Source organism: Argiope bruennichi, chromosome 9, assembly GCF_947563725.1.
Source record: "Argiope bruennichi chromosome 9, qqArgBrue1.1, whole genome shotgun sequence".
In the NCBI taxonomy this organism is placed as follows: domain Eukaryota; kingdom Metazoa; phylum Arthropoda; class Arachnida; order Araneae; family Araneidae; genus Argiope; species Argiope bruennichi.
In genome coordinates, this window is record NC_079159.1 from 74495541 (window position 1) to 74567629 (window position 72089).

The 72089-nt window shown below is 28.9% G+C and overlaps 3 protein-coding genes across 4 annotated transcripts; 1 reads left to right on the forward strand and 2 right to left on the reverse strand.

Annotated features, from left to right (window-relative positions):
- Positions 1-1464: 1464 nt before the first annotated feature.
- Positions 1465-15468, reverse strand: LOC129984664 (uncharacterized). Of its 2 annotated transcripts, XM_056094591.1 has the most exons (9): positions 15208-15468; positions 14059-14284; positions 11758-11928; positions 8462-8621; positions 7632-7762; positions 5895-6002; positions 5537-5690; positions 3299-3368; positions 1561-1669 (listed from the first exon to the last, which is right to left on the reverse strand). In XM_056094591.1, exons 1-8 carry the CDS (start codon positions 15438-15440, stop codon positions 3331-3333), a joined length of 1221 nt encoding a protein of 406 aa, XP_055950566.1. In that variant the 5' UTR covers positions 15441-15468; the 3' UTR covers positions 1561-1669; positions 3299-3330. The 2 variants fall into 2 exon arrangements, with proteins under 2 accessions (XP_055950565.1, XP_055950566.1); XM_056094590.1 differs by lacking the exon at positions 3299-3368 and having other exon boundaries at positions 1465-1669.
- A 275-nt stretch (positions 15469-15743) lies between these two features.
- Positions 15744-38070, forward strand: LOC129984665 (replication factor C subunit 2-like). The gene is made up of 10 exons (XM_056094592.1): positions 15744-15986; positions 17586-17655; positions 19401-19442; positions 21386-21492; positions 22398-22499; positions 23747-23847; positions 35936-36093; positions 37264-37329; positions 37463-37657; positions 37869-38070. The coding sequence occupies exons 1-10, from the start codon at positions 15883-15885 to the stop codon at positions 37974-37976; spliced, it is 1053 nt and encodes a 350-aa protein (XP_055950567.1). The 5' UTR covers positions 15744-15882; the 3' UTR covers positions 37977-38070.
- Positions 38071-39685: 1615 nt separating this feature from the next.
- On the reverse strand, positions 39686-48477 carry LOC129984804 (tectonic-3-like). Its single transcript, XM_056094761.1, has 2 exons — positions 47701-48477; positions 39686-41252 (listed from the first exon to the last, which is right to left on the reverse strand). The coding sequence occupies exons 1-2, from the start codon at positions 48467-48469 to the stop codon at positions 40048-40050; spliced, it is 1974 nt and encodes a 657-aa protein (XP_055950736.1). The 5' UTR covers positions 48470-48477; the 3' UTR covers positions 39686-40047.
- Between the last annotated feature and the right edge of the window lie 23612 nt (positions 48478-72089).

The window sequence follows — 72089 nt, forward strand, 5'->3', positions numbered from 1 at the left end:
TTGAATTAAAAATACAAAATTATGACATTTTGACTAAAAAGACTGACTAAAGGGTAATATATGCATATTTACTGATAAGGCAAAGCAAAGATTTGTGATCAGTTTAGTAATGGTGTAAAATGTAAACTGACCCCTCTCCATACCTGAAATGAGAATTATTAAATGGCTTATTATTTAAAACAAACTATTGATTGTTCATATAATGGGAATTAATATTCGCCGATTTTCTATTTTGGTTGCGATTGTAAGATTGAAGCCATTATGATGCCCATTCAATACTGTATAACTTAATCTCAACAGTGTTTTATATGTCTTCTTAAATATTACATATAAAATTTCATTTTTGTAGTTGACAGTGTAACTTTATTCCACTTAATCTACTTTTAAAAAATTGGTTAGGCAGAATAAATACAACTCGGATGTTAGACATAATTTTTTAGCTGGGGGACGATATTTTATTGACATTCCTTTTTGTGGGTAAATTAAAATATATGGTCAGTCATCAAACCAGAATTTTTTTTAATGGCCAAATGTATAATAAACAGAAGTAAAATAAAGTATTAATAAAATGAATTTTCAAAATTTTGTTTCCTGAATTCCACTTACAGTTTATAAATAAATTAGGGTTGAACCTCAAAATCGTTCCAATTCCAATGAAATTCTGAAAATGTACAAAATTAATAAAGGCTTTAAAATTTTTGAAATGAACTTAGGCTAGCTTAATCTAATCAATCTTAACACAACATTTATAGAAAATTTTTAAAAAATAATAATAGTAATTTACTTACATATGTTTGCACTCATTCCTTCTCCCTCCTCCCCATCATGTGCATCAAGATTTCAGAAGCAACTATTTAGAGCATTTTTCAGTCTTTTTAAAAAATCAGTTTAATATAAAGAAACGTTTTTAAAATATCAATAATTTATAGAAAATGTAGGATTACTGAGGAAATGCAACCGCTTCTACTCATTGTATATTAAAACAATTGCATGATAAAGATATATTTAACTAATTTTTTAATGAGACTTTTGAAGACAATATAAAATTAAAATTGTTGTTTTTACTTATGTATAAAGCATTTTTTTTTCAAATATAATGAAATTATCTAATATAATCTAATTTTATATTTAAAAAGCATATACCTATACTTTCTAAAAAATAAAATTAAGTAAAGAAAAAAAAAAGTTTTTTTCTTTCTTATTTTTATGAGACGGATATTCATTTCATAATTTGAAAATATTTCAATTTTAAAATACCTTGGTATGTGTACATTAATTGAGTAAGCCTAAAATTCACCAAAATATGTCATTACATTAACTAAAGGCAAATATAGTCAATTGACTAGCATAACATTTTTAACACTTTATTTATTATTAATTTCAGCGGTTAATTAGTGGCATGTGGTTAATACTGATATCTTGATAAGTATGAGCAATGAATGAATTTTATTTAAAATATTTTATTTTTGCACATAAAATTTATTACAGTCAGTATTTTCACTTAGAAACTTCCAATACAATATTACAACATAAATATATTAATAGAAATTTGATGTATCTCTACCAAAAAGTAATGTTTTCAACCAGTCTATAGGAACTTGCATTCTGAGTCTCCAAGATCCAAGTCGAGTCAGATAAGCTGATCTCCAAAGTAGCCATGATGTAAAACCTTAAATGTATAAAATAAGTATTTACTAAGAATGAAAAAAAAAAATAATAATAATTACTTTGTAAGGTAGTTTTCCATATCTATGAAGATATATTACTTTGAAATATAAACCATAAATGCAATTAAAAAGACCAGAAAACCTGTGCAAAATTTTCAGCCTTAAGCTCTTAAAAACTGATTTAGTCTTTATTGGATTCTTGAAATTCAATGCTTTGGATAAGTTGGTCAAAATGAGGTTAAATTATAAAGGTTTATATATGGTAACTTTATAAAATAGATAAAAGTATGTGAGATTGCTATGCAAGTTTGATGTCTGTGATGTTTAAAATTTTAAACAATAAATTTTAAGACAGAATAAGCATCTATATCAAAAGTAAAAATGCTAGCCATTAATAGTTAAGCTGTACAAAAATTTTATAGTAATTATTATACACATAGTTTAAAAGAAAGAATTTTTGATACAACAACAACAACAAATGCAAGGTTTCTCTAAAAAGAGAATACAAGTGTATGTTTCTCTAAATATTGCAACTAGACATATACTTCCAATTGCAAAGTTTCATAAAAAAAAAGTGGCAATTATATGAAAACACTTTAGGTTCTATGGAATTTGTTAGTAAAAAATTAAAACAAATTTTTTTATGGCTTACTACCCCAGTATAAAAGTGCCAGTAAAATATTTTTTTTATATATATATTCATTTATGCATATATAAAGTTTCATGCTTTTATCAAAAAAATTTATTTGTAGTAAAATGATTTTTTTACTGATTTAAACCTTTTTTACTTTTTTATATATAAAGTACAGTAATCATCAGAAAATTCGAACTCGAGATTTTGACGAATCTCCATGTTTAAGATTTCACTGAGTTTGAAAAATGTCTGTGGCAAAGATAACTCAAAATCGCTTTGATCTTGACAGATGAAATTTGATATATGGTCTTTAGATCAAATTTTAAACAAAGTCCGTTCTGAGGAGGTTTGTCTGTCCGGCTGTCCGAATAAAATTTAACATTATAACTACAAAGAAGAGAGTTTAATAGATAAAATTTGGTACATAGATTTAACATCTACAGAAAGACCTCTATTAAATTTTGAACCAAATTTAACAAATCTGTCAGTCTATACTTTCAGAAACATGTAAATGTGATAACTCAAAAATGCAATCAACTCAAAAACTAAACCGAAGACGCTCTACAGTTTTGTAATTAGCTTTTTCCATAATTAGCACCATTTTTGAGATAGGAATGCTAACTTCATTGTGTATCACCAGAAAACGATGTAAGCGATCTCACAGTGTAGAGCATGGTTATTTAACTATACTTAGACATTAAGTCTGTATCAATAATTATTTCTGTTCTCAAATTAATGTGGAGTAGGACTTAATTGGACATTCAGTACACAAAATTACAGATTTCTATGCTGTTTATCAAGCATATTAAAGAATATTTGGCAGTAAACGATTAGAAAATGCAAAACATTTTGAATAAACTTCTCAGCTGGTAAAAGGTTACTTCTTTCTTTAAAAAATTTTTTTTTCCATATGTTCGAAATATTTTTTTTTAGATGCTATGTGAAGCTAATGGGTTTTATTGATAAATGATACAACATTTTATATAGGATTACATACCAGATTTCAGTCTGATAAAATAAACTAGCATTTTAGTTCTCTCTGGATGTAAAAGCATCTTTTGAAAAGACTGTAGGACAAAAATTGACAGTTAATGACAGTTATATTTGAAACAAATAGGTTTTGATATATACAACTGAAATTCTTTCAAAAACAGCATTTGTAAATACTAAAGAGGTTAAAAAATAAGTTTCTTTGCACCATTTTTTTTAATGAAAAAAAATATATATATATATATAATCAAACCAGAGAAGTTTTATGTCCCAGTCATCATTTTGACGTCAACCTTGCATATGGCATAGTGCCAATAAAAAGTTAAGACAAATAAAGTATTTTGCATCCAGCAAATATGAGGACCACCAGACACCTTATGCAATAATGAGAAAAGGAGGAAGTCCAAATTATATTGTTGTATCAATGAACTTGTGAAATCCAAAGCCATTCTTCAAAAAATATGTTCATGTTTAATAAATAACATTGACAATTCATGTAAATTTGTGACCATATATCAAACAGATTGAGATTGTGCAAATGTAAAAAGTTACAGGAGAAAAAAACATGATCTAAGCAGAGGAATGTGCTTTGACACCACTGACAGCATGAAGATTAGGATGCTTCTACCTTTTTAAACTTTGAAAGTATTACAACAAATGCATCAGTGTCTTTAGTGATTACATAGGAGAAAAAAAACGGAAACATGTTTTTGAATTCTATCTATTATTTATCCTTATTAATAATAAAAATGAAGACATTTGGCATTCTACGGGACATACCGTTATAGGAGAAAAAAAATGGAAACATATTTTTGAATTCTATCTATCATTTATCCCTATTAATAATAAAAATGAATACATTTGGCATTCTACAGGACATACCATTATAGGAAGAAAAAAAAAATGGAAACATATTTTTGAATTCTATCTATTATTTATCCCTATTAATAATAAAAATGAATACATTTGGCATTCTACGGGACATACCGTTATAGGAGAAAAAAAATGGAAACATATTTTTGAATTCTATCTATTATTTATCCTTATTAATAATAAAAATGAATACATTTGGCATTCTACAGGACATACCGTTTGCCCAGTGTTATCCTACTTTGGACATTTAATAAAAATTTAATTTAAAACTAAACAAAATGTTGGCACCATAACTTTCGGGAACATTACAATACAAAAATTATTTTTACATCGCTTTACAATTCAAAAAAATTATCTTTTTTATTAATTTTTTGCTTATAACTTACCCTACTTTAAATCTATTTTTTAAAAATATTTTAAGCGAATTTCATAACAATATATTTCATTACTGAAGAGATACACAAATTAGTATCATTCTTGTTAGTAATATGTCATCTTGGCTTTTTTTTTTTAATACACTTTAGAAGATAAAAATGTGAAGTTACTGGTTATTTTTCCATAATGAATAGGTTTCTATTTAAAATATGCATTTAATATACTTTTTGAAATTTGTTTTACTTATAATTAAGGTTTAATTTTACAAATAAGCAATAATAAAAAAAATTGCCCCTTTTTTTACATACTACAACTTGTTAATGTAATATAGGGTTATACGAATATTTTATCCTTCTTATAGCTTAAAAAATTATTTTATTTTAATGCATTGAATTCATTGCTGAAGAATTTTTATTGAATAATGCCCTGAGCTATTATTGAAATTTTGTAAAATCTTCTGTAGTGCATATAAAATGTCAGTGATAAATGATGCCCCTTTCTGTTCTTATATTTTAAATAAAAATATTTAGCTCCACCCAGAAAGTTTTTTTTATTAGTTTTAAACGCTATCCTTTCTCAAATTAAAATTCACATTTTAAGTGAGATAACAGCCAATTGGCAAGATGCATGGCACAATAAACAGAAAATTATAAAGCTTTAAAATAATGGATGTTACATATCTACCAAATTTTAAGTTCAAAAATATTTTGCCAAGACAGACAACATGAGGAAGCAACATAAATATTTAATTCAATATTTCAGCAATTTTTTAATTCTAACACACTAGTTGATGGCCAAATGTGGTCAGTTAAAAATAAAAACAGTGAGGGGGAAACTTATTTCTTTAACACTGTCTCGAATGCATTTTAAAAATGATACAAAACTATGATTTAAAAAAAAATACAAAGACTAATTAAGAAAAGATTTAAATATTTTTTCTAGTTTTAAATAAGAAGTTTTTTTAATTATCAATAATGATCAATAAAATAATCTTTACCTTGAACTTTAAATTCTGGCAAATCAGTCAAAGCTTTATAATCACCAATATATGCTAACATTCCAGAAGATTGAAAATTAAATGGTTTTATATTCTCTCCTTTTTCTAGACTATTTAATGATTTTGCTAAATATCGTCCTTGACGCTCAGCAACCTATTGAAAGATATGAATTGCATAAAAAAAATGTAGAAATAATAACTAAAAATACTTTGTACTAAAGAATTCATAAAAATTTCAAATATTCAATATGCATTTACGAGTTCAGCAAAATACTCAATTTTACAATATATCTCTTGGAAGATTTTTGGAAGTCAAAATTAAAGCATTCTATGATTGCAACATACTTAAAAAACAAACCTGTGCAGTGCAAGGTAAAGGAGTAGATTCCAGAGCAGCACAATCTCCTAATGCATAAACATTTCTTTTAAGATCACCCAAAACTCTTAAATAATCATCAACAAGAATCTTTAAAAAAAAAATTTCAATCTTTATTTGAAAACACATACAACAGAAATTTTTTACATTCAAATTACACATTTGATGAAAATTCTAAATAATTAGACAAATGTTTTTATATACTAAAGTGTCTTTAAACATAATCTGTGATATTAGACATACATACAACTCAATTTATATACTCTGAATTGCAAAACTACTATTTTCTAAGGATACAATGTATTTTTGTCATATTTTTTAATGACAGCCAAGAATAATAAGCACAAAAAAATTATAATAATTTGGTATGTTTGATTAAAATCTTGTTATTATTATGCAAGAAAAAAATAAACTGTTTGCACATTTTAAAAACTTTTCAATAAATATTATAAGAGTTATTTACTTATATCCATAACTAGTAACAATTGTGAACAAAACAATCATAAAAAGGTTGAAAAATAAATAAAACAATGGATTTCAAACTATGCAAACTAAACTATTTTTACTTTAAAATACAAAAAAAAGTTTAATATTATTTTTGTAGGAAGAGCATAAATCTAAACAAGTCTAAAACTAGTGAATTCAAAATCAAAATGTTCAGCTTAAAAGTGCTAATGTATACAATACGATTTTAAATATTCATTTAAGCCATAGTGCTCAACCAAAACTAAATTCTAAATCATCAAAAAATATTTTTTATTTTCAATAAATAGTGGCAAGTGTTCATATGTTAAAGTTACAATTTTTTTTAAAATTAAACCAAGAGAGATCATATTCTTTTGAAATCAATTAGATTTTCTTTCTTTTGTTGCTTTATAAATTCATCAACTTGCATGCAGAAGTCATGGAAAAACAATTCTTTAAAATTTCATGGGTGTTTTTTTTTTTTTAATTTCTCTTAAAATAGTATAAAAATTGTATAAAACAACTTTTAAAGCCTTTATTATGCAATTTAGAATTGATTATTCTTTTTATTTCCATGACTAGTTATTATTACTGGGATACAGATTATGAAAATTAATTACAGTCAACATGTGGTGGTTTATAAAATGTAATAAAATTTTAATGTACAGTTATACATATTTGTGATATTTACATATTTACATTTTGTGTGTGTGTGTGTGTTTCCATTGTATTGAATAATTTAGTATTTAGTTAACTACTTTTTAATATTTTTAAATTCATACAAGTAAATATTTTTATTAATTTAAGTTTGATATATATATATATATATATATATATATATATATATATATATATATATATATATATATATATATATATATATATATATATATATATATATATATATATATATATATTTCATTTCTTTTTCAAAATGTATACAAATTTTGGACCTAAATTGGACCTTGTGCCAGAAACCTAAACTATACCTCAATGTATACAAATTCACATAACTACAGTAGAATAATAAAATTATCGAAATTTGCTTATCAATTAACAAGAAAAAAATTCAAGGCATAACTAATCTAAAAATAAATCAAGAAGAGATGCATAGCAGTTTGAATTTTTTAAATTATACTTGTGACTGATTTAAAAAAACAAAAAAACATCTAAAATACAAAAAAAAAAAAAAAAAAAAAAAAAAAATGCACACACACACACACACACACAAAAAAAAAAAGAAGCAAAACCTACTTGTCCTTTAGGATTTTTATGCAATTTAATATTTTTTGTAAATGGTCGAGGGCTTAACCCTGTACTCCAAACAACTAAACCACAAGGAATGCAAGAGCCATCTTTTAAGATAATACAATCTTCCTTTACCTCTGCAAATAAGTAAATAAATTATCCTTAGATAGAAAACTTAAATATAAATTTAATCATCTTATAATAGTCAATATTAAGTTTTGGAAAAGAAATTATATGGACAATCTCATAAATTAAGGTTGAATTCAATAATTCTTACAGTTAGCTTTTACATTACAACATTTGTTTTCAGAAGGGGGAAAAAGACTAATAATTAAGCTTATCTGCACTGGTTCATATATTTTCATTTTGCTACTTTTCATCTAGAATACTAGATATTCAGCAAGAAAAAATTATTCATAAAAATAATATGCATAGCAATAAAAAAAATTGAAAAAAAATCAATTTTAATTAAAAATCTGCTAGCAATAATAATAATAGTTGTTATGTCCTTTATGATACTTATCAAAAAATGTTAGTTAACTCTCCTGCTTAATAATTTTGATCTGATTGCTTTCAGATTAGAAAAAATATCTTTTAAAGTGGACATTTAAAAAAAAACACATAATGATATAAAACAATTGTTTATGGATTAACAATGTAAAGCAAAAAATAACAGTTCCATCACTCCAAGGATTAAATGCAAAAACTGGGGAGGGGGGAACCCTAAAAAAAGCTGCTTCAGTGAAATAATAAAAATCTATTAGTTTTGCTGTAAAATACATCTACAGGTTTTAGTAGGGGGGAAAAAAATGAAACAAAGATAATAAAGATGTTACCTACAACAGAAGTTTTCAAAAGAGTGAAATTAGGTCTTTCACTTAATTTCTTTTCAGCATATGATCTTAATTTCTCATCAAAACTTCCTAGAATGCTAGCAGCTTCTATTAAAGTTACTTTGAACAATTCTTCACTACTTTGATAAAGTCTTCTCACATCCTATTGAGAAAAGAATCACACAAAATAAAAAAATATTGAGAAAATTATTTTAATAATGTTTTAAAACATACCAAGAAATGAATTTTTAAAAAATTCAAATGAAAGCAATAAAATGTGGAGTGCTATAATTCTATCAATTTTCATAAGTAAACAAATATAAAAATTTAGCTATGTAATCAGATCAACATACAATATGAAAAAAATATGAAGATTCAACTCCATTAAAAAAGCTGGTTTACATTTTGACAGATGGATTCCTAAAAACTATCATGAATTATTTTTTGTATTTTAACCCAGTTTTACTTATATACCTGGCTTTGCTCAGGACTGAAATCCTATTGTGAAATATTTTTAATGTAACAGCAGATTTTGTATAAAATATCATACGAAATAATTTTACGTTTGCTTTAATTAAAATGAAGATAGCGACTGAACCAGACGATTTTTAAAAATCACATATAATTAATTTTCTTGGTGATTGAGATAAACTTTGTTTTAAACATGGTTAAATTGCTTACTTTAAGATCAATAAAAGTATTACTAAAAATATATATATTGAAGTAAAAGAGAAATTTTTAAAATAATGGTGCAGAATTTTAAGGTACGAGAAAGACAAAATTTTTATTGTTTTCTAATTAATTATATATTAAAATTTTGTACTTTGAAAAGTTAACAATATTCTTTAACAACTCTAATACATTAAGTGTTCAAATTTGGTTGAATTTATAACAGTTGTTTAGGGGGAGATGCAGATCCTACACAGCTACAATAACTTTTATTTATATTAAGATAAATGCTATAAAAGAATCGTATTAAATAATAAGAAAAAAAATTGCCTTAATTTCATTCCCAATTTTCTCTTTTTAAACATTTTTTTTAACAATCATTTACAAACTGAATAAAATGTTACTTACAATTTTCATTCTTTTTTTTTAATGCATAAGCTATGTCTTACATTTTGACACTTAAATTCACCAATTTAACTACATTTCAAGAAAAAGAAATTGAATTAATAATAATTTAACAACTGAATATTAAACAATAATAAAAAATAACAAGCCATAAATGATTCCATAAATATAATTAGCCTAAATAAATATAAATTATATTTAAAATATCTCATTTTGCAAAGGGTAGATACATTTAAAGACATTAAAGGACAAGCATTTTGAATTTAAGAAATATAAGTAACACAATTAGTAATGCAGTAATAAAAATCCATCCACACTTTATGCCAACAAAAGAAATTAAACAACTTTAAATTTAATATAATTCTAAATCTTAGACAAATGAAATATCTATATATATATATATATATAAACAAAAACCAACAAAAAAAAAACAACAATGGAAATAAATAATAATGCAGGCTATGAGGGATTTTTTAAAAAATTATATTGGTTTTCTCTGCATAAATTATTTTATATATATTCCTTGCTTTATATATATATATACACAAAAGTATTAAAATCAAGTTAATAGGAAAATCAAAAAACCAAATAAAAATTAAACAAAAAAATATAAAAAAGAATCCGGCCTGAAGACTTTTTCAAGGGTCTCCCTCAGGCAGGGATTCAAAGAAAGGGATTTTTTTCTGTGAAGGAAATGCAGACATAGTCTAATAATGATTCCTTGTGACCCGAAAATCCCCTGAAATTAGGCCCAAGAGATATACCATTTTAACAGAAAGGAAAATACAAAGCAACAAATTAGAAGAAAATAACCACAACAAAGTAAAAATATAATAACAAAAATAACAATAAACAAAAATTACCATAAAATAGCACTAAAGGGAAAACGAAAAGGCAAGAAACATACCATCTGCAGTCAAGGAAATTTTAAGCTATCAATTGTGATTCCCGCTTTTTTAAAACCACTAACGGTAAAATAGCGAACGGTAAAGTAGGTAAAAATTGTAGGCTCCAAGCACCATCTATTGAGTGATTTATTATGCAAGGAAAGTTCTATTTTTATTAAAGACAAAGGATTAATCCCAAATCATATCTTGTTTAATTAAAAAATTGACATTACAGTAATTTCTAAGAAATTCATTTTTAATTAAATTTTTAATGAGGTTGTTAGATGCTTCAATATAGGAATTTTTATTATTGCAAACCCTTTTGATCCTGTTAACTTGTAAAAAAATTAGATTTTTGAAAATTTTAGAGTTTAGATTGGAATGGTAATTACATAGTTTAGTTATTTTAAAATTGAATTCATCCCTTTTATCGTATATACCAACTATTGTTTTATCATTAGCAATTTTGATTTTTAAATCCAGAAAGGTAGCCTCAAGTTGATTTTTATTTGTTTCTGGTTACGAGGATTTTCGGGTCACGAGGAATCATTATTAGACTATGTCTGCATTTCCTTCACAGAAAAAATCCCTTTCTTTGAATCCTTGCCTGAGGGTGACCCTTGAAAAAGTCTTCAGGCCAGATTCTTTTTTATATTTTTTTGTTTAATTTTTATTTGGTTTTTTGATTTTCCTATTAACTTGATTTTAATACTTTTGTATCAATTCATCTGTGTTTTAGAAGTAGCTGCAGTTGCACTCTCTAATTACTATGAAGTTCTTTTTTGGTTTTAGTTTGAATAGGTAATAAATTTTAGTTGCGATTTCGAAACTGTTTTGTTTCATTTTCATTTTAGTTTCGTTTTCAAACTATTTCTTACTTTAGATTGGTTATATATATAAGCAGGTAAAGAAGGAAAAGAAATTTCCATTAAAAAACATCCTTTACCCAATTTTTTTAGCAGTTATTGAAGAAAATTATTAATTAAAATAAAGTGTTATATGCAAAGAGAGGAAATACACAGAAAATGAAATGAAAGAATTTTTGAAAATGAAATTAAAGGATTACTAAATCAAACATTTAAAATAAGGCTCTAAATATAAGGAGATATAAAAAATCAAAATAAGACATTAAAAAAACAGCTATTAAATTTTGAAGACTGGATAAAAAAAAAAAGTTTAATTTTAAAGGTTGAACAAATTTAATCTATTCTTCTCTATCACACACACATTCTTATAAAATAAAACATAAAGTACTAAAAATGTACATCTTACTTCAGAAGAGTAAAATAAATATTCAAATAACAGTTATTTTTATTTAGATAAATCTAATCAACTTACTTTTACTTTAAAATCATACAGTTCAGCTCCAAATTCAACTCCAGTAGGTCCACCTCCAACTATTACAGTATGCAATAACCTTCTGTTTTCTTCGCTAGATAGAGTTGGAGATAAGGCTTTTTCACAATTTGAGAGAATTATTCGACGAATATGCTGAGCATCTGCAACTTCCTAAAAATATGAAATTCTGAAAAGCACTTTATATTTAAATTAATGTTACAGAATATTCATATAAGAAACATATAAAAATATTTTAAAATATGATGTAAAAGATTATGAGACTAGCCTAAATCTATACTACATTAAAACATAGGTAAAAATGAAGAAAATTCAATTAGTAAGAGATGAAATCAAAATTTATGAAAAAATAAGTGCATGCTAGAATTTAAGTATGCCAAACTTATTTAAAACTACAAATAAGAATTTAGTAACATTCCATGTACTTAAATTTAATATGATGCAGTTAAAATTATAAATTAAAAATAATATTAAAATCATAGATATTCATTTCATTTCTTTCTCCCTATTTCATGATTTTGCAATTTTTGAAATTCCCAAACCAGTCTTAAGCAAGGATTAAAGGTGGTGAGGATTAGTAGACTCTTTCGGTTTAAAGTTTAAAAAGTTTGTAATCAATTTCTGTGAGAATCGTAGCTAATTTGTTTCTGTTTGTAAATTCATATTTAGTTTCTTTAGAAGGATTTCAAAACTTTAAATCCAGTTATAATTATTAATACTATTTTCACAAATGAATAAAGGAATTGTATTTTTTTTTCTTCTTTGCAGCAGTGCAGGAAATTAAATGTACTAAAAGGAAATCTTTAAAAAATAATAATAATAAGTATGACAAATAAAAATAATTTACTGCAAAAAAAATAAAAGTTTAATTTTTATTACAGCATTTCCCTATGCTAGGGAGAGGATTCTCACAATTTTTTTCTTCATGTGAGTACTCAAAATGGTTTTAATCACAGGAAATTCTTCTAAAACTCTTCAAAATAATTTTGCTTTTTTTTATTCAAAATAATTTCATTTCATATAAATAGAATTTTGAAACTGTCTGAGATATTAATTTTCAGCATAAAAACAATTTTTTTATTTGTAAAATAAAAGCAGAGTGACTATAGAAGTAATTAATAGGAAAGGAGAATATCAATATTGATACTTCATAATTAATTTTTAAAATCACACAACTTTTATTGATTTTAAGAAATGACAAATGTTTTGAAGAATTTATGATTACAAATAAATAAAACAATAGGCTTAAATGCTTGTGTTATTGTCTTTCAGATATTGAGAATAATAACAATATTCTGACATTGTGCGACATTTTTTATCTGGAGATTTTTACTCCAAAAGTTCATTTTTATATATAATAATTTATCAAAATTAGGAGACACCAGCAGAAGAGGTCTCCCCAAAGCTTTCTTCCATACTATCTAATAAAGGTGTTATCCCAGAGTTATGTCTAGTACGGTATTGGCGAACAATAGTTATGAAATATTGATCTTCAGCATGAATTTGACATCTTTCATTAATCTAACGCGATCTTGGTGATTAATCCCTGGCATGTGGTTAATATTATTAAAAAATTAAATTTTTGTTTTAGATGTGTTTTGAAGTAACTGAGACCAAACTTTGATGCAGAATTACAATTGCAAAATATTTCACTAAATTTCATATATTGATTTAAGACTTCACATTTTAAAGTAGTTGTATTTATATGTTTGTGAAGACATGTGCACAGACTAAAAGATAATCACTTTACAAATTTGTTAATAAGTTTGATAGATATCTACAGTTTAGACATTAAATCTACGTATCAAATTTTATACATCTCCTAAGTTTCATAGTTGACATGTTAACTTATCTGGTCACAGACTTCCTCGGAGTGGAAAAATATAATATAATATATTTGCTCAAAATATAATAAAAATTTACAAATTTGGTATAAAGACTGCATACAAAATTCCATTTATCTAGATCAAAGCATTTTTTAGTTATGTTTGTCACAGACAGATAGACATATTCTTTCTAAAAATACGTTTTACAAACTCAGGGAGGTCTACAGTACGGAAATTCATCAAAATCTTGAGTTTGAACTTTTTAAAGATTACTACGCTTTCTCTACACTAGATATTCAAGAAAGTAAAAATGCATACTACCTAATTTTTAAATTTTGTAACTTATTATTCAAAAATAGTCCTGTATTTTTTTACAGTAAATTAATTTTAAATGAAACTATCAAGCAATAATAATAATACACAAAAAAAAAATATTAATTTATTCAGAAAAACTTACTTTTAAAAATGATGCATATTTTTCAACTCCAGGAACTCCAAATGTATTACTGACACAGCCAACACCAATTATTAATTTATCATATGGAACACTAAATTGTGAATTTTGATCTAACACACTTCTACAGAATACTGTCTGAGTGGATGTATCAAGCTCTTCTGCATGTGCCAACATAAAATCATTTGGATCTTTGAATCCAATATTTCTTATGGGTTCAGTAATTGATCTAAAATAAGAAAGAGAAGCAGAATGAGACAAAGATTTTCCTTTCAGTACTATACGGTAGATTCAGGCATTTTTAGATCTAGAATAAAAAAGGAATAAAAGGAATAATGAACACTATGAATAAAGGAGGAAAAAAAGAAGGAAATGCAAATTATTTCTTAATTATTATATCATAAAGAATTGCATATATTGCAAATAAGAAAAGCAATTATCAATAATTATGAATAACAAAATTAAAACAAAACAAAAAACTATATCAGTTGATAAAAAAAAATTATATACACAAAATCAATACCATGGCACAGTTATTTAACACAATTGTAAAGAATAAATCGTTGATTTAAAAAAATACTCCTCTTAGGTATTTAATCTGTTAAATTACAAATACGTTATTTAAATTATTGAGAAATACTTTTTAAAATCTTATTAATCAATTAATTAACTAATCAATCAAAAAAATAAAACCCTAAAAGTTTCTAAAATGTAATTATTTTTGTGCTGCATGGAAAAAAAATCCCCCCTTTTTCCCCCCAATTATATCCGTTTAAACAAGCATATACGTGCTCATAATACATGCCAGAAAATTTTATTCTCTATCAACATTTTCATAAGAACATCATGACTAACATCATAATATAATTTTTTTTTAAAGTACCATAGTATATAAAACATCATCAACAGTAGCGATTTATGGACCTGAAGACTAAGACTGCAAAATTTAATTTGCTTTTTAAACGAAATTATTTGAAATGCTATATCAGAAATAATACCAAACTGATCAGCACAGATTAGAAATAATTTTAACATGTATTATTTCACACTGTCAATTTAAAATATTATATTCATCTAGAAATCTTAAAAATGAATTAAAATTAAGAATAATTTTTATCTATAAGCTATTATATATTAATCTTATTATCTTACCGAAATTCGAGCGTTCCCACAGCAGTGCTACAAAGTAACGGAGTAAATAAAAAATGATTTCGAGGAATAATAACCTTCACGTCAAATAAACGTCTATCAATATTCTTTAGCACACTATAACTTCCCCATCCACTACCTAGGATAACAATTCGCTTCTTTTGAGATGGTGAACTTGATAGATATTTTATAAAGTTTTTGCGAGTTGTTTCAAATATTTTCCTGTACCGGTTCATTATTTTTCAATTCATGCAGTCAACACAAACCCACGATGTACGGAAATATAAATAAACAATATATAGATGCCATTTTTAGATTATTAAACTCGGTATCTAAAAATGGAAATGAAAAAACTGAATGTATAAATAATTCAGCTATCTTGAAAATTAATTTTATTTACTATAATTTCACATTTATTTTGCATCATATCAGAAATGCTAATCTCTTTTCTGTATCGATTGTATTTAACCCACACTCTTTTAAGAGAATGCTCACGAGCAAACTTTGCGAGACGATGAACAACTCAACAAGATCTAACTTCGTTTGCCGCGAAAACATTTGTTTACTTTCTTTTTCTGTGGGAATTTTGATTGTAATAAACTAAACTGAAACAAACTAAAAACAAATTAAACTTGATTGTTTTTGCTAAAGAAGTCTCTTTCATAATTAAGTTTAATCATGGCTGAAATTGAAGATGTTGAAATGGTTGATGAAAATGAGAGGGAGACTGAACAAAAAATAATTAACAAAGAAAAACCGAAAGAAGGCGGACATATTCCATGGTTAGCAAATTTTGTATATTCTATAATTATTCCCAATATTACAATAATAATTTTAATATTATATCTCCCTTATTAACTTTTATTATTTATTGACTTTTTAATGCCCTTATTAACTTTTTTTATTTATTGACTTTTTAATGCCGCTGATAAAGTAGGCGAGCATTTTAGATTATGCAGGTAATTAACTAGCATGCCTTGAACTCTTTTCTACATTTAAAACGATATTTTTGCATTGTTTTAAATGCATCACAAATTTTCTGTTACAGACTTTCAGCGCATGCGTTCATTCTTGAACATTAGCACACCCGTGGGGTCATTTTGACCCTAAATTGTCAAGTACTTATTCCTTATTTTATTGGTTATTTGTACAAAAATAAAATGCCTAAGTATAGGATGTTTTCATGCATATATGTTCCATTGAAGACACACAAGTGATTTTTAGTATAAAAAATTGAAATAATTCTTTTTGTTCTTCTCCCTCTTTTTACCCCCCCCCCCAATATATACATATAAAACTTATTCATTTCAATATGAGTATTTTTTTGCCTATATAAAAAAACTGAACCCACAAGAAAATCATTATTACATATTATTTATTTTTGAAAATTTTGGGAAAAAAGAAACATTAATATTTAATTCTGTAAATTCCTTTTTTTTATAGTTTTTATATACATTCACACACACAAAAAAAGAAAAGCTTTTATTATTCCTTATTTGCAGTTATATGATATCTTTTTCTGAAATTCCAAGTCAATTTTTTCATATTAGAGAATGCATTTTATATAAAAATTTGCTTGATTTTTTACAAGAAAAGAAGATCTTCAATGAAATTTTCTAGAGCATTCAGGATTTGTATCTTGTTCCCGTTTTGTATCATGATAACTTTCTAAAGTTACATCAATATCAATGGAATTTGAATTATCATTTTCACTATAAGTAGGAACACTTGTAAAAAGATCTCTGTGCCTCTGCTGCTCACTTTCTTTTGCTGTCATAGACATAATGTTAAATTAATCTGAAATGCTAACACTAGCATGGATCAATTTGACTCCAAGACCTTGATAAAATACCATGTTTAATTCATTTCTGTTGTTCTTATCTTCTATATCTAGCCCTCCACCCATAAAGATATTGGAAGTAACAGGTGTTAACTTATAAATTCCTAGAATTTCTAAATAAGAAACAAAGGATGGGTCGAAAAGACCTAATGCATGTGCTGACAATTTGATACATGTTTGTTAAAAATAGATTTTTTTTTTATTACTTTTTAATACACTGACATATTTTTAGGTATAGCTTATATATATCACATAAGCTCATATTTTGCTGTAGGTAGTATTTTTTTTATATGCTGTATGATTTCTTAAAATTTAACATATCAATTTTTCAGTGATTTGCCCTCGCTATGCGATGATCGGAATTTCTGACTAATACCTCTGTGGAACTTTTTTTATTTGAACAGTTTTTGATTATCTTTGACATCTCTTCTCAAAGGTTAATTGTTGATCATAAAGTGGTTTATAAGCTATGATTTCTATATTCTATTGGTTTTTATTTATTTATTTTTAAAATGTTAAATTCTTCTTTCTATCCAATTAGGGTTGAAAAGTATCGACCTAAAACATTTAAAGAGATTGTAGGCAATGAAGAAGCTGTGCAGCGTTTTGAAGTAAACTTCATTCTGTTTTCCTTTATAGCCAAATGTTTTGATCTTTTTGGAAAATGCATATCTAAAATGTTATAAACCTATATATATAATAGCTAAACACTATTATATAATGATTGTCATTGAATAAACTCATCATAATGCAAAATGTTGTACTTTTTTCATGTATACTTGTCAAAACAATTAACTGGTTAAATAACCAACTTTTTTTTCTATATGAATGCTTTTATTCAATCAATTTTTATCTAATGTTTTTCTTTTATTATCTACTTTAGTATTATCACTGTATACCTCTCTACCACTAAATAGTTTTTTTCATCTATTTTATGCATTTTATTACACCCCTTGGGTAAAAATGTCTTGAAATCAGGAAATGACTATAATTACAAATGAATTACTGGTATTTCATTGTTTTTATAAGAATAAATCTATTACATAGCAAGTAAAAAATTTCTTGTTTTGTATAACTTCGACTATTTTTTTTCACTGATATTGATTATGTTTCATGCATGTTGATTCATATGAAAAAAGTTTTTTTTTTTTTTTTTTTTTTTTGAAATATTATAAATTTACATTACAAGTTATTCCTCAAATATATTAATTAAATGGAAAGAAGGAAAAAAAAACTTTACTATTTATTCTTATACAAGAAATCTGGTGGTGATGGGAAGTAGTTTATTTTATCTTTGACCATAGAGAAAATCACCTATGGAGAATTTTAATAACTATGTGTTTAAAATTGTCAAACAAAAGAAATATTCAGACTGGGGAAGGGAGATATTTTTGATTAAATGGTTATAGATTGATTAGAGTGTTGTATTTTTATTTCCTCAATTAATTAAAATGTTTTAAAAAATTATTTAGGAAAATATTTTAACATTGTGTTATAGGCTTAGAATATAGATTTAGCATCCATACTCTAAATCTATAAAATCTTATTTGTCTCCAAAATATAAAATTAGTTTTATTATCAAATTATCGGCACTAAAATATGTTTTGTCATGCACAAAGAAAGGATACAGCTATGTATTAAAAAAAAGTTTCAAATTAGAATATTGTAGATACCTTAATAAATTCCTGTAGAGTACAATAGTAAAATGTGCTTAACCTCAAAGTAAGCGTAGGAATTTATTTTGTTGTAATTCAACACTTAATTGACAATATATTTTTAAAAGAATTCAAATAATTTTCTCTAATATTGATTCAATGTCAAACATCAACTAGATAAAGAATTTTTTAAATGTAAATCAAATGCTACATAAAAGTATTTTTCCCCCTACTGTTTTAATATTGGTATTTATTATATTATTGGTTTTATTATTGGTACAGTTATTATATGTATATTGTTTTACTGCTAACCATTAATTTCAGCTGGATAGAAGATGAAAACCTTAGTCTTAATTCTTCCAACACCCCCTCACACACACAAACGCATATCATTGGCTTAAAACTGTGCTATTTCGCAGGAGTGTTTCTGATCAGCTTTTATGTGCATCTTTTCATTCATTAAATGGCTTTTTCAACTTTAGTTTTCTCACATGAGAATTTCTTTACTTTCTAATTAATGTGCATTGTTATTTTTCCTTTTATCTAGTTACAGATAAAAAGCCTGCCAAATCTTAGGGCTGAATGTTGATACTATGAGAAATGTCTGTATAATTCATTAAAATAACTTTTTATGATATATAATATATTTGAAACTTGGATTTAATATCATAATAAGGTAACATTTTATTTTGCCTTTGTAGGTATTTTCAAGAGAAGGAAATATTCCTAATGTTATATTAGCTGTAAGTATTTTGCACCATGTAGAATTTATTTTTCATCTTTTTATTGTATTATATTAATAATTTTTTATGAAACAAAACAAAAATTTTAATGCTCAATTTTAATTTCCTTCTCCATTTAATGGTGATAGAAGGTTTCTTTCTTTCTTTTTCTTTTCTTTTCTTTCTTTCTTCTTCTTTTTTTTTTTTTTTTTTTTTTTTCCCATAGATTTTGGCTTAAGACTATAATTTATTTATTCAGCTTCAAAACTGGATGGGAAAAAGTTTTTTATTCTGTATTTTTAAGATTTGGCCTATGTTTAGTTTTTTAAAAAAAAGAAAGAAAACATTTCAGAATTTAATTTTACATTTACAATTTTGCAAAATCCTGTATTTAAATATAAGACATCCCTTTCATTTAAGTTTCTTTTTTCACTTAATTAAAGCTCATGAACATGTTGACATTCTCTGTTTAAGTTTATATATTAAACTTCAATTTTTTTAGATAAGAGCAATTAAGGACTTTAATTTAAAAGTAATAGTAATTTTTAACTTTACTATCCTCCAGCATCTTTTGTACTTGGAAGTAAAAATATTTGAAATATTTTATTGATATTTCTGATTATCTATGTGAAACTTTTTATTTTGTTTATTATTAATTAGCTGTTTTCACCCACCAGCTGGTTCACCGAATTAATGGTTGATAAACATTAAATATTTTTAAAACTATATCTTAATGATTTTCACAATGAAATACTTTTATATTATTAAGCATTTATGAAATGAAAAATGTACATGCTATTCAGAGGTACATTTTTAGGTAACTGTGATATCTCTGCTCTTTGTGATGTTGATTATTTCTTAAAATCAGATCAATGTATCTACGTTTAATTGATTATTTCTTAAAATATATCATTAAATTAGGAAAAATATTTGTCAAACTTTCGTATTTTTGCTGAATTTATTCATTCATCTTATTTTTTTTTTCATTCAATATTTTTATTAATTTTCAAATTGTCCATGTAAGTGTAAGGTCTCATAATTTACCGATTCCTTTCCCTGCTAACAAAGATGTAGTTGGGTGTGGGGACCAGCTGGTTTGCCAAGTACATTTGTCATATTTAACTTCAGTTAAATCATTAGATATAACTTCATGCTTATAATTCCCTCAGATTGTAGGATATAAAAAATGTTATTTTAATTGCTTTATATATGCTTCGCTCACCGTGGACATGAACTTTATATTGGAGATCAATCCTCATAGCTCAATTAATGTCCACCTCATCTATCTTCTAAATTTCACTATATTGTACTTTCATTTTTTTTTTTTTTTTTTTTTTTTTTTTTTTTTTTAGCTATCTTATAAACTGCACAGATATCAAGCAGAATCCTCATTCTTTAGCTTTCAACAGTAGGAGAAAATCATGCAATTAAGTATTTGATGAAACAATGAAGTTTGAACTTCAGAGCAACAATATAATCTATTGTTGGAAATTAAGGGGGAGTACCAAAATTCAGCTTAATTTTTAAGCAATTAAAATTCTATTAAATTTTTTTTAATTGTTTCAAGTTGAAATCATTCCCTGCCTCCAGGGTATATATATGACAAATTTGGTAGCTTTGGGCCAAACCGTCTGGTTTGCAGAGTATCAGCAAACACATTCATCTTTATTAGTAGTATAGATTGTTTTTTTGGGACATGACAAAATGTTCAGTTAAAAATTAAAAGAATTGAATAAATAAACTAAAATATTTCTTTGTTTAGAAAAGATTGCAGCTGAAGAAGGTTTGTAAGCATGGAATTGAGCTTTTAGCCCAATTAATATTGTTTAAGATATTGTTTGTTAGCACTTTTTTATATTCATTTAATTATATTTAAGAATATATACTAGAACATACCAATGATATTAAAGCTGTAAGAAAAAAGAATCATTTCATTCTATAACAACAATGATTGACGTTTATAGGGCCCTCCAGGTGTAGGAAAAACAACTACCATTTTATGTTTAGCGAAAATCATGTTGGGCCCTTGTTTTAAAGATGCTGTATTGGAATTGAATGCTTCAAATGACAGGTAGGTACTTTGATAGGGAAAAAAAATCTATTTTATATTTTTAGTTGCTTGAGATCTTCGAACTTGCTTCTGTTGCTTATACTTGCATTTCATTCAAAGGTCAGTATATCGCTTCATGTATAAATACAATCAGGTGCTGGGGGGAGGGACTGTTTAATGATTTTCTCTGAATTTTGCCTGTCATAATCTCTTTCCTCTTAAAATTTGTATGAACTTTTGCACTGTGGACAATAAAAATTGAAGATCTCCTTTTATAAGGCTGGACTTTTTGTATGAAACAAGGGAGGAAAATCTCTGTTTAAGAGTATTGAAAGTCTGTAGTCAATTTGTCTGTTTGTTATCTTGTTTTCTTCTCACAGAAATAACAAACATAACCATATTCGTTTCATCCGTAATGGATGAAGGGAATATTAATGTATTAATATTCTATGTACTAAATATGATAACTGAATTCTTGTGTTGTGAAGAAAAAGAAATGTTTACATTCTACTAGTATTACCTTCTAAGTAAAAATACAAGATTTATACCACCCACAGGGAAAGTAACTACAAAAATAGTAGCTTTAAAAAAAGATGAAATGTTAGAAATTATATTGAAAATAATGAAACTATGCTTCAAGAATAGTACAATAAAATAGTGCAGACCTTGGTACAATAGATGTCAATGTAATTTACCTACTTAGATCCTGTAGTTGTTTCTTTTTTCCTGTCTCTTTTGAAAAAGGGTGGGGTTGTTCATAAAAATCAAGTTCAATAAAAATCAAAGGTCAAATAAAAGTAAATAGGGTTTTAATGGAATGCCAGTGAACTTATCGTTCGAAGATTGTAAAATTTTTTTGCATATGTATATTTACTATGATTATTGTTATCCATTGATATAATTTGCTTTTACAAATTTCATTTCAGAGGTATTGATGTGGTTAGAAATAAAATCAAGATGTTTGCTCAACAGAAAGTTACTCTTCCTAAAGGAAAACACAAGATTATTATTTTAGATGAGGCTGATAGGTAAGATAATGAAATTGATAGGAATTATATAAATGTGAAATTATATTATTTTAAATAAAGAAATTATAATTTAATTTTGTAACTATGTTTATTTGTTTGTTTTAAGTATTTAAACATTTATTTTATTTAAAATAGTTCAGCACAGGCATTTATTATAACAGATTGAAATATCCTTATCCACAATAATATTTAACTTGACAAAAAAAATCTTATTAATATTAATTATAACATAAATAAAAATATTATTAAAGTGAGAAATATTAATTTTTATCCTTAAAATATGATACTGTTATAGAAGCAGAAACAGAAAAGTAATAATGCAGTGGTGTCAAATTCCTCTTTTAATTTTAGCTTACATATCTACTCATCCTACTCTGTTCATTTTAACTCTATGCCTTTCTTTTGAGAGTTCCTAATCTCCTTATTATAGAGCTAGGTAGAATTAGTTATATATGGTTCTTCATTATATATATATATATATATATATATATATATATATATATATATATATATATATATATATATAATATAACCTTATTATAGCTCTTTATGTCTGGAAAGTTAGTAAGACGTAATGCAATCAACCTCTTACTAAAAACTTTTCTATTCAGTTGGAATGGCTCATTTTTATTGGTGTTGCATATGTGTGAACTTATAGCAGTCCACCTAGTCTTATATATTATTGATACATGCAGCAATTTGAATGCAGTAAATATTGCATATGAGTTAAACATTTATTTTACTAAAGCCATTTTTGTACATTTTTTTTCTAATATGCTAGGAGATTTAAAACATTAGACATCAATTTTAAATTTAATGAATATTAAGCAGCCTTATTCATCTAATACACAATGGTATCACTTAAATGCTGAAGTACTATTTTATTGTAATTAATGTATTGCAGAATACTCTAAAAAATGTTTATATTTATTTTAATTTGAATGAAATCCTGTATTTATTTTTAAATTTATGATCTTTTATTATCGTCTTTATTATTGTTGTATAAATCTAATTCAAAGAAGGTGAAAAAACAAGAATTGTGATTGATTGATTTGTTATATTAACTAATTTTGTTGACTTCCTTTGTCATTAAATATTATTGGCAAAATATAAGATGTTCTAATTTTATTATATTAAAACTACTTATTTCTTGGTTATATGATGATAATAATTTAATAATAATTAATAATCCCTTAATCATTTTTATTAATTATTAAGGAATTTTAATATGCATTTTTTTCTCCCAGTATGACTGAAGGGGCTCAGCAAGCCCTAAGGAGAACAATGGAAATCTATTCTAAAACAACAAGATTTGCTCTAGCCTGCAATGCTTCTGATAAAATTATTGGTGAGATTTTTAAAATAAGGTAGTTTTGAATAACGTATTTATATTGACACACTCTGTTCAACTGCTCAGGTGTCGTCTTCATCATCTAACAGCAGTTCAAACTTACGAGGTCCATCCCAAAATACCTTAGTGTTACTTTAAAGCGGAATGTCAATATAACTAAACTAAATTTGTTCAACTGCTGGATTTTTAAAAGAATGATGATGTATTATGTTTTTTTAAAATTAACCTGTTGATTTTTGCATCTAGCTTGTTCATTTGGAATATTGCTTTTCCTGGCTGTTCAGCTAGTAGTCAAAATTATTTATTTAAGATTTTACCTTTGTCAATAACACTGGTAAATATCACTTTCATAAAAATTGACATGTATGATTCCCCCCCCCCTAAATCTGCTTCCAAGATAAAACAGTTTAATTGTAAATAAAAACTAAATGCCTGTGCAAAACCAAATTTAACAGCGAAAAAATTATAGATAAAAAGATTGCAAAACATATTTATAATTGGTTATGTTGAAGTTATTTAATTCTTTGAAAGTCCCTAGGCCTCATGACAGGGAGATTTTGTAACAAATATTCATCAAGTTTAATTTCATTTTTATATATGCAATAAAAGATAGCTCAAATATGATTTTCCACCTTAGGATTTGGCACAGAACTTCATCCCAATGCCAATCCAGGAATATTCTTATATCTATTGTGCACTAAGAGAATCTTAATAAAATAAACAGAAATTTCAGATGTTATTATCCCACACCTTTGCTATTTAGAACCGTGCATCTGTTCACTACCTTGTGGTCATTTTTCTAATCATTGCAGTTCATTCATTGCCTCAGAAATTTGAGCTTTACTGCAAAAGCTGAAATAGAAATTCGCCTAGATACACAATAATTTAAAACTTTTTCCATAAAAGCATTACAACACTGTGTACTTGATTATGTTTAATAAATTCATTGTAAGAAATTTATTGATACTATGAAAATTTATCCACTGAAATTTTGAAGTGAATGGTATACACCAAATTTTACAATAGGAATGAATAAGAGGGTTTAGACTCAGACTGTTAGATTTGATATTACCATTGTTAAAACCTATCAGTGGTTATCAATAACATAATTTTGAAATATTGCTTTTGTTTTGGCCTTCGATAGCTCAGTTTTTAGAAAACTCAATCACATATAAATGAAACACAAACTCGTGGACTGTATCTCTCTTTGTTTATTCTCAACCCTCCTGACACACCCTCTCTCTCGGGTTTACACACACACTGTCACAGTTATATGATTTCACCACTTGGTGGCGCCACAAATTTAGTAGGCGGAGCGTTCTGCTGACTTATTGGCGTCAACATTCCGCCCCCTTGAAATATCATTTCAAAATCTCAACATTACAGAAATAAAAATTTAACACATTACTTAATTAGACAATGCAAAATTTCAACAATTATCTTGCACAAGATACAAAAAAAAAAAAACACTTTTAAAATAAATTTGAATGTTACATACAAAACATTTTTGAAAAGAAAATACATGCTATATTTCAATATGTACAATGAACAACTTACATATGCATTATATCATTTTAAATACTAAATATAATAATTACACTAGATATACATTGATTTTATTCACATGGTAATAAACAAATTTTTGAAATTGCTCTTTTCGCGACTCCTTGTGGAGTTTTTATAAGTACTACTCTGACTTTACCGTCTGATCCATAAATTAAATCTTGTATTCTTCCCATTGTCCACAGGCAAGGGGGAAGATTATCATCTTTTAAAAGAACCATAGAATCCTTTGAAATGTTTTGTTTCTCAAACTGCCATTTGTGTCTGGCTTGCAAATTATTTAAGTAATCTAATTTCCATTTTTTCCAAATTGTTTGGACCATTTTGCTCAATCTTTGCCATTGAGATAAAAGATTATCTTTTCTCTCTGAATAATCTGGATCAGGAATACTATTTATGGGACGGCCGATTAAAAAATGGCCTGGGGTCAAAATTTCAAAATTGTTTGGATCTGATGACAAAGGTGTCAGTGGGCGACTGTTTAGAATACCTTCAATTTGAATAACAATAGTCAAAAACTGTTCCATTGTTAAACGCGCATTACCAACAACTCTCTTTAAATGGTGTTTGAAAGATTTAACACCCGTCTCCCATAAGCCACCGAAGTTAGGTGACCTTGGTGGAATAAATTTCCATGTCACTTGTTCAGTTGTTAAGTAATTAGCTAATGGCTCTGGGGGTCTACCAATCATATTTTGCAAACGTTTCAAATCTGAATTGGCCCCTTTGAAATTAGTTGCATTATCAGAACAGATAGAGGAACTAACACCTCTTCTGCTAAAAAAGCGCTTTAAAGTGGCAATCATTGCCTCTGCAGTTAAGTCAGTGACTATTTCCAAGTGGATTGCCTTAGTAGCAAAGCAAATGAAAACAGCCACATAACATTTTTGATAATTGCCTTTCCTCTGACCCTTGTATTTAATATAGAAAGGTCCACAAAAGTCTATCCCAACATGAGTAAAAGGATAACTAGGTTTAACTCTATTGGTTGGGAGATTTCCCATAATTTGGGTTACCGTTCTAGGTTTAGTTTTAGCACAAATAACACAATCATGAATAATTTTTCTGGCTGTATTTCTGCCAGATAATGGCCAATATTCCCTTCTTACCAAATACAACAATGTTTGTGCACCAACATGCAAATATTTAAGATGAAAATATTGCATAACTAACAACGTGAATTTGTGATTCTTTGGAAGTAATATGGGAAACTTTTTATCATATGATAAATCACAATTACTTAGTCTTCCTCCAACACGTAAGACACCGTTTGGGTCTAGAAATGGGTTCAAGCAACTTACCTCACTCTTATTAACATTTTCACCTTTTTTGAGGGCTTTTATTTCACAATTAAAGGCAGCTATCTGAACAAGTTTGACTAAAGTTAACTTGGCCAACTGCAGTTCCTTGGTGGTTAAAGGACCTGACATTTTGCTCGAGTTTCTCAAATTATTAATAAATCTGAAAATAAAGGCTAAAATTTTAATTATTTTATAAAACTTATTTGACATACTAAGTATATTATCTAACAATGATGAGTCCACAGCTGAAATTAAACAGAAATTAGTCGGATTTTTGAGTTCTGCTAAATAAAGTTTCTCAGAAGAAACGTCCCTGTTCTGCACAGAACTGTCCAATGAATCGTGGATGTCGTCGCAATCACCAGGAAAGTTCAAAACCAGTTCTTGGAGAAAGGTTGAACCAAACCACCATAAGTCACTTTGTTGCATTCTCGTTGGATCAAGTCCTCTTGAAATGACGTCGGCGGGATTTTGTTCGGAAGGAACGTGATGCCACTGATTCATTTCTGTGGATTCTTGAATAGTAGCCACTCTGTTCGCAATAAATGTTTTTAAGTCTCGTGACTCTTTTCTCATCCACGAAAGCACGGTTGTAGAGTCCGAATAATACGATACTGACGTAATATCCATTTTTAATGCATTTTTTACCTTCTGCATCAATTTGGTGAGCAGAACGGCACTGCATAATTCTAAACGAGGTATAGTTACCTGCTTGATTGGTGACACACGAGATTTACTCGCGATTAGCTTCACTTTCACTTCACCCGCTGAATCGACTGTTCTGGCATAGATTGCAGCGCCATATGCCTTTTCAGACGCGTCACAGAATCCATGAAGCTCATTCACTTCCGCGTTTGGAATGACAATACATCTTTCTCTGTTAATGTCATTTAAGTTTCTTAAAGATGTTACAAACTCTTGCCATTCACTAGCTTCTTTCTCGGGAAGCATTTCACCCCAATCGATCTTGAGCAACCACAATTGTTGCATGAATATTTTTGCCTTCGTGATCACTGGCCCAAGTAACCCAAGTGGATCAAAAAGTCGGGCGATAATGGATAAGACCGACCTTTTGGTAGGATGGTCTTATTATTATCTGGATTAAAATCTACTTTAAAGGTAAAGCAGTCAGTTTTAGCCTTCCAGGCAATCCCTAAAGTCTTAATTTCATCTGTAGATGAGAACTCATACTCTTTCTCAGTAGCAGGAATAAGCTCGGAAGTATTTCCACACCATTTGTGTAACGACATCTGGGCAGTTTTTAGAATGCCAACAAGTTCATGTTACAAAGTTTTTGTCTCTTTCAATGTACTCGCTCCACTTAAAATGTCGTCCTTATAAAAGTCATGACACAAGACTGATGCAGCACTTGGAAAGTTTTTTCCCTCGTCAATGGAAATTTGTTTAAGTGTTCTCATGGCTAGATATGGAGCACTAACCGTTCCGTAGGTAACCGTATTTAGCTGATACGTTTTAACGGGCTCATTAGCTCCCTCTTTCCATAAAATTCTTTGTAGATTTCCTTGACTCTCATCTATATTGATCATACGATACATCTGACGAATATCTGCAGTAAATGCAAATATATGTTTTCTGAATCTAATTAGCAATGTAAATAGATCGTCTTGAATCACTCCGCCGTTATACTGAATTGAGTTGAGCGATTTTCCACTACTATTCAAGGTGGACGCATTAAACACAGTACGTAGTTTAGTCGTCGTTTTTTGAGGCCTATAGATGCCATGATGAGGCATATAATATGTCACTTCAGGTTCAACACTTTCATCTTGTATCTCGCTCATGTGGCCTAACTCCTCATACTCCTTCAGAAAATCAGAATACATTTTCAGATATTTTTGGTCTCTAGACAGGCGAGTCCACAGCGATTCGAGTCGTTTTAGAGCAATATCCCTTGAATTCCCTAGACATGACCAATGCTCTTTAAATGGCATCGCCACAGTATATTTTCCTGTCTCATCTCTTCTATGTGTTCGCTCATAATGCTCCTCACAAATAGCATTCTCTTTACTTTTAGGTAATTCATTACCATTTCCTCAATCTTCCAAAATTTTCTCAAGTTTGAATTTAATTCTTCTGCTCCACATATTAAACCGCAATAGTTAGAATTTAATTTAACTGAACTCGAAACGCTACCTCCTACAATATACCCAAATACAGAGTCCTGTAACGTCAAATTCTCATTTTTAGCATTTAATTTTCCCGGCTTTATTATTTCATAAAAGTATTCAGCGCCAATTAAAATATCTATTTTGCCCGGAATATTAAAATTAGGGTCCGCAAGGTCAATTGATTCTGGCATATTTACACGCATATCTATCATCTTATTCGGTATTAAATCCGTTATTTTTGATACCACTAACATTGAAATATTTCTTTCGAAACTTTTATTTTTACTAGCCACAATTGCTGTTACTCTGCGATTAACTGCAAGCGAGGCATTATTAATACAAGAAATAGATTGATTTATTTTTCCACTTTGGAGTCCTAGCCTCTGCATGCAATTCTGACTCATGAGGCAGCACTGTGAGCCGTTATCCAAAAGACACCTTACTTCCTGCCATTGCGAACATCTGTCTTTTATCAAACATCTTATAGTCGACAAAACAACATTCTTGTTTACGGTTAGATTCGTTGCGACGAAAGTCGGACCCCACTCACTGGGGGAAACCGAACCCTGTTCCGAGGGAATCGGAACTTTTGCGCTCGGTAAATCATTCCCTACCCCTGTTGCTGTCATAGGTTTACTGGGATTTGGACCTTTGGCAAGAAAACTTGGCGTGGGTGACGGTTTTTAGTTTTCCATAGTTGCATTTCCGGTCGGGCTTATTGGTGATAATGGAATTGCGATAATTTTTGTAAAAATTTTATTTGATCTTTCATTTATGAGATCTTGTACATACATTTATCTTATCATTTATCTTATTATTATTAATAAGAGCCTTGTTCATTGCTCCAAAAAATTAATATATATGAATTTTCCCAGAAAATTAATCTACATATTTTTATCACTCAAAATTTAATAAAATAATTAAATAAAACGCCAAAATGATGCACTGCCTTGAATGGTTCCTGAGAGGAGAGATCTAAGTGCTAAATGTAAATATATTCATGTCTCAAAACAATTTGTTAAATAAGATTCAAAGGTTAATGTAAAAGGATAAACATGTAAACAGATTACAAAGGGTAATTGAAAGGACCTATGAAAAAATTTAAAATTCTTAATTCATCGGAGCTTTTATTGACTCCAGTAACAAAAATTGTAATTGTTTAGTTCATTTAGACCATTTTGTTAGTAGATGCGTGCCCCTGATTAAAATTGACTGATGGGCGCTGATTACAGTGACTATCCAATAGATATATAAACCCTGTTTACCTTAAATTTAATTGTTTGATTTAATTAATAATTTAGATATTGTAAAAGTTCATAGAAATCTTTTCCTCCATTTACTTTTTAGAAAATATATTTCAAATTTGTTCGCTTCATACAGACACTAGCTGAAATTTATACTTTTATATATTTAATTTACAATAATATTTGATTTATGTTTTTAATTTGAACTTCTTTCAATGTGATGGCAACAGGTGGATAACAGCTAATTTTTTCCCATTGACGTGCTCATGCAGATTAAATTTTATTTTTATTGTTGTACATTGTTGAAAAATATGGTTAAAATGTTTCTTTAAAAACACGTTAAAAATCGAAACTTAATTTGTAGATTAAAACATTGGTATCATTAAAAAGATAATTTTTTTAGCTTTATCTTGATGTAAAAATCAATTTTGTGTTTTAATATTTTCGGAAGTTATAGCGTTGTAATTTTTAGAAAGTGTATCCATTTTTAAATCTTGTTACTCCTTAATGTAACAAATTATTGTATGTATAAGGGTCAATGTCAGTGAAATGAATTAATATTAGATAAGTATATTATATGTAATGCTCATAAACAATGCTGATTGAGAAAGTTTTCGTATTAGTTGATATTTAAACACTTTCGTTTTTCAAGTTCCCATTTTTTGTTGAGATTACTGAAAATTAAAAAAAGATGCATTGCACAAAAAGCGGAATAGTATACGGTTTTAAGAACAATAGTAAATGTTACATGTCCAATAGAATTTGAAGTTAAATATGCTCTTGTGAGTAAGCGATCAATGATAAGTTAAGTAAACTTTAGCAACCATAAATCTGAATTATAAAACTAAGTTGGCCATTGCTTTCATAAAAACTTTTTAAAAAATGCTTTTTAATGTGTATTAGCATTTGTGTAACAATATATTTTGCAACTATTTTTCTTCAATTCATGGTTATATAGGAGTAATCATAATTTCTATTTTGAAAAAAGCAACATTACTACCAAGTTATTCAATGAATCTCTCAAAACTTTTTTTTAAAATTTTAATTACATACAAATGAACAAAAAATGCTGTTAAGCTTTCAGAAATGCGGAACAGTCTTGACTATGCTGAATGTCAGAGTGATAAATGTTTGCAGTTAGTTTATTTTTTTATTTATTTATTTATTTTTGTTAAATGTAAGTGACCATATTATGCATATTAAAAAAAGAATTATTTAGAAATTATATTCATTTTTTTTAAAATTCGCCTTTTTATTGTTTTCATATTATTTTTTTATGTATAAGTAAAAATTATAACAATTCCTAGATGAATATTCAGTCTGAAATATTCCAAAACTTTAATACGAAATATACAAAAATTCAATTTAATTTTGTTCGTTTCTTTCTCAATTAAACCTATTTAATATTTTTTGAATAAATAATTTACTTATAAAATTCGAAAAAAAATTAGGGACATTTTATTAAAATTCGCTGTTAGTACTGAACTATTGAGAGAAAGGACTTCTTTTGGGATGAATCTGAGGTCTTACAATTTCATAGGCACATAGATGTTGGCCGATTCTCCTGGATTGAAAAATTAATAAAAGCAATTATTGATAAAAATAAAATCGTGTCAAACTAAATACTATAAACATTGAATTACTCCTTCTAAATTACAGAATTCGGAAATGTTAATTAACCGAATTATAGAGAGCAAGTAAATGTCCCAAAATCGAAGTGCTTCAATAATTAATCAGTGATGAGTTTTATGTTCTAAGAGCCCTTCTAACATTCACGCGGGCCTCAGTATGATTTTCTGTGCAAGCAGAGAAAATCTAAAATATCCAACTCAAAGAGAATTTTTTCCAAACAAGTTTGGGTGATTCATTCACCCCACCAAACCCCTCTCGTGATGTACAAAGACAGTGACCTCTTCAGAGAGTAAGGGAAAGTTTTATTGGGGGTGGTTGATGGGTCAGTTGACCGCACAGTTTGGAGTACATTGTAAAATCGCCAAATCTTACATGCAAAGATAAAATTTATAATGTGGTAGTCTTTCTTGACACTTGAGCGGAAAGGGGGAAATTTATCGAGCGCAAGTGACATAGAAGCGTTCCGAGTTTCTCCCCTCCGAATGCGACTTATTTATGACTTCGGCGGTTTTTACATTCGTAGACGAAACATTTTTTGCTTCTTTCGAAAAGTGTATTAACTTGTTGTGAGCTTTGCCACAGAAACAATTTCTAAACGAACACTTTTTAACGCTGCAATTAGGCGATAAGCATTTGAAGCAGACGTTTTTATTTTTTACTACCTCTACGCGTTTAAGAACCGAAAGTCTTTTAAATTGAGGACAAGCATACAAAGGATGATTTTCGCTTTTTAGACATAAATCGCAATTTTTATTTTTCCTCTCATTGAAAAATACTTTTGATGCTGGTTTAAATTTATTGCTATAATTTTGCCCTCTTCTCATCTCATTAATGGTTTTGCCTTTGGAAGCAAAATAAAGATCACATTCTTTTCCTAACTCGAGAGGTGTAAACCACTTTTGATTTTTCCTAATATTAATATGAGTTGCTGTTTCTTTATCCAGCGTTTGGAATAATTTATCCGAAACTATCAATTGTTTTAGGGTCTCAAAATCTTTAACACCCCTTAATTTTAAATAATATTCAAAACTCGTCATTAAGCGTGACGCGAATTGCACATGAGTTTCATTATCTCTAGTAGCGTATCTAAAATTCTCTAAAACTGCTTGCGCTGTTGGCTCGAATTCTCTTAGTACAATTGATTTAATTTCTTCATAATTATTTAAGTCTTTCTCAGCAATATAAGTTAGGATATTGGAAGCTCTTTCTCCTAATAAATTTAATAAAATCTCAGCTTTAAATTTTTCAGGAACCTTTTTAGTATTAAGTGCTCTCTCTAACGAAGTAAAAAAGAAACCCCAATCCTGAGCTTTGCTCGGTGGTTTAATACACAATATTCTCACAGACTTTAATAAGCTATCCAGAGACTCTTCTGGTTCGGTTTTACGCTCTACATTAACGGAAGTCTGAGTATTATTTTGATTAGCCCTTAATTGCGCTAATTGTAATTCTATTTTAGCTCTCTCTAATCTAAGACGCTCTAGTTCTATTTCACTATCCTGATCGGATTTTTGGTTTTTATTCCCTATTATTTGATCTACAGCATCTTTAACAACTTCGTTGTCATTTTTGTACACATCACTCTCCTCAATTAAACGTATTATTTCACTCTTTTTCATGCCTTCCGCAACAACCAAACCTATCTCCTCGGCAACGAGTTTTAATTCATCTTTCTTTAATTTTGCTAAACCCGCCATTTTAAATATATATTTCAAAACAATTCACGAGAATAATATTATCACAATTTTATTCTAAACTCATTAAAACAAAATTAACTTCGTCTCGGAAAATTAATTATAACTCATCAAAAACAAAATTAACTTTATCTCGGGAAATTAATTATGACTCATTAAAAACAAAATTAACTTCATCTCGGGAAATTAATTAGTTAATAACTCAAAGGATAATACTGCCCATACCTCTTTGCTGGGACTGCTGTCACTCGAGACCAGTTATCCACAACAGAATTCTCATTCTTGGTATTTTCGCACCAATTTCGTCATCATCGACGATATCTCCACTAATAAACCACACATTTCAAATGATGAATCACTATACAATAGATGCATAGACATGTCCGGCTAACTGGACCATGTTTTGGCCTTCGATAGCTCAGTTTTTAGAAAACTCAATCACATATAAATGAAACACAAACTCGTGGACTGTATCTCTCTTTGTTTATTCTCAACCCTCCTGACACACCCTCTCTCGGGTTTACACACACACTGTCACGGTTATATGATTTCACCACTTGGTGGCGCTACAAATTTAGTAGGCGGAGCGTTCTGCTGACTTATTGGCGTCAACAGCTTTCTAACTGGATCAGATCTCATAATGATAATAGCTAAAACTGTGCTTGAAATTTCATTTTGTTGAAAACATACTCAATCCTGCTGTTCTATTTAGGTCTATTTGACCTGAAATGTTTATAGAAAATGATGTTATTTTGTGGATATTTTCTGATTTTGTTAATTGGAATATTATGTTATTTCTCTGAAAGGGATTTTCTTATATATTTTTTGTAATTTATTTTCAAATTGCACTAATGCATTGTTTGGATCAATATGATCCAATATTATTTTATCTTAGCTGTGTTTAAAATTTTTCATTTTATATTACTAATTTAACTAAAAAGGAAAAAATGAATTCCAGCAATGTTTTCACTTTGATAATTAATCAGTTCATCAAAAAAGGTCATGTAGATGAACTATTTTTTGTTTGTGAAGTTTGAAGAAAATAACTGGTAATTCAGCTATGTGTTTTTTTTTTTTTTATCAATATGAAAAGGCTACAATAAATTTGTAATTAGTTCATTTTATGGACAGGAAACAGTATATGTTGAATAAATTATCTAAATTTGGTATTTTTATGCAATAGTAAAGCTTCTTTAGTTCTAAAGGCATATTTATATTGGTAAAAATCTTAATCAAAACCAGAAAAGAAAAAGAATCAAAGCATGTAAGCTGTAGGTGATTTAAGATATAAACTTAGAGAGTAAATGCGACACATGATAACTTCACTTTCCACAAATTGGGGGAATTAAATGCAGTATATTTATGCTTAATTATCAGAAAAATAAACCAGAACTTCTTGAAGAAATAAAGGGATGCATAATTCAAGCTTGTATCTGACACAAATGATACAACTGCTATGCATCTAAATAAAATTTACATTTAAAAAAAAACACAAGAATGAAACTCCTATTAAAACAATGTTTCTTGATACCATACAAAATTCAGAAATTGTTAGATTACAATATGGGTAAAGGACCTATGAATATTCTTGATCAACTTTTAAATACATATAAATGGAAAACCCATTTCTGGCCTAAGAATATGTTTTATAATAGTTCTTTTTATATTTTTAAAGTTATTCTCTAGCCATCAGTAAATATCAAATGAATTGAAAATAATTTAACTTAAAGGAGGTTGCTTTTAGAAAAATCAAGTAAAAAAAATCAGGCAAGACAATATCTCCTCAGAAATGAAGATGATGTAATCAAAATGTTGCAGGGTAAAAAATAAAACAATGTATTATCAATTTAACCTATTAATTTATGATTAAATAATAAATGTGAGAGTTTCATATTTTGTTCATCAAACAATGATATTAAGTGAAATAAATTGAAAATTAATTATTAAAAAAAATATCCATATCTGCATGCACCACTTACACATTTTTGTCCAAATAGAAATTACAAAGAAAGTAAGATTTTAGAAGAATTCCAATATATTATTAAAATTTTAGATATATAAACTTTAGATACTTATTGTATTATTATTCAATTACAACATTTTTATTGTATTAAAGTAATTATTTATCTCAAAATATAATTTTTTTTCTGAAAACAGGGAAGTTCTTTGAATTTAGTATTAAATTTTTGGTTTTCATTGGTCTTAACATTGAATTCATTTAGTAAATACAAACAGAACAGTAGGGTCAAAGAACTTTTAACATGTAGCATAAGTAGATTGTACGAATTGTGCAATACATCATCAATCCATTAATTTGTACCAAGAACTAAACCTGCTAATTTAGCGTATAAAGTGAGGGCCATAACTAGAACACCATTTGTATCAACTCATTTTTCTGTAATTGTGGCAGCTTTACATAAAAATTGATTTACTTTTTTATGATGCTCTTTAAAATTATAATGGTGACCAGTTATATTTTTAGCTGATACTCAAAATCTATATGAATTTTGTTATTTTATTAGAACCTATTCAGTCCAGATGTGCTATGGTGCGCTTTGGGAAACTTTCGGATCTACAAATTCTGTCTAAGATAATTGAAGTTTGTAAAGCAGAAGATGTAAGCTATACTGATGATGGTTTAGAGGCTTTAATATTTACAGCACAAGGTGACATGCGACAGGTAAATTTTTAGCATTGAAGAAGATATGAAAGTAGTTATGGAATTCGTTAATTTCTTCTTACTTTTTTTTTTAATGCTCAATCCACATGATTTTTAGAATCATCTTTTAATAAATAAAACAGTTTTATTTGCATCAATTTTTAATTTAATTACAAGTTTAATGCAATGTTTTATGGAGTTATAAATAATGCATTTTTATTTCATTATAGAAATAACTTTATTCATTTGTATGTAATATCATTTAAGAAAAGACATTTGTTAGAATATTTAGTACACATTTTTTTTATCTACAATAAAACAGAAAAGCATTCTGAAATCAAAAGCAGTGTGTGTAACTATATATATATATATATATATATATATATATATATATATATATATATATATATATAACTTTTTTATGGCCAAAGAGAATTTAAATTGTATTATGCTACAGATTTAGCTAATATTATCTCCAAAATTAAATGAATTAAAATTTAATTTGAAAAAAAAGTTGAGAATGATGTAGTGCTTACAAGAATTGCCCAAGCCAGCAGCAGTGTTTAAAAATAGGCACATTTTTTAATAAAATTTCATCATTGTTAATTACAAACTTATACATTAATTTTAAGTACAACAAAATGTCAAAAAAATGATTAAAAGTATGCTTTATACTGAAATCTACTCAACATTGAAAAATAAATCGAATTTTCATATCTTGATTATAATAATGGGAAAAAAAGTCAAGATGGAATACATTGTTGTAAAGTATACTTACATATTTTATGAGAGTTAATTAAAAATAGAAAACAAAAATTGTATGCCAAAAAATTTGGCATCACTGAAAACATAATTTTTTGAATTTTAAGATGCTGTAAAATGTATTTTTAATGTTAATATTTTCAGAAGTTGTCATAGAAAAATTCCAAACTTTTATTTAATTTTCAAATAAAATTTTTAAAAAATAAATTGAGATCCACATTTTTACCTTTCTTAATATATATATGCCAATTTAAATCAGTCTTGAGTCAAATGGTTTAACCAACACACATTTTCATCTTATATAGAGATAATAGTCTTAAATAACATTAAGTTATGTTTGAGTATGTTATATTGCAAAATGTTTCTTGCAAACAAATATTAAAATAATAGCACCAGATTAGCATTTATTTTTTCTAAATCCTTTTACAGGCTTTGAACAATTTGCAGTCAACTGTTTCAGGATTTGGCCATGTCAATAGTGAATATGTTTTTAAGGTAAAATCTTCTTTTGATCTCAAATATTAAGGATAAACTAAACTAATTTTTAAAATCTTTTGAATATAATATATATATATATATATATTTAATGAGCTCTGATTATATTCTCAAACCAAGTTTCTTTCAACAGGTTTGTGATGAACCACATCCTCTTCTAATAAAAGATATGCTTAAGCATTGTGTCGATAACAAGCTGCCCGAAGCATATAAAATATTGCTGCATCTATGGAAATTAGGTTATGCTTGTGAAGATATAATAGCAATTATATTTCGAGTTTGTAAAACTCATGAAATGCCTGAATATTTGAAACTTGAATTTATCAAGGTATAGTACATCAATACATAAGTTGTTTAATATTAAAATTATAAATGACATTTTAATTTACATTAGAATTAAAATACTCCTTTTTTATATAATTGTCCAAAAAGCAAAAGTATTCTTAAAAGTTTTTTTTTTAAATTTTTTTCCTGTTTTAGTTACTGCATTTTAGAATCAACCACCTTGTGTATTTATTTCATTTTATGTATATTTGCAGGAAATAGGTTTAACCCACTTAAGAATTGTTCAAGGTGTGCAGTCTTTGTTACAGTTATCAGGTCTTCTTGCACGTTTATGTAAAAAAGCTAAAACAATGCCATCATAGTAATTTGTAACACATTTTTCTTCTTGTATATACAATGAAGAAAACTTACTTTCAGATTTATTTATTTTTTAAATAAATTGTATATAATGATTCATTTTATTTTACATTTTTAATCTATTCATGTTTTTCTTTATTGAGGGCTGCATTATTGCTGATTGTATAAACAATCTGATTTGTATTTCCTGTTAGATTTAAATAATAATTAATTTTTTCAATGTCAATATTTTTTTAAGTAATTATATAGTTATTTAAGACTGTTTTAAATATAATCCTTTTTATTTTTGTTTCACTAAAATAAGGGTTAAAAAACTTTAATTTGGAATACATTAGACATTAAATTCATTACTGGAGATGATAGGAATAGATGTTACCAAGTTAAATAGACACAAAAGCTTTTTTTTTTTTTTTTTTTTTTTTTTTTCCCTCTATAAGATCTTAGTCTCCTCCCTCTTCTTTCTGTAGTATGAATTATTGATTTTAATCTAACTTTGCACAACCTAAAGCATTTATTGAAATTTGACACCAACAATTAAAGGTGGAGGGGACTGTTCCAGGTAAGGCAAGGATTTCCAGTCATTAAAATATTATCAAATTGCAGACTTTAGTACCAATGAGAGCATTGCATAACAACTAAACACTCCTTTTTTTTAAATTAAGTATAATTTTAAACTTATTCTCCATAAAATATTAACTGCTACAAACATTGAATGGATACTTTTATTCTAGGTCTAATTGCCTCAGATACCAGCTGGTTCACCAAGAATATTAATTATATATGTTTTCAGATAAATCATTTAGATACAACTTCATGTTCATGATTTTGCCTAATTGTTTAATAGTAGAGCCATGTTTTTTAATTGCCTTTCTTTAGTTCTATTTATAGTGTATATGAAACTTTAATGGAGACCATATAGTTTTATTAAAAATGCAAATTCTGATTCATCTATCTCCTAAATTTCACGATATAGTAACATCACTTTTTAATCTGTCCTGCAAATTATACAGAATCCCTTCTTCCTTAGCTTTCAACAATTAGAGATAATCATGTTATTAATTATTTGATGAAACAATGAAACGGTTTGAATTTCAGTACAACAATGTGACAGCTATTAGTAATGATTCAAAAGACAATTTTTTTTTATATTTTAAAATGGTGTAAAATTAAGGAAATTCTTGGAAAATATCAAAATTCAGCTTAATTTTTAATTAATTAAAATTTCAAAAAGATCACTCCAATTGCATATTTTCACCTTCCATCAAGGCATACATGTGCCAAATTTGGTAAGTGTAGGTCAAACAGTCTGAATTGTAGAGTACCAACTTTCTTCCTTATTATTAGCATGAATTATTGTAAAATGCCATTAATGTTGGTGAACATGTCAGTTATTGTTTGGTGAACATGTTAATTATTGTCTACAAACATACTACATGGAGAAAGATGAGTTTTGTAATATCAAAAAATCATATTTATATTCGTAATTATATTATTTTCTTAGATATAGAATTAGAAATATGTGATATAAATCTTTTTGTTTTTCAAGTATATATATATATAAAAAAATATTTTTATAGATAACATTTGGTGTTAAGCATAAGTCATTTATATGTGAGAATTAATTAAGTATATTAGCGATACATTTTATTATAAAATTACTGATTTATATGTTCTTTATTAGGAGTGGAATCCAAGAAAATATTTAACTCGAGGAGATAAAAAAAAAGTCTTTATTAAAATAGCTGCAAAAATATGACACATTCAAAATGACTAGTACTTCTATATAAAATTTAAGATAAAATTGCATTTGGGCTTGCAAAGTGATTGATGCATAGAATTGAGTAATTTCCAGTAATCTCAAAAATCATAAAACTGTAGAGAATAACAGTAAGTAGTTTTATGGAGAAAAACATTGAAATTCTCAAAATAACATAGTCTACATATATTCAATAACAAAAATAAAAGTTTATTAATACGATGACTTAGTGCAGATTTGTTTACGGTGATGATGAATTTCGTTATAAATATATCTATATTGTGCATTTAAAGTGGTTCATTTTTGAATCTGGTAGCAAATTATGCTATTATAATAAAAATAAACAGAAACATGATTACTAGATTTATATTAACTGTGTGTTTTATCCCTTTTCCATAAAGAAATGGGTAAAAGAAATCATTTGGTAAATTAATTTTGATGGATGGAGCTTTAGGATAATGAGCAATTGCTGGTTCAGTAACATCAAAGAATGAAACAGAAGTTGAAAGCTTTAAATAAGGACATGCTGAACAAGGTAAATCAACTATTTTTGGTTTTCCATAATGATAACCCACACCAAGGATTTTAAACTGAGGATTAACTACTGTCCCTACAGCTGCATAAACAACATTGATTCTCAAATCTGTGATTACAGGACAAGTTTTGTTTGAGTGAGGTATTTCGGAATACTCATGGTACGCTTCAATCCAGTCATCAATATTACTCTCATTTGCATTTCCAAAAACACCAATAAAAACTTGTTTTTTAGTTGGTCCCAGAAGATTATTTTGAATTTGTTCCTGTAAATCTTTGCAAATCAAATTAGAAAATGTAAAAATGCAGCCTGTTTTTAGATTTTTGCCGAATTTCACGGATCTACGGTTCTTACTGCATAAACTATTCTGATCTTTATCTAAAACACTTAATCCATTGGGTTCAATTTTAATTTCAAATATATCATCCAATTGAAGTACTGTATTGTTAGTTCCTACAAGTATAGGTAGGCCCACTTGATATCCAGGATTTCCACTTCTCTTTCTAGTATCTGTTGTATTGTTCCATTCAAAAATGATGCTGAAATGTTGGAGAAAAGCTTCAGTGTGGGAATCTAAATCAATGTATTCAAAATTCACATTGATATTATGAATACCACTCAAACCATTATGTATAACAGTGAAATGAATTCCACTGACAACTTGGGAACAAATGTTTTTCAAGGTAGAATATTGTGGTTTTAAAAAATTATTCCTAACACATAGTGAATTTGCTTGTTCATAGAGCTCATTATCTGAATTAATTTCTTTGGTATGCAAAATAAGATCTTTCAATCGATTATGAAGGCCCTGAAGCAAGGTATGTGGTTTAATGCAGAAGTTGGTATAAATTTCTGCAGATAGATATTTATTTTTTTCACATTCATCTTTTAAGTTATGGATCTGTCGAGAGCAAAGTGAATTAAAATCTTCCAAATATTTTATTTCATGATGGCAAGAACACATTCTAGTGAAGCAAGAAGATGGAAGACCTGAAAGAAGAAACAAAGAATTTTATTTTAAATCGAAAAAAAAAATGATTTAATAATAAAATTAGTATTTTATGTTATATCATTTTTATCAAATAAGAATTATTTTTAAGGGATTCTTAACTTTGAAAGAAATGAAATATTTAATAGTATATTCATCTTTCTGTTTTTTTTAGTTTGATATATTTTGCATTAAAATACAAGGGAAAGAATAATCATTTACAGAAAGTTAAAAAATCAGAAAATTATGATTTAGTAGATGATTTTAACCTTTAAGCTTCGGGGGCTCACATTCAGAAAAGTTACTCCGAATGCTACCATTCAGTGTGAAAAGCTATAAGATGCTTTCCCCTTGTTTTAAAGGCGATTGTTGAAAATAATCTCTTTAGTTTCCACCGCCCTTAGTGGTAATTGGTCATCTGTCCACTCCGTGCTTACCAGGTGGGTTTTTTTTTTTTTTTTTTTTTTTTTGCGGTTCTATTGTGTCTCAACCCTAAAAAAAAAATTTTTATCGCTGTTTTATTTTATTTTTTCTGAAACGTTAGTTTACTAATTCCGTAGGAGAAAGTATTGAATTAAATTTTATGTACAATTATTTGGCACATTAAACAAAATGTTATCAATTTTTCATCATATTTGTAATTAAATTAATTTCCCAAGCATTACTGAAGCTGTAAATTTAATTCTTATAAAACTTGAACACATCATTGTGAATTATATTTTGTTATTCTTCTAACTCATCAATTTTGATAAAATGTAATGATTTATATATTATGCGTAAAGATCCTAATTGTTTATATTTTCTTTTTAAAAATATTCCCATTCCTGTGTGCATAACTCAGATAACAATTCTTTGCTATTTTGTAGATTAAAATATCTTTGAATATTAATATATTACACTCACAGAAATCAGATATAATTTTTATTCCTAACATAATTCGAATGATTTTTAATGTAAATTACTAGTAATTAATGTAAATTACTTTTATCCTACTCTATTGTCGATTCTTACAATTAATATTGATATTTTTTTCTGAGATTTCCAATTACTCATTGCAGTGTAGTATTTTTGAAAATTATGTTCAATTTTGTAGACAATCAATAACTTAATTATAACAAAAAATTATTTTTCTGAAGAAAAATTTATAATACATAGGTAATTACCAGATTTAAGACAATTAATTTAATCAAATCTCTACTTTGATTAAATTGTCTTAAATCTGGTAATTACCTATGTATTAGTAAATTTTTACTTAGAATCTGATACAGAAGATTTCATTGAAATAATATTAAGCTGAAAAGTAGTTAGTAAAAAACTTTCAAAAGGACTTTAAAAAAAAATAAAGCTGGCATTCTAAATGATCCATATTTGTTATTAAATATAAATATTTTTACTAGTAAATGATTTAGATTATCCAACAAAAATGCTTAACATTAAATCTAGAATTCCTGACTTTTTTTATGCAGTTACTTTATTTAATTTTATTTCAATACAAATATTTCCGGAATAATTTAAGTATCTAGTAACTTTTCAGTGGATTGAAATGAAGGCATGAAGATTTTAATATTTTTGTTCTGATATTTGAATGCATAGAAAAACTATTAATTATTATTTTTGATAGATTTTAAGTACCTTCTTAAATATTTAAAAATTAGAATTATAACTTTTAATAAATAATTAAGTCAATCGTTTTCATAAATTAAGGAAAAATAATGATGAAACTGACAGATTACTTAAAAATCAAAACCAAAATGTATTTTTAGCTGGAATTTATCCAGTTCAAGTATTAAAATTTAAAGCTGAAAAAAATTGTAAGTCATCGATTCGACTTACATTAGTGATCGACTAGTACATTAGTGACTGAGAAGTATATATGCACGAAGTAAGCATAAAATGAAATCCGAGTTTTTTGTCACTTTTCAATGTAAAATATGATGACAGAGGGAAAAAACGAGGTTCCATTTTGTTTTTCTGCATCATTTGTGACAAATGAGGGTGAAGAAGAAACAATATGTCTAGGGTGCCGATTACCTTCATTTCATCAGAAACTTCAAGTAATTCTAGGTTCAAATATTTATCATTCGAATAGATGGGATCAACTATAAGCGCATATTATGAAATTACAAAATTTTATTAAGTTAAAAGATTAACTTTATAGTTACGGGAGAAATTATACAAATTACTTTTATTTACGGGGTAAAGAGTTTTCAATCGAGTACTACTCACAAATGAAATTATGCAAACTCATTCTATTCCTCTTAAGAATATTACTTTTTAAAAAAATGTCGCCAAAGCAGGGTTCACAAACTCACTAGCAGCAACAGTGATAATAACAACTGCTGAAGGAAATCTTCTAACCCTAAGGGGTATGACACAAAAGGGAAGAGATTTTATGAGGCAATTAAGGTTCAGCTGGGAAGTTTAAGTGGGGGAATGAAATCCGAACTCGTTGCTGGTATAACAGTTGTACCGCCCATAAGCTAAAGGTTAAAATATGAATCAATTAACCTTTAAGTATAAAAAAATTTTTACTTGTTAATCTCTTAATTGTTATATCAGAGCTCTACTCATGCATTGGATTATATCATTTTAAAATTTATTTTCAAAAATAAAGTCACCCATAGATGTTACAGCTTGATACAAGGCAGAATTTCACTTTATCAGTATCTCATGTTTTATTGATTCTTAGTTTAATTACTATGATAACATATCTTCAAAATATAAGTGTCATCTTATTAAATAGCAAAGAAATCTATGCAATTAAGGGGTTAAAATTAGCAGGATAATAAGAGATTAATTACTTAGCAGTATATCCTAAGAGACAATTTCCAACTAATATATATAAATTAAAAGAACTATAGTATCCTAAGAGACAATTTCCAACTAATATATATAAATTAAAAGAACTATAGTCATCAATATGACCATTTCAATCAGAAGTGTGTGTGTATAAACAAATGATTAATTTCAATATATATAGCAAAAGTTGTCTGAAATATATAACCTGAAATGCATGATTTAAAGCTATAATAAATGACTTTCCAGCTAACATGCAATATAGATGAGCAGCCTGTTTTTTCTTGTTTTGCTAGATTGCAGATAATTGTTACTTATTTGCATAGTTTCTTAAAATTTTGTGTAAAAAATATTCTAGAAATTTTAATACAAATCAAATACAGCTTCAGATATATATCAAAATGTATATGCAATTTAGGTTCATAATAATTCATTTCTAGAGCTTAGTGCTATTGGATGAAAATAATTGACCACTTAAATAATAAACTCAGATTTTTTAAAAAAACTTCAAATAAAAAATTATTAAAAGGAATGGTATTAAAAAAGACCTTTATTTTTGTACATTTTTTTTTATTTATTTATTTATGTTGAAACTTTATTATATGATTTCATAGATTAGATGTTCTAATTTTTATGCACATTCTAATTAAAAAATAGTGTAATGACAAAACATTTTTATTAAACCTAATTATTAAATTATATATTTTATTTAGAAAAATATATATTCATTAAAAACAATGATGGTGTTGCCTTATAACATTGATGAATTAGACAATATACACAGAAATAACAGAACAAAAATTAATTAAAGTTATAAAACAATATATTAAAAACTTTCGAAAGAATTGGTTGGATTTTTTAAAATTTAAAGATGCAAACTATTAACACAATATATTGCATAATCATATCTTAAAACATGTTTATTGTTAAGATTGAAATTAATAAATTTTCTAATATTTAACAAAATAAATCTAAAATTAGAGATACATCTTAAACAAAATCAGTATTGCAGGGGAGAAAAGAAAAACAAGACCAAATGTAACAGGACCCTGACACATGAAAACTGACCTGAAATCCTGACATATGGTTTATTTGTTCTAGATTCTAATTTAATTTGCAGTTATTAAAAATATAATAACATATTAAATTATATTATTAGTAATATAATTTAATCACTGCAATTAATTAATTTCTAATTTAAATCACTACTGAATAAATTAATTCAGAGTGCATTAAAATTTAAAAAGCAAAATTACCCAAGATATCTATTGTTAAAATTGCAATTAATAATAATTTTTCTAATATTTAACAAAATGAATCTAAATTACAGACAGATCTTAAACAAAATCAATATTGTAGGGAGAGGGCTAGATCGAATGTCATTTAGCATTCTGACACATGAAGATGAACCTGATCTGAAATCCTGACATCCAATACATTAAAATTTAAAAAGTAATACAACCCAACCCAGAAGACCTTGAATTGTTCACAATTAAAATACTTTCATTTATGATATTTGAAATGTAAAAATTATATTTGTATATAATATGATACACAAAATCCATTTATCATCTGAAACCTTAAAATTAAAATAAGAATATCAACTGCACCAAATTTAAAAAAAAAAAAAACTGCTATTTAAGTGTTTCTATACATTATTAATATTTATTAAATAAATACTTTAAATATTGTTTATAAATACTGAACTATATAAAACATTTTAATGAATGTTTTGAGTCCATTAATAATGATTAATCTACCATTAATAAAAAAAATTATAATAATATATTAATCTGTTTCCGATATAAATTGTTAATAGTCTACTTTTAAACTTTTCTTTTAGTGTTCTTAATATAATACCAATAAAATAAGACACTGCAAAAAAATATCAAAAGATAAAAAATACAAAATCTTACTGTGGCCTAACACAGTATATAACTATTCGTATAAAATATCCCACAGCCTCATTCAATTATTTACATTTTGAAAAATTAATAAAGTGTAGATATTTGTGTATTAACGGCATGCCTGCATTTAATAACCAAGGATGTCATGCTTATTGCCACCAGTCATTAATCACCAAAAATGGCATGTTAATTTATTGATAATTAACATGCCATTAACTTAAATTGATATCATTGAAAAGATAAAATTAAAAATATAAGATATTGTTATGGATTTACCACTTTCATTGCGGGGTTCTTTTAAGATTTGATGGTTGATGTAGAAATAAACACTCCTTTAGTAGAAATCAACAACAATGTTTATTAACACAAAGACGACGAATACACAAATGACAAATATACAGGACAGCACTGACGAGCACACTACAGTGAACAGTAGCTTATAAGTCGTAAACGGTAGTTAATAACAGCCACAGCACACAAAGCGGCCAGACAGAATTCAGCAGGAGACGGAATCTTCATAGATTCACTCTATGTTCACGTAGGTCTCTCCAAACAGTTGAAATTCTCCACTGTCTTGCTTTAGCTGTATCCAGCTGCCGACACACTACTACACGACTGGCTACTCTTCAGAGGACTAGATGCTGCCTCCACAATAAACACATGAACTTGGCACACAGCTCAGTTCAACAATCACTTGAACTCCATAGAACCCTGGCACTACACCGTACTATACTGCCCTTGCTTCACTATCCTCTTGAGGACTCGTTACCTGTTTATGATTCCAATTCATTGCAGCCTGAGACTGCCGACCTTTTATAGTTCCTGGCAGGCGGAGTGAGAAGGTTCTCAGTTCCTTTTGGATAGATCATTAAAATTATTGAAGTTTCCAGCATTATCTATTTTGTTGCCAAAATCACCAAATTCGTCACCAAGCTCTGAGATCATTGATATGGCACCCCATCAGCACCAACAGGGCTGATTTTAAAACTATCTTTTTTATGATGACAATATTCGTGCTGGGAAGCAAAAATTACAGGTTTGTAACAATATATAAAAGCATTTCTTGTAGAATAACTTGTACTTAAGTTACAGGAAAAAGAAGCTAAATTTTAGTTAATAATTTAATAAATGAATATTTAACTGTTTTTATTATTTGAAAAATTGACAGTATTATTTATATTGGCTTAAATAATAAAAGTGCACAGTTTGGTTGAATTCAGCTCAGTTACTTAGCAAAAGATGTGAAACATATATATAAGCATACTTTGAAGAAGCAAGTGTAGGCTTCTTGAAATAATGTTATTTTTAGTTTACGTCAAAATTTCTTTGTCCAAGCCATGATGAACAATATGCAAAAACAGGAAAGAAATTTTATAAAAAATATTCTGAATTAACATAGTTTTAGGAAAGAATTTACCATTTGAGTGTTCCAATTCTGTAAGAAAAATAATAACTTACATATCTTAGAAGATAAAAGTTGAAGTAAAGACAATTTAAGAAATTATTTTAAGAGTGTAGATATTACTCTCTTAAAATTAAAAATTACATCATATATTTAACTAAAATGCTTTTTATTTAAATTAAGGTTTAATTGATATTATATAAAGCAATTGAACAGATAATTCAATCAAAATCTATAGATTTTGATATATCATACAAAATTAATCAATAAATGGCATTAGTTAAGAATATAAAAATAATCAGTAAATGAAATAAAGGTCCTAATAAAACATTTTTATATACTCACTCCAAGGTATCCTAGAAATTTTGGATTCCTCTGAAATGGTATCAATATAAAGTGGGCTTCCTGCTTTCAATTCCTTAAGGATAGGTTCATCCGGCTTCTGTTCATCTGTCCATGAATTAATATATTTAGACTGATATTTCAATAATAAATCTAAATCCCTATGAGATTTTATAGTTGGTAACTCTTTGAAAAGAAGATGTCGTTTTAGATTATCATGAATTATACAAAACAATGAACTTTCAGGGTCCTTTTGCATTTTATAAATTGTATTATTTCTGTAAATAATGTCATTCTGGTAACAATAATTTGGATCAGGATTTAAAGATTGAAAAAGGCATTTTGAAAAAACTTTTATGTCCTCCTCACTGCAGTCTGCATCGCAGCAGCAGTTGATATCACAGACATTTGTACTTAAATCGCAAGAACATATATCTTCATCAGATGTAGTAAATGACAAATAATTTTGATTCACATCAGTCTTTTCCTCAGTAACAACAAGATCAGAACTATTTGAGTTAGTTTCATCCGTTAAATTGCTAAACGTAATGTTAGTAACATTAAATAATTCAAGACTTTGATTAAAATTTATTGTTTCCGTGGTTTCGTTATTAAAATATTCACTATAATTAAAAGCATCTTCAGAAAGGTTTTCTGAAAGATCGGCAGTCTTAACATAAATGACGATGTAATTAATAAAAACAATGAAAATTGTTTTACATAATGACTTCGTAGTTAAACTATCGAAAATATTAACAATATTTGAAAACATTATATTTAGAGAATCAGTATTCAATAAACCTGAAAAAACCGTTTGAATGAGATGCAAAACTGAACAAGGTTTTTAAGAAATTCTGGATGACATTTTAATAACTATACGCACAACTAAGCAATAATCATTCGTTAACAGTTACTTAATTTTATTGAATAAACTTATGACAAAAACAAGGAAGGAAGGAATGAGGTTTGTTTTCCGGCGTATGCTCCTGAACGGATTCTTAGCTTGTGCCGGGTTCACAAAAATCAAAACTCGAATATCACAAAAATTTTTTAAAATCTGTCAGAAGCCACAAAGAAAGCCAACATAGCCTTCACTTTATCACGACCCTGTACGGAGAAATCACAAATCCAGTCAAAAGAGAGTGGAACACAACCCAACTTAGCACGGAGAGAATTTCTCGCTGACTCGTATCTACTGCAAGAAAGAACAAAATGTTCACAAGTTTCTGGAATCTGGCAATGGGCACAATTTGGTGATTCAATGAGCCTACATTTATGAAGAACTGCATTTACTGGAAGAGTCCTAGATATTAATCGTAATATTAAAACCTCATTACGTCTAGATAACTTAAGTTTTTTAAGATTGAAAGAAACAAGCCATTTGTATTTTTCATAGTATTTAGAATTTTCCCATTCTAAATCTTGTTTATGTCGTACGATTTTAGTATAAACTGAACAAGTGTCTTCGGGCGAGATCCAGTCACAAATATTTGAAGAAGTTAACGCTTGCTTAGCTAAATCATCAGCCCGTTCATTTTCTGCAATTCCCACGTGGGCAGGAGTGTATATCAGTTCTAACGAGGAACATGTCTTTAAGGCATCAAATATAACGCGGGCCACAAAAAGGGCACTTTTGGGAGAATGGAAATTTAGGCATCTCAGGGCTGTCAAATTAGATAAACTGTCAGTCAATAAAATATAATCTTTATGTTCTTTGACAAAGTTCATTACAGCCAGAGCTATGGCAAAACCCTCCCCTGAAAACACCGAGTTAATGTTGTGAACCGTTCCCTTAATGACTTCCTTCGAGGAGCAGTTTATAGCCGCCACCGCAGTAGAATTTTCATTCTTGGATGCGTCTGTGGCCAGTATAATTTGATTTGGGGATAGCTGTGATTTGAACTCGGCGAACAAACGTTTAATTGTAGTCGAATCCAAGCTCTTTTGTTGGAAGCCGAAGTCATGGGTTTTAATGGTAAAATGTTCACAATCATCCCAACTAACCGGGACCATAATCGGGATTATTTGGTCCAGGGACAGGTTTTTTTGATGGCAATATTCTTCTAAAGTGCCTGCGCAGGGAAGTCTTTGGAAAATGCGGTTAGAGATTACAGACTTCACCTCGGAAATTGATCTCGAAACTTCAGTGTATTCGCGGGCTGAGAACTGATTAACAAAGAATAACACGTTTTTCTTTTCAAACCTAAGTCTCATATTTATTTCATTTGATATTTTAAATAAAATTGGGATAGGTGTCCACCGTGGGAGTCCAAGAGCAAAACGAAGGATGTTGTTTTGAATCGTTTGTAAAGCTGCAAAACCAGCTTTATTCATCATGCCAACCGTATGTGCTCCAAATTCCATGGATTGTGTAATGCACGCATTGCAAATGTTTATCAAATTAGATGCGTTTGCACCCCATCTGGGAGCAGCCAAACTTTTGATCACATTTAACTTTTTAAAGGCTTTAGTTCTGATCTGGTCGATATGTGTACGGAAAGACAAGGTTGAAGCAAACTGAATGCCTAGATAGCGAACGTTATTAGACCAAGGGATACTACAGCCGTGAAAAAGGACTCCAAACCCCACTGGCGATTTACGAGATGAGAGGTTTATAATATTACTTTTCTGGGGAGCAATATCCATATGCCATTCGTCGCACCAGCTTTCCAGTTTAGTAACACAGAACCGCATCTTATTTTTGATCGCTTCGATATTGTTTTCTTCAACTAATATAAAAACGTCATCTGCATATATAAAGCAAAAAACATCATTGGGTAAAATGCTATATATGTCATTCATAAAAATTGTGAAGAGCAACGGAGAAAGAACACTTCCTTGCGGAACGCCCCTTTCATGCTTAAAAAGTGAGGAAGACACTCCTCTCCATGAAACAAATGCTTTCCTTTCATGTAAGAACTGTGAGATCCACAGGGCAATCTTACCCTTAATCCCCGATTGTAAAATTTTTAGCATCAAGCCGTCATGCCATACGTTGTCATACGCAGACTTTAGATCAAAAGACATACCATACACAAGTTTCTTATTAGCTCTGGCTGTTAAAATTTTATTGAGCAGGGCTGCAGAGAGGCTGTCACAGCCTTTGTACGGGAGGAAACCAGCATGAAAAGGAGAGAAAAATCTTTTTTCCAAATAATACCGCAAAAGCCTGTCCAGAATAATCCGTTCAAAAATCTTTCCCAATACTGATGTTAACGCGATGGGTCTGTAGGATGTGATCTCTGCTGCATTTTTCTTGGGTTTTAAAATAGGAATAATCTTCGCTATTCTCCAGCTTTCTGGAACAATCGTGTTCGCCCATAAGTTATTGAATAAATCGAGAATTTTAAATTTATTTTCATCGGAAAGACAAGACAACATTTTCTTATTTATCTTGTCCATGCCAGGGGATTTGTTTTTCGTTCTTTTTAAGGCGTTTTGGAATTCCCTATAGGAAAACGGACGGTTCAAACTCATTTCATCATAATTTTCTGGATCATCTACTGAGAAATCTAAAGGAATACGCACATTTGGTGCTCTCTTAATTAAGTTAGCTGCAATTGCATTTGCTTGAGCAGTCGGCGCTATCAGAGTAGTACCCGAAGAGAGAACAAGATTGGATTCACAGGGAGACTCATCTTTGTTTAGTAGGGCTTTAACGATGCTAAAAGCCTGATGGGAAGAAGCTACCTCCTGACAAGTTTTCTCCCAAAAACTGCGTTTTTTATACTTAACATATTTTCTGAGAGCTGCCGCCATTTCTTTGTATGCAGTCCAGTTTAAGATGGAGGGATATGATTTCGCCTTTCTTAACAATTTCCTTTTGAGGGCCTTAAGGTAGTTACATCTAGCGTCCCACCAAGGACAGTGCGAGTGTGTTGATTTAGAAAACGAGTACGATGATGAGTTTGCGCTTACCTGGAAGATATTGGTAAGTCTAACAAGGGAAGAGACATCCCCATTACCTTGAAGAAGAGCATTGACCTTCTTTGAGAATTGGCCCCAATTGATGTATTTTCGAGTATAGGTAGACTTTGCATCTAAATTGCAAAAGGAAATAAAAATGGGACAGTGATCGCTGTCATACATATCATGCGAGATCTCAATATTAATCTTATTAATTATATCTGCGGAGCAGATGGACAAATCTAATAACGAAGGGGCTTGAGTCCCCTGGTATCTGGTATATTGTTTCGTGTTAAGCAAGCACATATGTTTTGTGCTAATCCAATCCAGGACCCGGTTTGCATCGGAAGATAAATGATCGCTCCCAAGTGCTGGATGGTGTATATTAAAATCCCCCAGTAAAACGAAAGGAGAAGAGATTTGCGAGTACAAGGATTCCAACCAGTTGTCATCAAATTTACCTCCAGGAGAGTAAAGATTGATAACCGTTAGTGGGAATTCTGAATTTGGTCCAATCCATATTTTAACCGCTAAGACCTCCACTGTTGACGGAGGAAGTGAGTGTGACAAAATCTGGGCAGGGATATTCTGTTCTACTGCAATTAACAATCCACCTCTAGTAGAATTTTGTCTTTCAGCTCGAAAGATTTTTTTGTTTTTAAGAGAAAAGGATGCAGACTCATTGAGCCATGTTTCCTGCAAAATTAAACACTGGGCCGCCGAAAAAGGGGGGGCCTGCAGCCAAGGGATCTTATTTTTGATCCCCCTAACATTCCACTGAATAAACCTCATGGAAAAAAAAAATAAAAAAAAAATTAATAAAAATTATAATAAAAAGTAAAAACTTTTAATTTTTCCCTTTTTTTTTTTTTTTTTTTTTTAATTATCCGATACCCGAGAAATCCTCCGCAACACTGAAATGATTTATTTCAGCGAGGGACCGTTGATCGTGCACAACGCCTGGGCTCAGAACGTGACTATATTCAAGATTGGATTCCAGAAGGGCAATTTTAGATTGTAGCGAGTCAATCGTTGCCCTTTGAGTCTCGATTTGTTTCCGGAGAGTAATATTCTCTTCTACTTGTTTCTCTAAATTTCCTTGAGTCTCCCCAATACGTGCAATGCACTGTCTGTTGACTTCTTGGAGTTTTACGAGTTCATTCCCTTGGGGTATTAGAGCAGAAATTAGTTTTGTTAAGTCTTGTAAAGCCGAGTAGAGGTCCGTTATTTGTTTTTTGGGGATTTCGGTACACTGGACCGGCTGATCGCCCTTAACCTTTTGTGCAAAAGATTGCGATTTCGCTATCCTCCTTGCTTCCTGAAATGATATGTCTTTTTCTCTAACCAGGTTTATAATCTCTTTTTCTAGATTGTAAAACCTACATTTTTTGTCGAGAGCGTCGTGAGTCTCTTCGCATCTAAAACATTTAGTGGGTACCTTACAATCCTCGGCATGTGAGCCCCCACAATTTTTACACCTCTTATCTTGTTGACACCGGAGTTGTGTATGACCAAATCTTAAGCATTTATAACAAACTTTAGGGTTTTCAATAAATTTGGACACTTTAAAGATAAGTCTGCCGATCTTTATTTCGGATCGATTAGTTTTCCCAATTTCTTCAATAAGAACAATTGGGATAGGTTCTGCCGTCCCCTTCTTTTTAAATCTAACTATTTTTGTTGCGATGATATCCTGTGAAGATAGTTCTTCATTAATTTCCACTATGCTGTAATCCGTGTCAACATCACGGATGATGTATTTTGTTACAATATTCGTATCAATGATACGAATCCTTGCTTCCGGAACACTCTTTACAAAATCAGTTACTTTCTCCACTGAGCTTAAGTGCCGAGTAACTAGAACCAATTTTTTGTATTTGTTTAGGGAAAAAATGTCTTCTTTGTGGGTCAGTGGTCCGAACGTGGCATTGATTGATTTGGGTTTAATCCATGGCGACGGGCCATTATTACTATCAATGCACAATTTTATTTTGGGGCAACCCCTTTGAATTGCAATGTTTGCTTTGTCCCACACTGAGAACTCATTTGTAAGAATATAATTTAGTTTCCTATCCTTATATTTCCCCTCTGACTCAAAGTCTTCTGGTTTCCTCTTCGTCATTACTGACGAAGAATCTAATACGATGCAGCCAGAATCAAAACTAGTAGAAAACGAAACAATTAAAAGGAAAAACTAGAACAATCCTACCTTTATTTTCCAGAATCCAGTGCCAGCCACCTTGGCACCCCAAAAATAAAGAGAAAAACTTCAGCTGAAGTCAACGCAAAAACTGAAAAGCAAGCTAGGGAACCACCCCCAACAGAAACACCATAATGGATTTGTTTAGAGAAAACAAAAATCAAAAGCTGCGAACAAACCAATGGCAAAAACAAACACTCGAGACAAGCACAGCCTTCACTTCTAGCTGCCTTCCTTCCACGCACCAAAAATTAATCGACGTATTCAAAGCGTCCACAATCAAAAAAAAAAAAAAAAAAAATCGACAAAAACAAAACCGGATGAAAAATTCAAACAAAAACACAGCTGTTACTGTTAGCATGGTTACAGTGAAGTAACAATTCCCTTTGAAATATTATAGTTGACAAAAATTTATTTCATTTTCTAGAAGATATATGTTAAATCAAATAATAATATCCTTTTCAATCATTCATAACTTTTTTTTGAAAATAAATATGATTTTTGTGAACAAATAAATTTATTGAAAGCTCCTTGTTTCTAAAAATTGTGAAAAAATAATGGCAACGCTACATTGTTTGTTTTCCAATTAATTCAAAAATAGTTTGAAATTTTGTTCTGCTTTGTGTAAAATTGTACCAGTAAGTACGCTAAATTTCTTTAATTTATGTTTGCGTAAGCTTGTTTCAACAATTAGGACCTGGATCTATTAGTAATATTAAATTAAAATATGTTATTTGCGTTGAAAAAAAATCAATAAAATGATATGCCAGCATTTTAAAATCAAAATCATTCATTTGTCTTCAAAATGAAGTTTTTCCACTCTATTGATGAAAGCTAAATAAATCCAAATTCAATTTTCTGTATTTAAAAGGAAGGTATTGAAATGTTATTTTATTATATATGAGTAATTTATAATTTTATCTATTAAACTAAAGTACCTCAGTCAGGATCATTCTATGTGAAATCAACATATTCACTAAACTTCACAATCTCAGGTTTTCATAAAATTTAGTATAAATGGATATAGATCTAGTATAAATGGATCATATTCAATTCAAGTTGCATCTATTTGTAATGAAATGAACCACTGCATTCTTTATTTCATGAAATACAGTGTTCTCAACAATTCAGTGATAACATCTAAAAATATAGTTCTTGACACCTAAAAAAAAAATATTAGTTAATATCACTGTTTGTTTGGTGATTAATTTCTTTCTGAGTAATAAATGTGCCATCAGCTGTTATAAGAACCTAAACAAACAAACCATATTAGTTGCTAGAGTTTTCTGTAATTGAATTCAATCTGCTGTAATAGTTATCTAGATCATTTTTAAAATCACACTTCAAATATTTTTGCATTCTATGTACAATTTATCTTAGTTCATTTGTATTGTTGAAAAATTGTGTATTCCTTTCTTTTAATATGCAGGCAAAAATATTAAATTATTTCTTCTTTGACATATAAAGCTGTTGAATGTTGTTTTTTTTTTAAGCTGAAGTTCTTAATTGTTGTATGTTTCAACTACTGCACTGTTACTATTTAGGATATGGTTATGAAGCTTCTATCTCATGTTGAGAAAGAATGAACCTTATTTGCCGATTTTGGAAAGTGCGCACATGCTTAATTAAAACTTATTTTTAAAAAATTAAGTGTGCATTATTTTTTTAATTTATTTTTTTTTCAGTTAGTCAGATTAAAATATAATATTTTATCATTATTCATATTCTGTATAAAACTTTGGCAATACCTTTATTTGTGAGGAAAGTTAATTTGAAATGCATTTTGTTTCTGTTGTTAAGTCATTCAATTGAATTTGAATATGAGTATAATCATAGTCTCCCCCTCCCCACTCATTTGCTGGAACTAGATCTTTAATTTTGTCATTGAAAATATTTACTAAATATTTAATTAATATACTTTATAAAAAAAGAAATTATATATAGTATTAAAATTTTACTATTTTTACATTGTCTTTAGATCAATCATGCTGTGTACTACTCGAGAAAAAAGGTCAAATGCCGGCAGCAAGATGGCTGCCCTTTTAGAGAAAGAAGATAATGATGATTTTTATTCTAGTGCTTATGGTGGATTTGAAGATGTGAGATAATTTTTTTAATTTGCTCAATATATCCTTCTTATATTAATGATTTGTGCAATATAATTTTTATTTTCATAAGTAGGAAATGAGATTACAAAAACTTCTAATTATTTGGTAAGTCTGGGTTTGGAAAATATAGGATCACTGATTCAAAATTTGTTCCCATCAGTTATATACAATATATTTAAAAATGCTGTTTTACAAGAGCAATGTCAATACAAATATCAATCCAATCATCGAATTACAGGTCAAGGTCCATTTCAAAATGATGTTTATGTAGCTTCTAGATCAAAATGCAGTTGATTAAATTCATGAATATAGCAATATCAATAATGGCAGTTGCCTAATTGAGGGAGAAGGTGGTCACAAGCAGATCAATTAGAAAATTTTATTAGTTTAATCAGTAATAATAAATAAGTTTGAAAAAAATGCAAATCCTATGAATTGTAAAATATTATAATAGCAATGTGTATTTACATTGAATTATTGAAAATAAATTGTAATATTAATTAATTATTTATTTATATTATAATCTATTTAATAGGCCTTGTAAAAATAATGACTTTTAGGTACTTTTCCCTTAGCTGGGCACAAGCAAAAAATCACCAAATAATGTAGAATTTCGCCAAATTCGCATTTGGTTCACAATCCGTTAGCCGGGTGCAAGAGAAAATTGCCAAATAATGTAAAATTCCGCCAAATTCACCTTTGGTTCACAATTGGCAACATTCGCGCCCGGTTTACAGAAAAGTACCGACTTTTCATATTATATTTGTTTGAAGTTTATTATTTTCCTATAACTTATCATGATGGTAATATATTTTTTATTTGTAAATAAGAAAATCATTAACTAATTATTTTGCCCAATTTTTCAAAACTCTATTATTATAGTAAGTTTTTTCAATTATTTGTGCATTATAAATAATAAAATAAAATTATATTCATTTTCACAAAGTTAACTAAGATAAATCATTAACACATTGATTTGGTTTTAATGTGTCAAATATGAATGAAATAAGTAATTTCGGATGTTGATTTAATTATAATGTCTAATATATTAAATTGACCAGTTATTGAAAGAAGTATTCTCTGATTCTCTGCCTAGTGCTGCAAAAAGATTAAATTTGGGATATTTTAAATATATTCATGATTTTTTACATTCTAATGACAGAATTACTTCAAAATTACAAAAATGCAATGCATTTGATTAATGGAATTGATTAATGCTCATACCTGTTCAAAAATATAACTGTTCATGTAAGAAGAATGTAACATGATAAGAATAATTTTATGAACAATTATTCTTATCATGTCTTAGTGTAGAGCATACTGCAGAAATAAATGCTCTTTTTTCTTAATCCATTTTATAACTTTGTAGAACAGTGGATATCCATATGACAGACTTTTCTGTTGTTGTTGTTGATGATAATGATGATGTCTCATGAATGTTTATTAACTTTGGTGAAATAAAAATAGAGCAATTGGCTGTATTTTCAACATTGTCTATTTTTGATAATTAATTATTATGTTGCACCTTTTCTGAAATTGTTTTACTTTTAGGTGAATTTGTTTTTGTTAAGTGATTTTTCAGCATTTTAGTAAATTGAATTTTGAGCTAACCTTTATTATAGCTGAAATATAAGGATATTTTTTTAAAAAGTTGAAATTAAGAGTAAAGAAAATGATTTCATTATAATTATGTAAAGATATTTATAATAATTTAAATGCTTAATTCTTAAATATTGTATTCCAGGTTTATTTTCTGTACAGGTTTTAATTTCTGATTGCCTTTGTTTAAATTTTTGTAAATAGTTAGTGTCCAATATTTCTGTATTTCAGTTCTCAAAAATTTATTAATTTTATGTTTTAATTTAACTAAATAATTTTGGAACATATACATAATAATTTCTAATTAATCTACATCTTTTAAATAATTTTCTAATTTTATGGAGCTATATAGGTTTGTATATCTCTCTCATAATAATTATATAGATATATATTATTTAAAAAAAAATTTCAGTCTCTTTACTATTTTCTGCATTCTATTTAAGTGCACTTTTCAGCCTCACATCACTTTGACAAAGAAAGTTGATGATATAAAAATTCCTCTAAAGGGTTAATTGTAAATATCATTAAAAAACTCTAGAACTATTTTTTTCAAAGTATGTATATATATATAATGCATGCACAAGATATGGGTGTTCTTTACCTCGTATTATCATGATTTTGTTTTAAAAAGTGTTATTGTAATTCCTTCATTATCTCATGAATAAAATAAGACTTAATTGTATAAAAACGATGAATATTTATTTAAAATCCTAAATCAGAAAATGTAATGAAATTTTAATTATCTTAACTAGCTTTATAAATATGTTTTATAAAAAATCTGAATTGAGAGAGGGTGTAAAGAAAATTTTCTTAACCATCAACATTATTATGTATGGTATTGCTACATTATTATGGCTTCATGATACACAGTTTAAAAAAAAACATACTTTTTCATCTAGTTTTGAAATTTGATTTATGATTAAACTTAATTTAGTTTCCAGAATAAACTTTGTAAATTTAATTTGATTTCTTTCTTTCTTTTTCCTCCTCGTATATTTAGGAAGCCGATGACAATGAATATTCTGAAGAAGATGAAGAGGAAAGTGATACTGATTCAGATATTTCAATAGATGAAAATGATGAACTAGTATCAGATCAGGAAGATGAACCAACGAAAAAACGAAGGCATAAAGTTGTTACAAAGGCTTATAAAGTAATTTTTCTTTCAAATTTAGTTTGTTTACTTTTAAATGTACTTTTCTATATTTCTGCATTAAATAGTAATTTTTCTTTTATATTTTTTTAACTTGTTAAAAATTAATTCTCATGTTTAGAATTTGATTCAAATCTTATTTCTCTTATGTATTAATGACCAACAAAATTTATAATAATTTATTAAATAATCTAGGAACCTGCACCTAAAAAGGCAAAAAAAGTAGTAACAAAGTCTACACCCAAACCTCGAAGTTCTTCACCCTTTCCTTCTGGAATTATTGGTAAGATGCTATTAATTTTATTTAGGTTCAAAAAAAATGCCCTTAATACTAATCAGTAAATATGCTATAAGTTTCAAATTTATTTCTGTTTCTTTATGAAAAAGTATAATTTAGAAATATTGATCATCCATGTCTAAGTGATAAGAAAAATATAAAATGTTAAATTAAGAAATGGGGCTTCATTTCTCAGTTATATCTTAACCCAGAAGGATACACATCATACCTCTAAAGCGTTAGGCTTTAAAAATGTATAATAAAAATTCATTCATTCAGAAAAAAAAGCTCCAACTTCATGTAGCTACTTTCTAGGCCATTTAGTAGCTGATCAGAAGCATTTGGGTTATCTCCCCCATATTCTTATTTCAGAAAAAAAATTCTGTGGATGAAGTTTTATGCCCATGTTTATTTCCAGTATTGGATTACTTAGAAGAAAGTTGCAAACATATATATATATATATATATTGCTATTAATAAATAATAACTTCAAGACTTTGAGAATTACATTTTTTCCTTTCAAAGTGTAATAATCCTTAAAATCCTTTTTGAAATTCCTTGCTTCAAATATATTTGATTGTGAAATATTAAATGAATATTTATGTGAAAAACTTTTTTTTTTCAGATTGTGCTTTTTTACAATGAATTCTTTAAAAGCATAAATTTTTTAAGGAAAAAATTCTCCAAATTTGTGAATCCTGATAGGTGTGATCAAATAAATACGAGGAATGCTCGTCTTAGAGGATTAAGTGCAGGATATTTAAATGCAATTTTCCCTTTTATTTAAAATTATTTTCAAGGCATTTACATGCATCAGAATATAATATTTCTACAGCCTGAGTCAAAGCTATTTAAATCTTAAACATAAATTTTATATAGTGCTATGTCTTTTCTTTGTTCTTATTAATAAATTTGATAAAAAATGTTTCAAAATTCTTTGAAAAATGATTTTTCATTTCCAGGAAGACTTTTTTTTTAAAAAAATAGTTCACTTAAACTATAAAATTATTAAAATATATGTGCAAATAATTAAATAAGGAAATATTCTATAGTCCTATTTCTGGTGAAATAAAATCATTTCCTTATTGTAAGTTATCCTTTTATTAAAAGAGTGACAATTCATTGTCCCAAACATTGATTTAATGAAATTCTTTACCATTTTTTGCTTAGTACTTTATTGAAAAATAAATTTGTACTGAGCTACTAATCTTTAGCAAGATATTATCAAACAAAGAATGTAAGTTATTTTAGTTAAATTTTGAACAAAAATATATATGTAGGACTCAGAAATCACTACTATTTTAGAACGCACATTTAATTACATTTAGGACGATTAGGACATATATACATTAACATAAAAGAATTGAACATTCAATAGATTTCGTCGAATACGTCGCGTCTCTTCTTTACTTTCGTCCAGATCCGTCTGATCTGCCACGTCTTTTCTCTCGTCCAGATCCGTCTAACCAGCGCCAACTCCGTGTAACAACCAGCAGATGGCGCTCGCCACTACATTCGGCGATCCTGACGTCTCTTTCGTCCTCAAAAGTTATATCAAAGTAGAGAAATCTGAAAGAATAAAAAAAAGAAAACAGTATCTGGATAAACCAATAAACATTTTTTTTTTCTTTTAGTCTGAAGACCATGCTTTCATGAAATCAGCTGCTGTTGAAGTTGTATTTGGTCCGTCATGACATCCAACTTTTTCAACGTCATACCGATCCTTAGGTTTAACCTTGACAATCCGATACGGTCCATGAAACTTTGGTCTTAGTTTGAGTCCAGTTCCAAACTGAGTCCGTTGTATGGCCACTAATTCACCAAGTTTGTAGATGCGCGCCACTTTTCTTCGTTTGTTGAAACATTTGCGATTCTCTTCTTGCATCTTCAAAATGTTTTCCCTTGCTTCTTCTCTCATATTATTTCGATCTTCCATCATTGCTCTTGTGTATTCTTCGTCCAATATTTCCTTTAAATGTAAATCTGTTGTATCTTTTAATTTTACTCCAGTTAAAAGCTCAAACGGGGTAAACTTTGTACTCCTCGAAACAGTACTATTGATTATTTTTTGCACTGATGCAACATGTTTATACCATTTGGTAGGATCTGTTATCGAGAGTTTTGATAGAATGGGTATTAAAATTTTATGCATTATTTCAATTCGCCCATTTCCGCGAGGAATTCCAGTGCTAATTTTGAAATGTTCAATATTTTCACCCTGACAGTATGTTTCAAATTCTTTTGAGGTAAAAGCTGAACCTCTGTCTGTTATTATTCTCGTCAGATTTCCAAAAGTAGATTGTTGAAGCTTAAGTTTAGTTATTGCATCTTGAATAGATGCTGATTTAACCGGATACAACCAGACAAATTTTGTAAAAGCGTCGATTATTGAAAAAATATGCTGATAGTTCTTATTTGTAGAAGGCATAGGGCCAATGAAATCTATGTGATATGTATTTAAAGGCAAATTTTCTTTTGGGATGGGGTTAAGGAAACCTTCACCTTTCCCATGTTTCTTATTACAAAGAATACACTCCACGCAATTGTCAATCACACATTCTATTTTTGACCTCAACTTTGGTATGTAAAATTCCTGTTTTAAAATTTCTTCCGTCTTAGCCACAGCGTAATGTCCTTTATTATGAATTTCTCGAATCATTTCTCTTTGTAATGCTTCTGGGACTATGAGCAATTCTCTACCATTATCATATTTGTATAAAACTCCATTTCTCACAATGTGTTCACCGTCTTCTTGTTTATCTATCAAAGCTTTTAATTTCTTAAGGAATTCGTCCTGATTTTGAGCATTGGCTATTTTAGTGGTCACTTCACTCAATGAACGAGTAACAACAAGTACTGCGTTTCAACTAAGAGAATCTACGTGTGCCATTTGTTTTCCTGATCTGTGAACAATTTGGTAATCAAATTCCTCTAACTGTAAAGCCCATCTTGCAACTTTTGGTGTAAGATCTCTTTTACTCATAGTTTGTTGAAAAGCGGAACAATCAGTCACAATCTTAAATTTAGAACCCAGTAAATAATGTCTAAATTTTTTCAACGCTTCGATTACAGCCAAAACTTCTAATTCATAGCTACTATATTTTTCTTGTTGTGGGGATGTTTTTCGACTAAAATAATGAATAGGATAAAACTTATTGTCGGTTCCCTGTTGCAGCAGCACTGCACCGAATCCCTGACTGCTAGCATCTGTATGAAGTTCTAAAACAGATCCCTGTTGATAGAGATGCAAAATTGGCTCTTGAGTTAAAATATCTTTAAGTTTTTGAAAGCTTCCTTTTGTTCAGATTCAAACTTAAATGCAACGTCTTTTCTTAGTAAATCACTAAGCGGTTTTGCGATTTTTGAATAGTGGGGTATGAATTTCCGAAAATAACTAGTAAGACCTAAAAAGCTTTGTACTAGTTTAACAGTTTGTGGTTGTGGAAATTTTTGTACAGCTACCGTTTTAGATACAGAGGGCTGTATAGTTCCGTTTTGGATTCTATAGCCTAAAAATTCTATTTGTGGTTTTAAAAACTGACACTTCTTAAAATTAAACTCCAAACCGTACTCTGATGCAACCTGTAGAACACGTTGTAATTTTTCTAGCCCTTCTTCCTCGGTTTTGGATGGAATAATAATGTCATCCATATAAATCAGTACAGTTCCGTCTAGCATCAAATTCCTGAATATCACATTAATGTAACGCTGAAATACACACGGACTATTGGAAAGTCTAAATGGTACTTTAAGAAATTCCCACTGGCCATGATATGTTACAAAAGACGTAAATTTTATGCTATCTTTCTCTACGTCTACATGAAAAAAAATCCGTTTTTCAAGTCCAAAGTAGTAAATATTTTTGATTGCTCAAGTTTGTCGAGCAAATCTTCTATGAGGGGTAAAGGGTACCGATCTTTAATCATCTTTTTATTTAGCTTACGAAAATCAATGCATAACCTATAACTGTCATCCTTCTTCTTGCTTAAAACTACGGGGAAAGAGTAATTTGAACAACTGGGTTTTATTATCCCTTCCTGTAACCATTTATCAATATGAGTTTCAACGAATTTTTGTTCTTTAAAAAGCAGCCTTCGAGGATTATGACTAATCGGAATATCATCGCTCAATATTATTTTCATTTGCAAATCCGTACTTTTTTGTTTTGTTTGGCGAATACTTATTTAATAGACGATTTATTTCCTGTCTCAACGGTTTTTTTACATGACTCATGTCGATTTCATCATAGTTTATCGAATCCGCTAAATGAATGAAGTATGGGAGAGGATGTGTATTTATTTTATTGCAAGTCTCAGTAAAAATAGGTGCCTGACTGTCTCTTTTCAGCTCCGAGGAACGTAGCGATACGACCTTGATCTCGTTTCTCACCAGCCGGGTGTAATTTATTTGGGCTCTTTTTTCATGAATGATAATTTTATTTTCTTGGAATGAAAAGCTTAGGTTATTTAATACGTCCATGCCGATGATTATTTCGTTCGGCATTATTTCTAACACATACACATTGGTTGATATTACATATTCATCAATTAATATATCACAATAAAAAAAACCTAGAGGAGTAATGCTATCTCCACTTATACCAGCTAATTTCACATTATCAGTCGTTAAATTAGGTTTACCAATTTTAAAATAAAAATCATAATTAATCATAGTAATATCACTTCCAGTATGAATTAGTGCATCACAATTTACACCATTTATTTCAACATTTTTACTAAGCTTATTTACAGTTTTTGGAGAATTACGAGTATATACTTTATTAGAGAGAGACACTTTAAAATCTCTTTGCGGGCAGTTACTGGCTTTGTGGCCAAAGTTACCACATTAAAAACAAAGGATTTAAATGTTTCCAAACTTGCAATTAATTGATTTATGGCCAGTCTCATTACAATTAAAACATTTATTATTACTCTTGTTATAGTAATTATCATCAGCATAATTCTTTTGAGCACGAACGAACGGCAATGGTGAATTTTTAGTTTCTTTCGCGATTTCAAATTTACTTCTGTTTTCGGAAACACGCCAATTTCTATTTGTTTCCTTTTTAAGGTGACTTCGTGCAGCTTCATATTCGTCCAGTTTATTAACCAAATCTTCTACTTTCTTTATTTTGGGCAAATCGTCGAGAAAATGATCGCGTACGTCATTTGGTATTTTACTTTTTAACTGGTCAACGACCATTAGCTGCTTTAAATCTTCAAAATCGGTTATTTCTAAACAATTTATCCATTCCTCAAAAAAGTTATTCAGTTCAAAACCGAAATCCCGCCATGAAGAAGAAGAATCTCGTTTGTGAGTAAAGAACTTTTGCCTGAGTTGCTCGGAAGTTAATTTAAATCTTTTAAGCAAGAGTTTTTTTATGTAATCATAGTCATTAGCTGATGGATCAGGTTCGCGAGCAATTAAATTGACTATATCCAATGGTAATAACCCGAGTAAATAAGAAATCCAGTTTTCTTTTGCAATGTTAGCCCTACTTATTTGTTTCTCAAATAACGAAAGGTAAACACTTATGTCTCCGCTATTATCATAATTCTTTAGCAATTTTAATATATCAGTCTGAGGCATATCTAATACAGTTAAAGTATTTTCTCTACTTTTTAACTCAAGTTCTAACTTTTTCAAAGTATATTCACGCTCATTCTTTTCGGCTTCGGCTTTTTCAGCATCTAACCTTTCGCGCTCCTGAGTGATAGTTAAAAGTAAGTTTTTTACGAACTCTTCGTCATAGTCTTTCGACTCTGTTATCATTGTAACTAACTGTCGCACTTTGGCATCCTGTGGTGCCGTTAGTTCTAATTCGTCTACTAAAGTTAGTAAGTCGCTCTTTCGTGCTCGTGTAAGAAATGCCATACTTGAGAATAAATCAAAATTGTACTCACAATTTCTTCAACGTCGATCCACACTGCGTCAGTCCACAAGGAATTGGTATCCAAAAGGTTTATTGTAGCACGTCAAATTGCTCTACGTCAAATTTCACTCCTGTTTGGCTCTTCTTTCGTCTATGTGCCGGTCTTCATTAAAATCTCAGCCGAACACCCATATTTGTAGGACTCAGAAATCACTACTATTTTAGAACACACATTTAATTACATTTAGGATATATATACATTAACATAAAAGAATTGAACATTCAGTAGATTTCGTCGAATACGTCGCGTCTCGTCTTTACTTTCGTCCAGATCCGTCTGATCTGACACGTCTTTATTCTCGTCCAGATCCGTTTGATCTGACACGTCTTTTCTGTCGTCCAGATCCGTCTAACCAGCGTCAACTCCGTGTAACAACCAGCAGATGGCGCTCGCCACTACATATACTATATATTTTACTTTTTATATATTTTTTTCAATTAGGCAGTCTGAATTGAAAAACTATATTTGTTGACATTAGTTTATTATTTTTGTAGACTGGACTCAAATTTATAATATTCGGAATTTTTTTTAAAAAAATCATTCCCTCCCCTCCCCTCACTTTTAAAATGCATATATTCTTATTAATGTGTGTAAATTTCAGAATTAATAAATCTTGTAAAGAAATTTTCAACAGGTGTAATAAGACCTTCTAAGATTCTTAATTTTACAAATCTATTATGCTAATCTTTTAAACATTTTCTTTATCTTTAAAATGTTAGCCAAAATGTTAACTGTGTGCTTATTATTAAAATCTATTCCTTATATACATCAATTGTATCTTATCTTTTATGACTACCATTTTGTATTCAGTCTACCAGAAGTAATAAGAGAAAATACATGAATTAAAAATTATTGAGATTATGAAATCTCATATTTGGGACTTTAACAAAATTGTTTTAGCCCTTTTTTTTTTGTGTGTGTGTGTGTGTGTTCGTTCATCTTAATATCCACACTGTTCCCATTTATTCTTTTAAAATTATTGAATTTACAAATTTTGTTCTCTGTAATATTGCAAAGGTTGCGAACTTTTGATTTATCATGCATTCTTTTAAGCAGTGACTGCTGTATCAGCTTAGAAATTTGTAATAGTATTAAAAAATTTTATTATAGATTTCAGTTTTTAAAAAAATGATAATTTGCCCATAATAATCTAAATAATTTTATTTCAAATGAAAGAAACATTGAAAATAAATAATTAAATATTGTAATAATAAATAACATAAAAGTATGTTTTGGGTGGGAATGAGAAGAAAAAAAAATTATCTGTGCTCCAAGAGGTTTACTTTGATTGCAGCTCCATTGTTTCTAAATTGTGGAACGAAAAGAAAACCAAGAACAGGATTGTTTTATTCTTCAAATCAGCAATCAGTTGTGTGCATATGCAACCTTCATGGGCAGGACGGCAAATCATCCATTCCTGCATTTCTCTTACTTATTTATTTCTCTTATTTCCTTTGTTATTTTTACATTTGTAATGCCCCCCTCCCTACTTTTATTGATCCTTTGCATCTAAGAAAGACAAACTAAACAAATAGCATTCAAAATTTCAAAGTGAAAAAATAAAAAAAGAAATAAATTTTAAAAATAAGTTCAACAGATGTTGCAGTTCTGCAGCTGTAAATGGATAAGCCATCACTTTTTCTTAGCAGTTTTTTTTTTTTTTTTTTTTAGGCTATAATTTGTATTTAAACTTTTTCCAATGTTTTTATATTCTATCAATTTTTCTTTCTTTAAACATGAGAAATAATTTGTTTGCAAAAATTGTTATATAGAAAATTATATTGTGGTCAGCTAAATTTGAATTGTTTGATTTATACTTAAAATTCTTTTGTGTCTTCCTTTATGTTTAGAACGCAAACGGATGCGTGACTCAACAACTCAAAAATCTTTAGAAGTAAGACAAAGGACTCAAGCTGCTGAGAATTCTAGACTCCAAGATCAAAATAAAAAGAAGTCTAAAGAAAGTCATTCCATGACCCAGGAACAGCTCTTGGAAGAAGCTAAAATAACTGAATTAAAGAATTTAAAATCATTAGGTAAGTAGTAAATTTATTATTTTTTATTCTTTCTTTGTTCACTGCTTTAATATTCCTGTAAAATTCTTTCTCTCCTAATATACGTTAGACTGGCCGTCAGTATTTAAGCTATTATCAGATCAGCGGACAGCTGAATTAGTGAAAATGCCAGATTAGTAGAAGTTTATTAAAAATGTATTAAAATTACAAAATCTGTATCTCTTACATTGAATATACAAAATTATGAAGGAAATATTACTATTTATTTTAACTATATAATATTCAAGATCTGAGTAGACATCTATTGTTTACATTGCTCCAAGATTACTGATATTGGCATGTAGTGCTTTTTTTTTCTTTTTTTTTTTTTTTTTTTTTTTCTGAATTTAAAATTTCCTAAACACCCTTCTGAAAATTTTGGACTTTCAAAGGAGCTGCATTGTGAAAAATTCTTAATGTATGTGGGTACTTTTCCGTTAGCCGGGCACAAGTGAAAAATTGCCAAATTATGTAGAATTGCGCCAAATTCATGTTTGGTTCACAATTGGCGATATTTGTGCCCAGCTAACAGAAAAGTACCTGTATGTGCATTCATTATCATTGAGGAAAGCAGTTTCATTAGTTTGCAACAAGTAATAAAGCAGTCTGAGCTGAATTCTACTGAAGTATTGATGTGTCATGTTACCATTCAATAATAATTTGGGTTATAAATACTAAAATTATAGTTTGGGATTAACCACATATACTTAGGGTTTAAGATTTATACTTTAAATAATGTTTTATGTCTTATGTTTTTTTTTTTTGAGATGCAAGATATTATCTATTGCGAAATGTCTGATGTAACAAATATATTTCTGAAATCCATTATTTTAATAATTATTATTTTCTTTCAGAAATGTTCCAAAGATTAGAACTTGAAAAGAAAAAGACTAAATTAATAAAACGGACATATACTGGACCTATGATCAGATATCATTCTGTTGCCATGCCTATGATTGAAGTCGTTGAAGGAGAAAATGGGTAATTATTCAATACATCATGTAAGGTTATTCAGAAGCTTGTATAGTATAATATTAGTAGAATTTTATTTCTTTTAGAGATGTTTTTAACACTTGTTTGTTAATATTTTGTATGTGATTAGTTGTTAAAAGGCTTTCCACTTCAGTCCCAAAATCAAAATTGGATGCAGTAAATAAATTCCAAAAAACTGTATTGAAAGCATATGTGGAAGGTTCATGAACATTGCAAAAGATACTTTTTAATTACAGCCAGTCACCCCATTATCATAGAATTAAGCCATATAAACAGGTATTACTGTGACTGCCTGAATGCAGAAGATGCTTTTGGATAATTTGTTGTTGCAGTCTGCAATGGCAATTGATTCTGTTTGTCAAAAACAGTAACTTTCTTTGACATTAATGAAAGTTTTTCATGATCTGGTGACTTATTATTACGTTATTAGTGATGCTGAAAGAGGTATTTGTGTTATACTTTTGCTGCCAACAAAGACTGACAGCTGAAGGAGCCAGCGGATAACTAATAAATGGAAATTGAAAATTCCAAACAAATTCCATTATTATCACGAAGGACATGGGCTATGCTCATCTGTATTCATGGGCTTAAAGTTGATTCAAGTTTTAGTATCATCAAACTTGCCACATTCCTGAAACAAATGGATTAAGTGTAGAATTTTTTTAATCCCATTCAAACTATGAAGTATGAGGTTATGTCTCAAAAGAAATAATTCTTAAAGATTAAGTGGTCAGAAATCTGTCAAATCATGAGTAAAGCAGCAAGGAGCTGCATAACAAAATTTCTTAGCAAATAAACACGAAAAAAAGTATGTGACAAACAATTAAGTCCTAGAAAAAAAAGCTAATGTCAAAGGAAGTTGAATATATATGAGCAGAAAACTATTCAGTTGGAAAAAAAATGAGTTGTCATGTCTCAAAAATTTCATGCTTCTGAATCTTAAGCACAAAATAAGGCTGCTTGTTGTACAAATGTGATTGATGCAAAAAGAAAACTATGAAGCAACAATCGAGTTCTGTCACTGTAAAAAAAAAGTCAGTAATATGGCTGATATATTAACATGCAATGAGCATTAAAAAAATCCTTATGTAAATATGCTAATGAAGTATATTTACATTAAAAGTACTGGCTTTCCCCTCATATATATTTATATAATTAAATTTTTGTCCTGGACAATATACTTTTAAAGTGTCTTTAAGAAGATTAAAGTACTTTTTACAAAGTATTCTTACTTTTATAAATATTTTGAAATGAATATAAAAAATGGTATTGATAATTTTTCCTGTACATTAATTATTTAATTCATTAGCTTTTCTTCCATATGTTGCTTTGTGTTTGTAGTGATCGTAGCGCCATCTTTTATCATGTCATTCTAAAGCGCTACCTATCTACTTTCCCTAATACAATCTATGTTAATACTTCTCCCGGGGAATCCCCGTTCTGTGTATACGTGCGCTAAGCAGCGATGTTCCGATAGTTGTTAGTGTAATAAAGAGTTTATTTTTCTAATAGCGATGAAATGCTTTACACTACACTCTACATGAACATCACCACAAATGGTGACCCGGATAAGAAATCACGCATCTCTTTTGATTTAATTTGATTAATATTATCTTACTAAGTTTCGTTTTGAAACGAAAGCGCACTTCATGATGGAGGAAATCTCAGCGGTGAAGATGCCTAACTTCATTCCGTCCGACCCTTCCCTCTGGTTTACGATGGTGGAGTCAACATTTGAATTAGCTATTCCAAAGCCAATTACAGCTTCTCGCACTAAATTCAACTACTGCGTGAGCACTTTGCCACCTGAAATCGCGATAACTGTGCGCGATATCATTCTTTCGCCAGATGCAACTGACCCTTACAGCCAACTTAAATCTGAAATAATTTCCCGATGCGGAGAATCAAAATCTCAGGAAATTCGTAAGTTATTGGCTGGAGAGCAGTTGCATGATAGAAAGCCGTCCGAGCTGTTAAGAATTATGCAAAGACGTGCCGAAAGTCACAATATTGCCGATTCTCTCTTACTGGAATTATTTCTTCAGCAACTACCATCTAATGTGCAATCGATTCTTGCCTCAATACAACCTTTGACACCTCAAAAAGCCTCTGAAATAGCCGACAAAATACTGGATATAACACCAAACCAGGTAAGTGCTGTTTCAAATGCAACTGCTACAGCTGATTCTGAACTGTTATCAGAAATTAAAATGTTGCGTAAAGAAATTGCACAGATGCGTCGCCATTCCAGAAGTCATTCACGGAATCGCCAACCTCGTTTTCGACGGAAAAGCCCTGCCAGTAATGATGATATCTGTTGGTATCATCGGAAGTACGACTCCAAAGCGCAAAAATGCATTCCGCCTTGCAATTATCAGCCAAACCACAACGGCAAGGAGTAGCGGCGACATACGCCTCGCCCAGTAGTTCTCGTCGCCTTTTTGTTCGCGATAGAAAATCAAATGTAAATTTTCTTGTTGACACTGGCAGTGATTGTAGTTTGATTCCTGCGACTAGAAATGATAAACTGTGTATTCCGATTCAAAAATTCTTTGCAGCAAATGGTTCCATTATAAATGTTTATAAACAAAAGTTATTATCTTTAGATTTAGGTTTAAGAAAACAATTTGTTTATCCTTTTTATGTTTGTGATATTAAAACTGCAATTATTGGTGCAGATTTTTTACATCATTTTAATTTGCAACCTAATTTAAGAAATCGTCGTTTAAATGATATGTATACACATATAAATGCTCATGCTATTCTTAATAATACTGATGTTCATTCTGTAAAATCTGTATTTTGTAATGATGATTTTTCAAAGTTATTGAATGATTTTCCTAATATTGTTAAAGCTCCATGTGCAAACCAAACTGTAAAACATTCTGTTATGCATCATATTGAAACTTTTGGTTCTCCTGTTTATGCAAAACCTCGCAGGCTAGCACCCGATCGCTTAAAAATCGCTAAAATGGAATTTCAGCATATGTTGGATTTAGGCCATATGCGGCCATCCAACAGCAATTATGCCTCTCCTCTACATATGGTTCCGAAAAAAGGAAGTGACGATTGGCGTCCTGTTGGTGATTTTAGAGCTCTTAATGCTCAGACCAAAAAGGACAAATATCCGATTCCCAGTGTTTTGGATTTTACTAGCGAACTACATGGAACCACAATTTTTTCTCATATTGATTTGGTAAAAGCTTTTCATCAAATTCCGATTGCTCCCGAGGACGTTCATAAAACAGCTATTTGTACTCCATTCGGACTCTTTGAGAGCACTCGGATGCAATTTGGTTTGTGCAATGCATCAAGTACCTTTCAGAGATTTATTGATGAAGTTACTAGAGATTTAGATGGTGTGTATGCTTTTATTGACGATTTATTAATTGCTTCAAAATCAATCGAAGAGCATAGACAACATCTCAGAGCTCTCTTTTCAAAATTAGACCATTATGGACTTACAATTAAATCTTCTAAGTGTACATTTGGTGTTCCTACCCTAGATTTTTTAGGATTTAAAGTTTCCAAAGAAGGTATTTCTCCAATTCCTGATCGAGTTAGTGCAATTCAAGAATTCCCACGACCCACTACCCTTACTCAACTTCGTCGATTTTTGGGTATGTTTAATTTTTACCGCAGATTTCTTCCCAAGGCAGCTCACATATTATCACCTTTGATTAAGTTTCTTGAAGGCCATACTAACAAAAAGAAATCACCACGGCCAGCAAAAAAATCTGAAACTACTCTGCAATGGTCTGAGGAAGCTGATAAGGCATTTTCTAATGCTAAGAAAGCTCTTGCCGAAGCTACCCTACTCAAACATCCGATTCCTGGAGCTCCTTTAAGTCTGTGGACTGATGCATCCTTATTTGCTATCGGAAGCTCTTTAAATCAACTTTCAAATGGAATTTGGGAACCTATTGCATTCTTCTCAATGAAACTTTCTAAAAGTCAAACTAATTGGTCAACATACGACAGAGAACTTCTTGCTATTTATGCTTCCATAAAAAAATTTCGACACATGCTTGAAGGTAGGGAATTTTCAATCTATACTGATCAAAGACCCCTTACTGAAGCCTTTAAGCAAAAGCCGGATAAATGCTCACCTCGTCAACTGAGACATTTAGACTTCATATCCCAGTTTTCTACCGATATTCGTTATGTCA

Coding starts and splice junctions, on each gene's coding strand:
- LOC129984804 (XM_056094761.1), bottom strand. CDS start 48,469: ATGTTTTCAAATATTGTTAATATTTTCGATAGTTTAACTACGAAGTCA. Junction 41,253..47,700: donor AATTTCTAGGATACCTTGGA/GTGAGTATATAA, acceptor TTCTTCTTTCAG/GTCTTCCATCTTCTTGCTTC.
- LOC129984665 (XM_056094592.1), top strand. CDS start 15,883: ATGGCTGAAATTGAAGATGTTGAAATGGTTGATGAAAATGAGAGGGAG. Junction 17,656..19,400: donor AAGCTGTGCAGCGTTTTGAA/GTAAACTTCATT, acceptor TTGCCTTTGTAG/GTATTTTCAAGAGAAGGAAA. Junction 19,443..21,385: donor TTCCTAATGTTATATTAGCT/GTAAGTATTTTG, acceptor TGACGTTTATAG/GGCCCTCCAGGTGTAGGAAA.
- LOC129984664 (XM_056094590.1), bottom strand. CDS start 15,440: ATGAACCGGTACAGGAAAATATTTGAAACAACTCGCAAAAACTTTATA. Junction 14,285..15,207: donor GTGGGAACGCTCGAATTTCG/GTAAGATAATAA, acceptor TTCTTATTTTAG/ATCAATTACTGAACCCATAA. Junction 8,622..11,757: donor TGTATGATTTTAAAGTAAAA/GTAAGTTGATTA, acceptor TTTTCTCAATAG/GATGTGAGAAGACTTTATCA.